Raw genomic sequence first — 72,089 nt, 5'->3', positions numbered from 1 at the left:
GAGTGTAAGGAATGGTAAGGAATGACTTTGAGGACGAAATCTAATTTAAGTGGGGGAGAGTTATAATACCCTGTTTATTTATTTGATAAATAAATAAATTAATGAACGAATAGTAGCCCTAAAATAAATAATTATATAGCAAGGTGTTGGTCTCGGGGAGCTATTGGTCACAATTTTAGAAGTCGGGGATTAAAAGTGTAAGTTCCGGACTAATTTTATAATTATTTATGAAGATAGGGACCACTTGGTAAATTATTGGGACTTCATTTGAAAAGAATTGTAGAGGAGGGGTGTTTTAGTAAAATTCGGACCTACTTTGTAATGTATTTAGATGGCAGGGGTTAAAAAGGTAAAATGTGGATTACATTTGAATAAAAGGGGCATGGAGGGACCAGAGTTGCCAAATTCGTTAAAAGTTTGAATGGGGTCACTAGACTTAAACTCGTGCCTTCCATTCCCGTTGGAGACTATTTCATTGAGCAACCCTAAATCTAATACACTTCTATAGCTGCCACCATGATATAAGAGTTCCCACAGCCGCCGTTGCATCCCAGGATCCGATCGCCACCTGTTGTCGTCCGCTACTCCGCTGTCGAGGTCGCAAATCGCCGGAGGAGCACCAGAATAGTCCAGCGCCGTGTTGCTCCAAGCCGCCAGCGAAGCTGTGAACCGCAAGATCCGCATGCCGCCTGCGACCTTGCCCTTGAAGCACCATCGTAGCCCTAGCTGTCGGAGTTGATGTGGTAGGACGGAGGAAACACCATGGTGGATGCCAAGGTGGTTGAAGACGACGTCAAGCCCGTGTGCCGCTACTCTTTGTTGGGTTTTAGCCATAAGAACTGTCCTATGTGCGCATGCAAAACCCTAATGCTTGGATCTAGGCTTTCTAATTAAACATGCTTTGAATCCAAGACTTCTAATGACTAATTAGGTTAAATAACAACATTGAAACAAATCTAGAATCATACCTTTGAATTCCTTGATGATCTTGTTGTCTTGGAGCTTCTAGAGTCACAATTGTCACTCCTCTAATGGCTTACAAATATCAACAGCAAGAAAGATGATTTAGGAGAGAGGAGAGGGGAGGAAATCGGCCAAGGTTCTCTTACTTTTGGTGAAGTGCCGATTTCCCTTAGCCATGGGGTCTATTTATACTTGTAGACTCCTTAAGGGTTACAACCTAAACCCTAATTGGATAATCTTCTCTTAAGGCTATCCAAATCCATTCCATAGATAACCCCTTGGACGATTTTGAAGCTATCCTAGCTTCTAGAATCCGTCCCTTGTATATCTATATGGATTTACAGTCTAAAGCTTAACTATCAAACACTTGACAGTTTATACCCTCTTATTTAATTAATCTCTTTAAGTCACCAAATTAATTCCAATTAATTCTATGACTTATATTAATCAAATCAATATATTATTCTGTATATTATTCTCATAATATATTAATAATATTTACTCTCTCTTAATAAATCATCCTATCAAGTTGCTATGGTGAAGGCAACCCAAAAGGATCATGCACAACCGGGTCAAATACTTGCCTTAATATAGTTGCAGCCTTAGACACTATTCCAACAGTCTCCCACTTGGATAAGTCTAGTAACTATATGCACAAGTACAATTCGGTTTGCAATCGTAGCTCTCAAAGATGCTGTCAAACTCTGATCTAATCAATCTTGTCCTTTAGATAAGGGATCGTACAGTCCCCTGTTAGATATCATGCTGACAATCCTATGGAATGGTTAGTCAAGCATTTAGGTTTCTCGATCTCTGATTTATTTGACATAGAACTTAATCGAACACATCAATTCAGTTCTGACCGGGCCCGGCACATAAGTCAAATCAAATCATCGAGTGGCCGAGATATCACTTTTATCTTCTTAGATAAAAGTTATAGATAAACTTCGACTTATATGCATTTACTTATTCATTAACCAACTATACACAACAATGCGTTTTATAACACCGAGTTACTGATGCATTTTCGCATTATCAATGTACAATCAATTAACAAATAACAAACCATATATCTAGGTTTTAAGACTATATGATATTATCGTCTTGCGATCACCCTTTTATATCATATTCCATAAGATGTTCCAGCAAGCGCGGGTTTGTTCCAATGCTCAAAACTAGTTCATAAGCACTCATGAATGTTGCAGCAACCCTTTGCTATGTCTAACACCATTTAGACAATCTACACACCAATTCATGACAATCTTCATTCATATCTACTTCCAACATATGAACGATTGTGGACAATTTGAACAATTCAATTATTCCTAATAAACTCAATTATTCTGGAAGTTAAAACATGCAAAGTAAAACAATAGTTAAACAATTAACATAAGATAGTAACATTACTCGTAAATAAAATTCCTTTATTTAATCATCCAATGTTAATTACATTTATCTATTACACGTTTCTAATACTATCTAATCTATGCTAATATCATCCTTCAGCCCAATACTCCTAACATGCTGCAAGTGCTTAACCCTACTCAGTCCCTTCGTAAGCGGATCTGCTGGGTTATCTTTTGATGATATCCTCTTCACTACGAGTTGTCCTTCTTCTACACGATGTCTAATGAAGTGATATTTTCTGTCGATATGTCTTGATCTACCATGATCCCTTGGTTCCTTGGTCAAGGCAACCGCTCCTTCGTTATCACAGAAAATCTCCATGGGCTCCTTTATGGCAGGTACAACTCCAAGATCACCGATGAAGTTCTTTAGCCATATTGCCTCCTTCGACGCTTCGCTCGTTGCAATGTACTCTGATTCGCATGTTGAATCAGCTACGGTCTCCTGCTTGGAACTCTTCCATGTCACTGCTCCTCCATTTAGGGTAAAGACCCAGCCCGACTGCGAACGGTAGTTGTCCCTGTCGGTCTGAAAACTGGCGTCACTATACCCTCGCACCTTCAAGTCATTACTCCCTCCGAGGACTAAGAACCATTCCTTCGTCCTCCGAAGGTACTTAAGGATATTCTTCACCGCAATCCAATGTGCTCTGCCAGGATTCCCTTGATATCTGCTAACCATGCTCAAAGCGAAGGCTACATCAGGGCGAGTACAAGTCATAGCGTACATGATTGAGCCAACTGCGGAAGCGTATGGTACTCGGCTCATTTCTGCTATCCCAGCTTCGGTACTCGGACTTTGAGTCTTACTCAACTTGGCATTACTTTGTATCGGTAATTCTCCCTTCTTTGAGTTTTCTATACTAAAACGTTTTAGTACCTTCTCTAAGTAAGTATTCTGACTATGTCCAATTAGTCTCTTACTTCTTTCTCTTACTATCCTTATTCCCAAAATGTAGGAAGCCTCTCCGAGGTCCTTCATAGCGAAACACTTCCCGAGCCAGGACTTAACCTCCTGCAAAGTCGGGATGTCGTTTCCTATGAGTAATATGTCATCGACATATAGAACGAGGAAGCTTACTATACTCCCACTGGCTTTGACATATACACATGATTCGTCTTCGCTTCGTACAAATCCAAACTCTTTGACTTTCTCATCGAAGCAAAGATTCCATCTGCGAGACGCTTGCTTAAGTCCATAAATGGACTTCTCAAGCTTACACACTCTATTTGGATGCTTCGTATCCACAAACCCCTCTGGCTGAGCCATGTAAACATCCTCAACCAACTTTCTGTTAAGGAAAGCGGTCTTGACATCCATTTGCCAAATCTCATAATCATGAAATGCGGCAATTGCTAGCATTACTCTAATAGATTTTATCTTCGCAACTGGTGAGAAGGTCTCATCATAGTCAACTCTGGGAGTTTGAGTAAAGCCCTTCGCAACCAATCGCGCTTTATATGTGTGTACGTTTCCATCCACATCGGTCTTCTTCTTGAAGATCCATTTGCACCCAACGGTCTTACGTCCGGGCACATAATCAACCAAATTCCAAACTTGGTTATCATACATGGATTGGATCTCGCTATCCATTGCCTCTTTCCATTTTGCAGACTCCGGGCCTGCCATGGCTTCCTTATAGCTATTAGGTTCATCGAGATTTATTAGTGTACCATCACTAATATACGTGTCCCCTTCGGTAGTAATATGAAAACCATAAAACTGGGGATGAACTCTAACTCTATCGGAACGTCTAAGAGGTAAGGACTCGTCAATCGGTTCAACCGGAGTTTCTTCCTCGGGTTGAGTGCCAGCGGTAGAGGTTCCTTCATCTATCGACTCTTGAATCTCTTCAAGTTCGATTTGCCTCCCACTGTCTCCTTGCCTTATGAGTTCTCGCTCTCGGAAAACTCCTCTCCTCGCAACAAAGACAACATTGTCCTTCGGTCTATAGAAGAGATATCCAAAGGATGTCTGCGGGTAGCCGATGAAAATACATCGCTCACTTCAAGGTTCGAGCTTGTCGTGAGTATCTCGTCTTACGAAAGCCTCGCAACCCCAAACCTTGATATGTGCCAACGAGGGAGCTTTCCCTGTCCACATCTCGTGAGGTGTTTTGACAACCTTCTTAGTAGGGACTCGGTTAAGGATATGGGTGGCAGTCTCTAAGGCATACCCCCAAAAAGAGATAGGTAGTGAAGCACGACTCATCATAGAGCGAACCATATCCAATAAGGTTCGATTACGCCTTTCTGCCACACCATTCAACTACGGTGTCCTAGGAGACGTCAATTGCGAAACTATTCCACACTCCTTGAGATAATCGTGGAATTCAAGACTTAGGTACTCTCCTCCTCGATCGGATCGAAGCATCTTGATTTTCCTGCCCAATTGATTCTCCACTTCATTCTTGAACTCTTTGAACTTTTCAAAGGTTTCTGACTTTTGCTTGATTAAATAGATATACCCATGTCTACTATAATCATCGGTAAAAGTCACGTAGAAGCGGTTCCCATCCTTCGTGGTTGATCTAAACCGTCCACATACATCGGTATGTATTAGGTCCAATAGACCTTCACCCCTCTCACACGTGCTCGTGAAGGGTGACTTAGTCATCTTTCCAAGTAAACAAGACTCACATGTGTCATCTTCCCTAAGGTCGAATGACTCCAACACTCCATCCTTTTGTAGTTGGGCTATGCGTTTCTTGTTGATATGTCCAAGACGACAATGCCACAAGGATGCTTTATCCATACTAGTGGAAGAATCTATATTCAAAACATCATTTCCTAAGTTATCAACAATCATAACAGTTTCATAAATTCCATTACATGGTATAACTTCAAAGTAAAAGACACCATTTAGATAAGCCAAAATAGAACCATTCTCATTATTAAAAGAAAATCTAAAACCTTGTCTATATAAACCATGAAATGAAATGATGTTTCTAGCCATTTCTGGCGAATAGCAACAATTGTTCAAATCTAAACATAAATTATTCCTAAGCACTAAAGAATACACTCCAATCTTGGTCACAGGCGACGATCTTCTGTTCCCCATGATTAGATTGATCCTTCCTTGCTCCACATCCCAACTTCTTCTTAGTCCCTGCACATTAGAACAAATGTGGTAACCACAACCGGTATCAAGAACCCAAGAAATAGTATGATTAGAATCGTTAGATTTAATTGTGTATATACCTGAGAAAGATGGCTTGATCTTTCCTTCTTTGATTGCTTGCAGGTACTCTGGGCAGCTTCTCTTCCAATGTCCTATCTTGTGGCAGTGGTGGCACTCTGCCTCCTTTGGGTTAGGGCAGGGCTTAGTGGGATCAACTTTGGTCCCACTAGAAGAGGCACCATCTCAGGCTTTAACCTTGCGATAGTTCTTCGATGAAGCCTTCCTTTTCTTTCCCTTTCCTTGACCAATAGCCAAGACAGGAGCAGCAGGCGGATTGGGAGTTGGTGCAATAGACTTGTCTTTGAAGTTGCTCTCAGCGACCCTCAAGAGACCTTGGAGTTTGCTTAGGGTGACCTCTTCTTTGTTCATGTGGTAGGTCATCCTAAATTGATTGTACATCGGAGGCAAAGAGTGAAGCACCATGTCGATCGCCAAGTCTTCCCCAAAGTCAACATTTAACTTGCGAAGGCGGTCGACATACCTTTGCATCTTTTGCAGGTGCACGGTAAGAGATTCTCCATGACCCATCTTAGCGGAAATCATGTCGGTGAAATCTCATAACGCTCTTGTCTCGCGTTCTGGTGGTATCTCTCCATTAAGTATTGGTGCATCTCGTACAGGTACATGTCCTCGTAGGACTTTTGGAATTCGGAGTTCATGGTGGCTATCATGATGCAATGTACCTTCGTTGCATCTCGCTCATGAGTTTCAAAAGCGGTAATTTCAGCCGGAGTAGCGATTTCAGGATTGATTTTCTCGAGCTTCTCATCGAGGACATACTCCTTATCCTCATAGCGAGCAATGGTGCGAATGTATCTTATCCATTCGCTAAAGTTCGTTCCATCGAAGTTGACCTTTTGGCAAAGGCTCATCAACGTGAAAGAACTAGCAGCAGCGTTGTTAACGTTCGAAATCTACAAATAGAAAGGACAAAGATAGATTAGAATAAGAATCCCTAATTGTCACCCAATAAGAAAATTAGGTCTAGGATCCAACAATAACATTTACATACTAGAAAAGGGATACCGTAATCTAACATGCAAATAAATTGAAGGTAAGTGAATGACGATTCACTAATTCTCCACCACAAAACCTAACTATTAGTCCTAAATGTTTTGAGAATTCCTACGTTCGGATGAGATTCATTGAAACTATTCAATGGCATGTTTAAATCTCGATATGCCCCTCTTGTTTGTGACTGGGATACCGAGGATCACAAAGCGGGTGTGAATTACCATGCAAATTCACATGGTGCCTTCATTGTAACGATCACCTATTCGATGTGCCGGTAAACCACACACGCTCCATCGAACTATGATAAACAATGAATCACCCTTTGCCACATTTGCTTAGAACCAATTAGTGTGCCGGTAAACCACACACGCTCCACTAACTTCTTAGCAAGGGTGCAAAGTGTAATTTCATGGGATTGCATCAATTCACTTTTCCTAAAGTAACTAAGATTGGGAAATTTTTTAAAAATGTGTAGTTACTTTGTATTACTTATTATACTTTTAATGAGAGGATGAGGTTGCCCTATCCTACCCGTTCGGCTAACGACCCTCCACCAATCAAGTAAGCGGTGGGTGTGAGTGTACACCCATTAAGCGCCATTTTATAGGCCGCAACCTTATACCCACCTTATAGATCGGCTTCGTGAATGAGGCCTACTAACGATAAGACTAGCATTTAGTTATATATATATATATATATATATATATATATATATATATATATATATATTATTCTAGTAATATCATATTAGTATAGGGTTGTATTTTAAATCTTTTAAAATCTAGGGTTTGAAATTTAAGTTGTCTAAATTAAAACTTTTAATCACAAAATATAAATTTCAAAACTTGAGGACAAGTTTTAAACATTTAAAACATGGAGGATCAAATAACAAATAATTCCAATTAACAATTAATATCCTAATTATCTATATTTGATTTTATTCAAGATTTCTTTTTAAGATAATTACCAAAATAATTAAAATAATTAATTAATTATCATATAAGGAAATTAAATATTCTATTAGTTGATAAATACCTTTAATTAGATCAAGATAATAGTCATATATATATATATATATATATATATATATATATATATATATATATATATATATCAAAAAATCAGATTTGGGTTGATCTAATATGATTAAGGTAAGTTTCCATAAGATAATTATGAAAAAATCCCGAATCTGGCCATTCCTGACGCTTGGACTCGCCAAGTGCACAAAGGGACTCGCCGAGTCAGGCCAACTCGCCGAGTCCGCTTTGGAACTCGCCGAGTCCATGACTCAAAAACACAAAAATTGAATTTTGCAGTTTAGTTTCAGTTAATCAAGCAACAATTTAATGAAAATCAAGCTAGTCTCTGATACCACTGTTGGGTTTTAGCCATAAGAACTGTCCTATGTGCGCATGCAAAACTCTAATGCTTGGATCTAGGCTTTCTAATTAAACATGCTTTGAATCCAAGACTTCTAATGACTAATTAGGTTAAATAACAACATTGAAACAGATCTAGAATCATACCTTTGAATTCCTTGATGATCTTGTTGTCTTGGAGCTTCTAGAGTCACAATTGTCACTCCTCTAATGGCTTACAAACACCAATAGCAAGAAAGATGATTTGGGAGAGAGGAGAGGGGAGGAAATCGGCCAGGGTTCTTTTACTTTTGGTGAAGTGCCGATTTCCCTTAGCCATGGGGTCTATTTATACTTGTAGACTCCTTAAGGGTTACAACCTAAACCCTAATTGGATAATCTTCTCTTAAGGCTATCCAAATCCATTCCATAGATAACCCCTTGGACGATTTTGAAGCTATCCTAGCTTCTAGAATCCGTCCCTTGTATATCTATATGGATTTACAGTCTAAAGCTTAACTATCAAACACTTGACAGTTTATACCCTCTTATTTAATTAATCTCTTTAAGTCACCAAATTAATTCCAATTAATTCTATGACTTATATTAATCAAATCAATATATTATTCTTTATATTATTCTCATAATATATTAATAATATTTACTCTCTCTTAATAAATCATCCTACAAGTTGCTATGGTGAAGGCAACCCAAAAGGACCATGCACAACCGGGTCAAATACTTGCCTTAATATAGTTGCAGCCTTAGACACTATTCCAACACTCTTGGCGTGCCTACGCTTTTTTTTTCCGCTGCAATGTCACCACCATCTCCTTTCCGGGTGGCTATAGCTGGTGACATCCTCCTCTGATCGCCTTATGCCACCACAAGGTGCCTGTCTGCGCAACCGCCGCCTACCGTGACAAGATTTCCGTTGGGGTGTGTTTCTTTCGTGTTTCAGCCCATATGGTTGTGTGTTTTTGTGTTGTTGATCAGGTGGGGGTGCGTTTTTTTGGATGGAACCATGAAAAAACCACCATGGCTGCCAACCATGGTGGCTGCCACCCTTTACCACCACCGGCCACCATAAGGTGGCTGTGTATGTGTTTATTTGGTTTAGTGTGTGTGTTTATTTTGAGATTTATCATTGTAAAGTGTAAGTTACAAATTGGAATGATGAAAGGAAAAATCAAACCACCACCCGCCGCAGTGTCGGGTGGCAGTGTGCTTGCCTCGTTGAGTTCGATTCGTTTAGGGTGTTTGAAACCCTAATGGGCCCAAGGAAGCCCTAGTGGGCCCAATAAGACTTAATGGGCTTAATAAAACCTTAATGGACCCTAATGAAACCTTAATGGGCTTAATAATATTCTAGTGGGCTTAATAGGCCCAATAAAGCCCTAATTGATCTAAAAGCCCAACAATTTAATTAATGGGCTAGTATTGGGTTGGAAACCCTAATTAGGGTTTGGAAAACCCTAATGCCAATGAAACCCTAACTTTAAGAATTAATCGGGTCACACACACACAAGAATTATTTAATAACTTGAGATATTAAATAATAAACTTTGGCAAGGATTAATCTAAGCGATAATGGACTTAATGGATTAAGTCCTTCATGGATTAAGTCCTTCATGGGTTAAGTAGGAAACTTAACCCTAATCATCATTTTATGTGAAACCCTAATTTCACTTAGGTTTAATGGGCCTAGGGTAAGGCCCATGTAAGAGGCTTGGACCCAATTTGGAAAATTGGGTCATAGATGGGCCATAGTTGGGCCTTAATTATTATATGATGTTAGGCCTCAGAATGAGACCATGTATAGGCCTAGGCCCAATTTGGAAAATTGGGCCATGTGTTGGGCTTTGATCCATAATTGACTTTGGGCCTATGGATCGGGCCATGGTCTTGAATAAGCCAAGCTAGGGGTAGTGTAGTAATTACCCAAAGAATGTACATATGGTTATTTATTGGGACCCAATTATTAATTGAGTGTTATTTTGGTGTTGACAGTTCGGGAATCTGTCAGCCAGCAGTTGGGGTCGAGTCTTCGGGACTTCAGCAAGAGTGGGATTGTGTCTTTGGGACTTCAGCAATGTGAGGTGAGTTACCTTCCAGTAGCGGTGGGTCTACGGACACAATGCCGGCCCACCAGTAGGAGGTGTATGTTAGATGATTGTCTTTGTGATATCATCTAGGTTTGCTACTACCTGATATGTTATATGCTGGCATGATATGTATATGTGATAGTAGTAGAGTTCGGTTGTTAGGACCGAAGGGTAGGTCAGACACCCCAGATATGTCTGACAATATGCGATAATATGTTTATATGCTGGCATGATATGTTATATGTGATAGTGGTAGTAGGAGGGGAATAGTCCACAAGTTCGGTCGTTAGGACCGAAGGGTAGATCGGACACCCCAGATATGTCTGATAATATGTTATGTTATGATATATGTGATAGTAGCAGTAGAGGGTGAGATAGTCCCCGAGGATCGGTTGTTAGGACCGATGGGTAGTCAGCACCCCAGAATGGCTTGACATGGGTAGTCAGCACCCCAGAACGGCTTGACACAGGTACGTCGGCACCCCAGAATGGCCGTACCGGGTAGGTCGGGCACCCCAGAATTGCCCAGCAGTATGTATGATATGTGATTGTATGGTATGTGGTATGATGGGGGAACTCACTAAGCTTCGTGCTTACGATTTTCAGTTTTGGTTTCAGGTACTTCGTGTTTAAAGGAAAGGAGCCGGCATGATCGCAGCGCATCACACTATGGTTTTCCGCACATGAGGTCTTTGGGATTACACTCTGATATTGTTTTATGATAACATGTTTGATTATTTCTACTTTGGTTTGTCATGACATAATATTACAGATGTTTTATTACACTGTTGGTTTTAAATGGCGTAATTAAAAATGAAATTTTTGGCCTGTATTTTTGGGATGTTACAAGTTGGTATCAGAGCCTTGGTTTAAGGGATTCGGACATACTCTCGGGTGTGTTTGAACTAAAACTAAGGGCTTGGTATGAAAATTTTCAAAAGTAAAACCATTTTATAAAAGGAGTTTGAAAAGAATCTAAAAAGAGAAAAGAACTTTGAGAAGAACAAAGTGTGTGATGCGTGCAATCAGCCGAGTTGAAGTAAGTTTTCCTCAAGATACCCATACATGTTATGATACGATATGATATGATTATGAGAACTGCATGCTAGATTAGGGCTAAGGATCTAGGAGGATGCCTTATATTCCTATTGTATGTGCTTGTAGACTTGCATGCTGGTACAGATCAGTCAATGATAGGATAGCCTGTTTATGTTATGCCTGATTGTATAAGCCTTTGAATCGCATGTACAGATTCCTGATTAGAGGATAAAATGATTTGATTGGAATATGATGGTTAGATTTTCCATTGTCTGAACGTTGCTTGCTTTGTGCTTTGTGGGACTCTTAGTAATGTGAGTTAACTATTAAGTGAAAATGCTAAGTCACATGTGACACAGGCTGGATAATCTCAGAGTGATAGATTTGACCCTATTGTGCAGCTCTCGTTTAAGTCTAACCGTTATAGGGATGAGTCTATTACTTGAAGGATTATCTGATCTCTATTGTGTGTGGCTATATTCATGAGGTAGCTAGTTGACATTACTGGGAATCTTTTAGCAGCTACGGACTGGGTGAGTTCAGGAACCTAGGGAAGCCTAGGATATATTTCAGTGAGTTAGTAGTGAGGCTCAGTTAGACTTGGGTGTACCAGTTGAGGAAGTGACTTGGAGGATCCGGGAGGATTGCTGAGGAAAGTATGGATAGGTGTGGAAGGTAGTATTGGGCCTGTACTACTGAAAGCACAGGATCCATAATCGAATCAGTGAGAGTCTTGGAGAATCTAAGAAGCTTCAGAAAGAGTTCGTGACCCAGTTTGTGGGGAACAGAGGATGTTCCAGTTGTTGCAGCTTAGCCATTGGCAAGCGAGATAGTGAGCGTGACAAGGTGTCAGACCCTGAAGGATATGATTTCCAAGAAGTTGTAGATGCGAGATCGATTTGGAGCACCCTAGAAAGAGAGGGTTGTGCTAGGCGGGTATAGTAGAGGATCCCGGGAAGAGACCCATGACTTTCGATCATCGGGTGGAGGGCCAAGTGGGCCAGAGTCAGTGCAATGCGTACGACAGAGTACACGAGAGAGTTTGTCACTCCAAGGGTTTAGGCTGCTACAGGTGTGGCAGGGGTGATCATGTCAGCTGGAGGTGACTAAAGTTCCTCCAGATGTTGTGAGTATGTCATCTTTTACTGCTACCCGATTCATGTTGGGAATACGTGTCGCTTTGGAATTGTGAGCGAGTTTGGATAAGTCAGATCTCGAGTCGGTTTTTTGCTAGTGCTTGGTTATCAAGGACCGTATATGCCATTTTGCATGCCGAAAGGTCCTTGATGAACCTACAGAGGGACGTATCTTGCAGAGTGGGTTCCACGCGTACCGTTATCATTTTGGATCTTTGTCGAGATCTGTACAGGAGTATTGTTTGGAAGATCCTTGGTCAGGGTTTGAGTGATAGTTCTCCAGTGAAGTCAGCGTTCAGAGGTTCTATCATTGTTCATGTATGGTCGGTAATTGTCTATGGATGAACTTTGGAGTTCAAGGCACTACTATTGCTAGGACAGAGCTGGTGACATGAAAATGATAATGTTAGTATCGGGTGTTAGATGCAAAAGTGGTTGGTCATAGCATGTTCAAGAGAATTGTATTTTCGCATGGGTTGTGTTCGGTCAGAGTTTAGTGGTACTGCAAGATTGGAAATGAGAATGGGGATTCGTCAGCTAGAGTGAAGATTAAGGTCTTCAACTGACAGCATGTTAGATGGATTGAGGTGTCAGACTAGATCAGATTTCAAGAGTACTCATCGAGATTCCCGAGGATGGGAGATCTCAAGGTTTAATCGGCGATTAAACGCTAGCATTGGCAGGCACAGGTTGTCATCAGTGGGATACTAGAAAGCGAGAAGGATTGGGGATCTTTCAATTCTGGCGTAATGTGAAGACTTAGTCGAATTTAAGTGGGGGAGAGACTTTTATAAAGTTCTCCAACTGTGAGTTCTGGTTGCGCAAGGTGCAATCTCCTGGCCACCTTGTCAACCAGAAGGGTATTCTAGTTGATTCGGCGAATATAGAGGTCGTGATTTAGTGGAAGATTCTGAGGTCTCCATCTGAGATTCGGAGTTTCCTGGGTCTAGCAGGTTATTACCGGAGAATTATATACGATACTTCCCCGAGATTGAGGTTCCTTTGATCCGACCTTCGTTGGGGGCCTGAGCAGCAGGCAGCCTTCGAGACTCTCAGACATCGGTTGTGCGAGGCACTGATTCTCACCTTGCCAGAGGGTGTAGATGATTTCGTGGTTTGCTGTGAGGCTTTGATCACGGGCATGGGTATGGTACTGATACAATGGGGTCACGTGTTAACAGGTTTAGGGAACCAGATTTGAGTTCTGGTTAGGACTCAAGTTCAGTTGTGTGTTAGGCCGAGTACGTGTTCGACCCAGTTTGGAAAGTGTTGTAAGACTATGGGTGTAGCCATAGCATTCACTAGCAGAAGATAATGTGAGGGGTGTTGTAACTCTGCAGGTGTAGCCGTAGCATTCACCAGGTTGGCAGATAGTGTTAGGGTGTTGTAAGTATGCGGGTCTAGCCGTAGCGTTTGCCAGGTTGGCAGCTAGTGTTAGGGTGTTGTAAGTCTGCAGATGTAGCCGTAGCATTCACCAGGTTGCCAGATAGTGTTAGAGTGTTGTAACTCTGTGGGTGTAGCCGTAGCATTCACTAGCAGCTAGATAGTGATAGAGTGTTGTAAGTCTGCGGGTGTAGCCGTAACATTCACTAGGTTGGTAGATGGCATGAGCGTGTTGTTAGGACGTAGAAGGAATAGTAGTACCCACCAATTTGGGTGTAGCAGTAAGGATAAGGAAATCCACAGATTGGATTTCGGAATTACCCAGATGGGTTAGATCTGGTTGAGCTAGTGATAGGACTGTAGGAGCGCCATTACAGTTATGGGATCAGGAAAGCAATGGACTGTATAAGATTGCGTGTGAGATAGGGCTACCATTGGTCAGGTAGCAACTACTTCCAACCTTGGATTTGATGATGACAGGATTCGACGTATGGATTCGATCGGTTAGATCAGAAAGTTGTTAGAGTCACAGTGGCATGATAACTAGTTGCAACTAGTTCCAGTGGAGGATTTCGTTTAGAAGTCGTGTGAGGCGACTTAGTGGGAGTCCTTTGGCTCCGGGTCGGAACCCAATATTTTAGATGATTGGCGAGTGAATTGAGACACAGGAGGTCTCGGTAGCTTGTGGGAAGCAGCCATGTGGCAGCATACAGTTTCAGGCAGTTCAGTGTTCGGGCAGTTTTAGCGTCTGGGCAGTGTTAGTATTGGTGTTTAGGGTTGCAAGAACTCACGGAATAGCTGGTTTATTGGGGAGTGACAAGTCACTCACAATAGGAGTACCTGGGCCTTGGCCAGGTACAAGTGATCTGCAGAGATAATTAAGTCTATGATCCTGTTTTATAATGGGAACCTCGAGTTACCAGAAATTGAGTAGCCGGTTGAAGGATAAAGTGGACTGGGTCCAACGATATTAATTCAGTATGAGTGGTCTGCCAGGGATTCAGACCATCGCGAGACAGTAGATTCAGATCGAGTAAATGTTACCTTATCGCGAGAAATTCGTTCATCTACGAATTGTAGGGCTTTACGAGGATTGGTCATGGTTACCCTGGGAAGGCTAGGGTGTGCCCAGGATGGTGACCATGTTACTAGAATGATTGGGAGTGTAAGGAATGGTAAGGAATGATTTCGAGGACGAAATCTAATTTAAGTGGGGGAGAGTTGTAATACCCTGTTTATTTATTTGATAAATAAATAAATTAATGAATGAATAGTAACCCTAAAATAAATAATTATATAGCAAGGTGTTGGTCTCGAGGAGCTATTGGTCATAATTTTAGAAGTCGGGGATTAAAAGTGTAAGTTCCGGACTAAGTTTATAATTATTTATGAAGATAGGGACCACTTGGTAAATTATTGGGACTTCATTTGAAATGAATTGTAGAGAAGGGGTTGTTTTAGTAAAATTCGGACCTACTTTGTAATGTATTTAGATGGCAGGGGTTAAAAAGGTAAAATGTGGATTACATTTGAATAAAAGGGGCATGGAGGGACCAGAGTTGCCAAATTCGTTAAAAGTTTGAATGGGGTCACTGGACTTAAACATGTGCCTTCCATTCCCGTTGGAGACTTTTTCATTTAGCAACCCCAAATCTAATACACTTCTATAGCTGCCACCACAATATGAGAGTTCCCCCAGCCGTCGTTGCATCCCAGGATCCGATCGCCACATATTGTCGTCCGCTACTCCGCTGTCGAGGTCGCAAATCGCCGGAGGAGCACCAGAATAGTCCAGCGCCGTGTTGCTCCAAGCCGCCAGCGAAGCTGTGAACCGCAAGATCCGACTGCCGCCTGCGACCTTGCCCTTGAAGCGCCATCGCAGCCCTAGCTGTCCGAGTTGATGTGGTAGGACGGAAGAAACACCATGGCGGATGCCAAGGTGGTTGAAGACGACGTCAATCCCGTGTGCCGCCACTCTTGGCGTGCCTACGCTTTTTTTTGCCGCTGCAATGTGACCACCAACTCCTTTCTAGGTGGCTGTAGCTGGTGACATCCTCCTCCGATCGCCTTATGCCACCACAAGGTGCCTGTCTGCGCTACCGCCGCCTACCGTGACAAGATTTCAATTGGGGGTGTGTTTCTTTCGTGTTTCAGCCCATATGGTTGTGTGTTTTTGTGTTGTTGATCAGGTGGGGGTGCGTTTTTTTCGATGGAACCATGGAAAAACCACCATGGCTACCAACCATAGTGGCTGCCACCCTTTACCACCACCGGCCACCATAAGGTGGCTGTGTATGTGTTTATTTGGTTTAGTGTGTGTGTGTTTATTTTGAGATTTATCATTGTAAAGTGTAAGTTACAAATTGGAATAATGAAAGGAAAAATCAAACCACCACCGTGAGGTGGTGGCTGCCGCCACCGGCCGCCGTGTCAGGTGCTAGTGTGCTTGCCTCGTTGATTTCGATTCGTTTAGGGTGTTTGAAACCCTAATGGGCCCAATAAGACTTAATGGGCTTAATAAAACCTTAATGGACCCTAATGAAACCTTAATGGGCTTAATAATATTCTAGTGGGCTTAATAGGCCCAATAAAGCCCTAATTGATCTAAAAGCCCAACAAATTAATTAATGGGCTAGTATTGGGTTGGAAACCCTAATTAGGGTTTGGAAAACCCTAATGCCAATGAAACCCTAAATTTAAGAATTAATCGGGTCACACACACACAAGAATTATTTAATAACTTGAGATATTAAATAATAAACTTTGGCAAGGATTAATCTAAGCGATAATGGACTTAATGGATTAAGTCCTTAATGGGTTAAGTAGGAAACTTAACCCTAATCATCATTTTATGTGAAACCCTAATTTCACTTGGGTTTATTGTTGGGCCTTTCTTTCGGGCCTTGATGATTGGGTTATTAAATGGGTTATCCAATATCAAGCATTTAGACTAGAATAATTTAATGGGCCTAGGGTAAGGCCCATGTAAGAGGCTTGGGCCCAATTTGGAAAATTGGGCCATAGATGGGCCATACTTGGGCCTTAATTATTATATGATGTTGGGCCTCAGAATGAGACCATGTATAGGCCTAGGCCCAATTTGGAAAATTGGACCATGTGTTGGGCTTTGATCCATAATTGACTTTGGGCCCATGGATCGAGCCTTGGTCTTGAATAAGCCAAGCTAGGGGTAATGTAGTAATTACCCAAAGAATGTACTTATGGTTATGTATTGGGACCCAATTATTAATTGGGTGTTATTTTGGTGTTGACAGTTCGGGAATCTGTCAGCCAACAACTGGGGTCGAGTCTTCGGGACTTCAGCAAGAGTGGGATTGTGTCTTCGGGACTTCAACAATGTAAGGTGAGTTACCTTCCAGTAGCGGTGGGTCTATGGCCACAATGTCGGCCCACCAGTAGGAGCTGTATGTTAGATGATTATCTTTGTGATATCATCTAGGTTTGCTACTACCTGATATATTATATGCTGGCATGATATGTATATGTGATAGTAGTAGAGTTCGGTTGTTAGGACCGAAGGGTAGGTCAGACACCCCAGATATGTCTGACAATATGCGATGATATGTTTATATGCTGACATGATATGTTATATGTGATAGTGGTAGTAGGAGGGGAATAGTCCCCAAGTTCGGTCGTTAGGACTGAAGGGTAGATCGGACACCCCAGATATGGCTGATAATATGTTATGTTATGATATATGTGATAGTAGCAGTAGAGGGTGAAATAATCCCCGAGGATCGGTTGTTCGGACCGATGGGTAGTCAGCACCCCAGAATGGCTTGACATGGGTAGTCAGCACCCCATAACGGCTTGACACGGGTAGGTCGGCACCCTAGAATGGCCGTACCGGGTAGGTCGGGCACCCCATAATTGTCCGGCAGTATGTATGATATGTGATTGTATGGTATGTGGTATGATGGGGGAACTCACTAAGCTTCGTGCTTACGGTTTTCAGTTTTGGTTTCAGGTACTTCGTGTTTAAAGGAAATGAGTCGGCTTGATCGCAGCGCATCACACTATAGTTTTCCGCACATGAGATCTTTGGGATTACACTCTAATATTATTTTATGATAACATGTTTGATTATTTCTACTTTGGTTTGTCATGACATAATATTACAGATGTTTTGTAACACTGTTGGTTTTAAAATGACGTAATTAAAAATGAAATTTTTTGCCTGTATTTTTGGGATGTTACAGGATGTAGAAGGGTAATAGGACTAGATGGTAGTTTCTTGAAGGGGCAGGTTAAGGGGGAGATTTTAACTGCTATTGGGAGGGATGCAGACAACCATGTATACCCAATAGCATGGGCAGTTGTGAATGTTGAGAATAAGGACAACTGGACCTAGTTCATTGATAATTTGGTTGCTGATTTGGATCTTGGTGCTGGCAATGGATTGGTTGTTATCTCAGACCAACACAAGGTACCACAACATACACTAGTATACAATATATATTTGTATGTTACAGTCATTAATATTTACATGTGTTGTGTTGTGTTTGTTTGTTAATTATAGGGACTTTTACAGGCTGTGGCAGACCTATTCCCTAATGTTGAGCACATAAAATGTGCTAGACACATCTTTGCAAACTTTAGAAAGAAATTCACAGGATTAGAGCTAAAGAGTTTGTTCTGGGAAGCTGCTATGAGTACAGTAGAAGGGGGCTTTCTTGCTACAATGGAGAAGATAAAGAAGATAACAGAAACATGATACAATTATCTTATAGCAAGGAAACTTGAAACTTGGTGCAGAGCCTTCTTTTCTCATGGGTATGCTTGTGAAGCAGTAGAGAATGGGGTTGCAGAATGCTTCAATGCCATGATCAAACAAATAAGGAAGAAGCCTATAATCACAATGCTTGAGGAAATAAGGATTCTCCTTATGAAAAGGTTTTTTCATCAAGGTCAAGAGGCCACCAAATGGAGGGGTAATTATGGGCCTAACATACAACTGAAGCTTAATGAATTTGGGAAAGATATGAGGTAATATAAGTTTTTATTGGCATGTATCCAAAAATATTAAGTATGTATTTATATGTGTACTTTGTTTGTTTTGTGTGTAGGTTGTGGAGAATGGTGCCAAGTGGTGGTGATGTGTTTGAGACTAGGTATGGCTACAATGGATACAAGGTTGATTTAGCTAATCACACTTGCACCTGCAACTTGTGGATGTTGTCGGGCATACCATGTGTGCATAGTCAAGCTGCAATCAACTATGTACACAAAGATCCAAGTGAATTCATTTCTTCTTAGTTCCACAAGGACAAATATGTTGCAACCTACAGTTAGAAGATACAACCTATTGGTGGAAGCAACTTCTGGCTAATGACTGAGTTTATTAAACCATTACCACCCCTAGTCAGAAGGATGTCTGGAAGACCCAAAGTAAATAGAGTGAAGCATGCATCTGAATCAGAAGATGCCAAATACCCCTCTCAAAGGTTAAAGGTTACTAGGACTGTGAGGTGTGGAAAGTGCCAACAACTTAGGCATAATAAGATTTCATGCACAAATGATGAGGTACCTAAGCCACCTATCCTAAAAAGGAAGATTGGAAGACCTAGGAAAGATGGGGGAGGCCAACCTATTATTGATCAATTCCCTCCAGTTGAGCCTGCTATACCAAGAAGTGATGTTGCTCCTCCTACAGTTTCACAATGTGGTGATCAAGTTGGTGGGCCTGATGTACCAAGAAGTGATGTTACTCCTCCCCCAGTTTCAGAATCCGGTACTCAAGTAGGTGGCCCTAATGTTAGTCCTCTGAAAAGGACTAAGATGATGGCAAGGAGAGGAGGGAAAACTAAAGTGTCTGGATCTAGGAACAAAACACCAAAGAAAACACCTAATGGTAAGAAACATAAGAGTAATGCAAAGGAGGATGTATCCCTAACATGTGATGAGGATTTTGTTGATGTGACAACCTGAAATTTATCCCGTCACAGTAAACCCTTTTCCGCAAATAAAACTCGCTTTATTAAATTGTTCCGTTAACCATTTGGGATCAGGCAAATTAAATTAGAACTTTTATTATGACTTCATAAGGGTCGGAACAAATTAGAAACACATGAAACACCCTCAATATTCCCTTAAAAAGTTTTAGTTACAAACAAATCAAATTACGACCATTTAATCGGGAACGACCATAAGCCCTGTTTAACGTTGGTATCGGGTAGATTTGCACCGGGCTGCAAAATCAACCCCTATATAAGGGTGAGTGAACCTCATTCATACTCTTTCCACTCTCTCTACCCTCTCTCTCTCTCTACAAAGCCGATTTTGATCCAAAAACGCCCCTTTCGAGCTCCATAATCGTAAGTAATCTATCCTAGCTTGTTGATTAGCTTGTTTAACTTGCAAATTCGTTTTTAAAACATCAAAAAGTAGAAAAATCTTGTGTTTATGGCCCAAGAACAACCTCAAACCGCAAACACCCATAAATGGGGTTTTGAAACCCCAAAACCCTTCCAAATCACTCCTAGTGCTTAGCTATGAATTAGGGGCTTGCATGTACGAGTTTAGAACACCAAAATCTTGTCACTTGAGGATTAAACATGAGTTTACGGCCCAAGAACATTCTTGGACCGTAAACCCTCCTTCACATGTCGTAAACACCATTTAAGGTGTTAAATTTCCCCTTAAACAACTCCTATGGCTTGGAATAATGTCTAGAACCAACCACCATCGAAGTAGGAACCTTAAACACCAAGGAAACCATGACCTTAGGAGATTACGGCTGTAAACCCCCCAAGGATTGGTCCCTTGGCCGTAAACTCCTCTAAGGAGGTCAAATGATGCCCTAACTCCCCTATATGGCTTGGAATAATGCATAGAAACTTGTATTCTTTCATTTAAGACCTTAAATCATGAAGTAAGGGGACAAGTAAGAGTTTACGGCCATAAACTCTATGTTTACAGCCGTAAACTCCCATAAATGATCCATTTGAGGACTTAACCACTTCCTATGCCCCAGAATTGAACCTAACCTGATTCCACAAGTGTTATAAGACCTTTGAGCAACCAAGAACACACCACCCATGAGTTTACGGCCATAAACTCATGGGGATATGTTCATTGGGCTGAAATCTCCCCAAAGAGTTTACTCTTGAAGAGTAAACTCCCTAACTAGGCCATACACCCCCTTATTGCAACCCAATAGCCTCCTAGCACTTGACCAAAGTGTTTTCCGCACATTAGGATACTTATACGTGTTTAATTAGTGTAATAATCACTAATTATATGTAAACATATGTCTTCATATGTTACTAGGACATTAAGATTGTTCAAGTCTTTACTTGACACCGAGCACTCAACCGACACTTCCATCCGATCCACTCGTTACAGGTGAGTTCATACCCCTGAAATAACCTTTTAAATGATTTTAACTGCTTTTATGGGGGGGGGGGGGGAATACAAGTTGAACTGTACAATTATTAGATAAATCACATGTGATTAATAACTGTATAGCAAAATAGATTTTGCATGTTAAACTGTTTTATCCAGCTTAAGATTTCCAAATCATGTTTTCGAATCTTGTTAAGGTATGAATATCCCTTTTTAGATCATTAAAGGTTATCCAAAGTTTTTCAAAGTTTGTTTAAAAAGAGACATCCAGTCGTAATTTCTTATTAAAAGGATTTCCAAAGGTTTTCTTCACTTAAACTGTTTTATAAAAATCATTTTCAAAGCTGTTTATGAAAGGTTTTTCAAAGGGTTTCCAAAGGTTTTCAAATCTTGTTTTACAAAATGACATCAAGTCGTAAATTTCTCAAGTGTAAAGGTTTTCCAAAGGTTTTACCAAAGTCTTCTTCTATGCTTTTATTTCGTTAAATGCATGCCTATATTTGTATAGTTATATAAATAATGTTTAAAGGACATAGGAAGGCTAGTTTGCCCTATTTCCTTTTCCTCGTTTGGATGTGGTCTGGTGGGTATCGGATATCCCCCCAAAGGTCGTTTAACTATTAATTATATATCATGTATACATGTATGGACATAAAAGCTCTCTCAGCCAGTTCATCGCCTTGAGTAGTAAAGGCATCCTTTCATTATTCATGTTTCTAGAACCCTAGTAACTATTATAGTAATAGTTAGGAGACTCTATCTCTCTCTCTCTCTCACAGTACAAAGAATTACTTAGTTCGTTAGGAAATCAATAGTCAATCATTAGGGTTTCTGAGTATCTCTGAAGTTACCTTATCATTCGTATCTTTAAGGAAATAGGCATAATCATGGCATACCTATATATATATATATATATATATATATATATATATATATATATATATCCTCATATATAAATACCTTCCTAGTTACACACTAGGTCACGTTTTAAATCATTAAATAAACCTAGTTAGGATTAAGGACACTTTATTAGACTTTGCGAGGCGTATTGATTCATTCAATACCACCTGGAGTCTGTATCTCACTATATTAGACTTTGCGAGGCGTATTGATTCATTCAATACCACCTGGAGTCTGTATCTCACTCTATTAGACTTTGCGAGGCGTATTGATTCATTCAATACCACCTGGAGTCTGTATCTCACTCTATTAGGTATTGATTCATTCAATACCACTTGGAGTCTGTATCTCACTCTCTTAGACTTTTCGAGGCGTATTGATTCATTCAATACCACCTGGAGTCTGTATCTCACTCTCTTAGACTTTGCGGGGCGTATTGATTCATTCAATACCACCTGGAGTCTGTATCTCACTCTCTTAGACTTTGCGAGGTATATTGATTTATTCAATACCACCTGGAGTCTGTATCTCACTCTCTTAGACTTTGCGAGTCGTATTGGTTCATTCAATGCCACCTGGAGTCTATGTTATATTTACTTTTAGCCAGTAGTGTTACTGCTTAAGTAAAATATTATTTTCCCCTAGTATTTTTACTTGTGATTTTCTCACAATTCCTTTAAAGTCAAAATTGTATTTTGGTAATGATAGTATTTTGGGGAAATCACTCCTTAAAACATAAATCTGTCGAGTCTTGGTAGAAGACTGCTTTTATTTAGAAAATATAGGATTTTATGGAAAGAACGCTAATACACCGTAGATTCTAGATTACTATCTTTCATAAAGTTATTTTGAATAAAAACGTGTATTTATACAAATGACACTAAATACTTATGAACTCACCAGCATTATAAAAATGCTGATACTCGCTTTCAAAATAACTTGTATTCTCATGTCATCGATAGACAGGTACATCCCGGGAGCTTTTGCGGAGACAGCCTAGTACCGAGCTGCATCCATATTATTTTTTGTATTACTTTGATATTGATATGAAATGTAACCTATGTAAAGTTATTACTATTAATGCAATGGTTGTTGTACTTTGATTACTATACTGCATATGTTGTGATACTTGACATGACGTCATCCACCCCAGAACGTTTACGCCGTTCCGGTTTTGAGGTGTGACAGATTGGTATCAGAGCACTGTTTATAGTGAGCTCAGTATATCAATTCATAAAAGATATACAGCCTATAAATACATAGGGATAAAACACTCTGACCAAGAATTATAATTTAAAATATAACCATATTTTACCAAAGTATAAGAACCTCCAGAATCTAAACATTCGAACAAAAGTATCACAAGAAGAACAAAATAAAAGTCTTTGGATGTTGACCATTACCGTCAAACCTGGGCGGTTATGTAATCGTAAGCTGGAATAAATGTACCTGATCAACTACTTTTATTTGAGATGCGAACATGTGCTTGGGAGTGATGGTGGTGTGCAACGAATCTGAAACTTACCAAATAGGAATGCTAGAGCCAAACATAAAGTTTAAAATACTATGGGAGTATTTTGGAATACTAAAAGACTCACATTAATCCCATAATCATATTCAGAAGTTAAGAATCAAACAAGAAATTAAAATACCATAGGGGTATTTTAGGATCCATAGATAACCTTGTGTGAAAAACTAAAAAGATCCTTATTGGTATACCTATGATTACAGAGGATATACTTTTAAGGTTATATATACAATAAGGATCCCATAGACTAAGAATGTGTTGTTTCGCTCTACTTCCTTTTCCCCGTTGGGATGTGGATATAGAGTAGTATCACATATTCGAAGGCCTATCGGATCTAAGTTAGATATAATTTGTGTACCCTATGTAATTGTAGCAGGACTCGATATGGATCACCCAGTGAAATGTTAATAATCTCTTAGGATTCTCTAGACATTTCCATTCTCGCACGAACCCTGTAGAAAACCTTATCCACTTCAGTGTTCGACAGAAAAGTTGATTCAGACCCAGAAGAAGTTCATTAAGAAGATTTCCAGTTCGGAAAGAAATGAACTAGGACGAGACTATTGAAACCACTAAGTGCCTATACCTTTTAGGGATATCGGTGGGAAATTCGCTTGAACTTCCTAGATTTCTAGTCATCCATCATGAAGCGATGACACTCAGAGTCAGAATCGAAAGTAAGACGGAGTAGAAATTCAATATGTCTTCATGAGAAGAGAACCCTAGGTAACTACCCGAAGAAAACCAACGCCGGTCCCAGTCAAGGATAAGAGGTAGACAGAGGGAGCCAATACATGGAACCCGAGAAGTGTCTTTTCCTCGTTATTGTCGCGCTAATACACCCATAAAATAATACAATTTAGTGAGTTAGTGATTACACTACTTACACTATGTGTTAGGTAAATCGCCTTTTCCCATCACAAGTAATACGATTAGATCGGATTTCAAAACCTCGATTGAGGGTGTTTAAGTAGTTGTTGCCTTAGAACTTGAACCAGAAGAACATGAAGGTGCTAGAAATTGATGAGGTGCAACAGGATGAACATAATGTGTTTGTTGAGCTGAGAAAGCATTATTTGTTGATATTCCTAGATTAGCAGTAGAATAGGAATTCACATGGTTGATTTCACGCTGCTTATCATCCATGTCACATGCATTGATTATAGCCATCACTTCTACAAGGGAAAGCTTGCTCAGATCTCTAGTCTTCTTGATCACTGACACATTTATGTCCCAGCTATGTAGAAGAGAACTCATCAGCTTCTTGTTAATCTTTGTGCATGGTAGATTGATCCCAGTCGTACTCATCTCAATAGTGAGAGTAATAAACCTCTACAACTAAACTTCAAGAGACTCCCCTAGAACATGATTTAATAAATTGAACCTCTATCGAAGCAGGTCCTGTCTGCTCTGCCTCATGTCCTCATTTCCCTCATAAACCTCAATCAAAGCTTCCCATAAATCCTTTGCAGACGTGTATTCCCTAAAGCCTTGGGCAATTACAGGAGATATGGACATGGTAAGAGTGGAAAGAGCTCTGTCATGTTCTTCAAGCTTTTTAAAGTCCTCATCCGTGTAGTTCTCTATCTTTTTATCAACAACAATTTTAGCTTGATCATCCAAAGTTGTAGTAATCCTGTCTGGACCTCTGAGAATGCTCCTCCATATCTTGGCATCCTTCATTTTAATGTACTTCTCAATGATGAATTTCCATTCCGGAAACCCATCAGCAGACAAAAGTCGAGTAATGCGAGTGGCAATCCCCATAATAGAATCCAACTCCAGATGCATTTAACTATTGTACTAAGATTCCATTTTATTAGCAAAAATAGAGAACACCCAACAATTGAAATCCGACCGAAAACAAGGAAAGTCAACAGGAGAGTTGACCGAGAACAAAGAAAAGTTGACCGGAAACTTAATGATTTCGGCCGAGAACTAAAACCAAAAGGATCTTATTTCTTGAACAGATTTCAGTCTAAACGTTGACCAAAAAACTTGATTTTTAACCAAAACCCCTTTAGGATGTTGGAACCGAAAACCTTGATTTCTTATTAGGAAGTTACCGAAATCCCTTAAATTTCATGATTTCAATTGATAAGGATCCAATACAATCCTGATATTTCAAATGAAGATCCACGAAGAACACGATGAATGCCAAGAATTCCAAGAACAGCTAATCGATAAACAACCAAAATTTTATCAGTTTAAATCAAAACTTATCAATTTTCGATTAAACCAAATATATCAAATCAGTTAAAAACGAGTCCCCAAAGTCCTTTTATCGATTGATACCTTAACAAAGCTCTGATATCAATTGTAAGTCCCAAAACAGTTTGCTCAATAGATATCTATCAAACTATCTAAATAATGCATAATATAAATCAGATAGTGATTCAAGAACATGCAAATAACTCTCAATGCATACGATTTTATTGAATGAAATCATCTGGTACACAAGAATGCTCTTAACTGTCGAATACCACAAAGATTGAACAACTAACACTCCTAGACGGCTGAAAACTATTTATATGAACCTAATACAAAGCCTTAACACGGCCTAAACCCAATACGAATGAAATCACCATAGTGATTTTGGTCCCTAAAACTGAAAACCCAATAAATCCATTAACATAAATATATCTAAGCCCAAATAAATTATAATTCCAACATAAACTATTTAAAGAAACCCTTTCAAAGATGAAAACAATTTTTGTTAGACTCCACCACATATACATCAGGAAGATTATCTTTAAGGGACACCAACCACATTAGATATCCTTCCAAAACAAGGCTTTGTCACCTACACCCATCATCCTAACAAAAAGACTTTCAAAAGTGACACCAAGATCTACTAAATCACAATTAATATTACAAATATTAAGCCAAACATCCGAATCAACTTTTGGCCAACGGCTTACCATCCACAAGAGAAAGATTATGCAACGCCTTAATACACTTCAACCACAACCCATTACACCCCATTTTTAACTTCCACAACCACATCGCGAGAATGGAGAGATTCAAAGTGTTTAAACAACCAATACCCAACCCACCCTTTGATTTCACATTAGTAACTTTATTCCAAGATACCCAAAATATTTTCTTCTTTTTGGATCTTCTAAGAATTAGATTGAGAATAGAATGTAGAGAAGATATTCATGTTAATGTGTGTTGTATTGATGAATTATGAATTACACATATATACAGAGTATAAAGGCTACCTGTCTTACTGTTAACTCTAACTAACATCTAACAGCTATAGTTAAACTAATTGTACATTGGTTAAGCTAAATATGGTGTAACAAACTGAGCTGAATTGACACGTGCTGACTGATCTGAGTTTTAATATGCCCCCCTCAAGTTAAACCTTGGTGAATATCTCTAAGGTTTAACTTGAATAACAAATTCTGAAATTGTGGTTGACATAATGCTTTTGTAAAAATATCAGCAGCCTGCTCCTTTGTTGAAATGTGTTTTGGTCTAACAAATCCTATCTTATATTGATCACGAACTAGATGACAATCAATATCAAGATGCTTCGTCCTTTCATGAAAGATGGGATTTTCTGTAATATGAATCGCTGCCTTATTATCACACCATAATGTCACAGGAATATGCATCTTGATCTTCAAATCTCTGAGGATGTAACTGATCCACAAGGGCTCACAAACTGTTGCTGCTAGGCTCCTATATTCTGCTTCGCATGATGATCTAGACACTGTTTTTTGTTTCTTGGTCTTCCATGAAATTAAAGAAGAACCAAGAAATATACAGTATCCTGTTAGTGACCTTCTAGTATCTTTGCATGAAGCCTAGTCAGAGTCACAATAGGCTAAAATTGTTATGTCTGAAGACTTTTTATCGAAAAACAACCCTTTTGAAGGAGTTCCTTTCAAGTACTTTAGCACCTGTAATGCAACTTTCCAATGTGTATCTGTTAGTGAGTGCAAGAACTGACTTAATTGTTGAACAGCATGGCTTATATCTGGTCTTGTAAAGTTCAAATATAGCAATTTTCCAACTAATTTTCTATACTTCTCTGGTTCCTTCATAAGCACTCCTCCTTGTATACTTAAATGCATGTTCTTGATTGATGGTGTTGAGGCTGGTTTAGCTCCAATTAATCCAACTTCAGATAATATATCAAGAACATATTTTCTTTGATTAACATATAATCCTTCCTCTGTTTTTAATAGCTCAATACCCAAGAAGTAACTAGCATTTCCAAGGTCTTTTATTATAAAAGCCTTGTGTAAGTAATCTTTAACTTCATCAATCTTGTCTTGATTAGGTCCAGTTATTAAAACATCATCTACATATACCATTAAAGCAATGAATGATTGATTTTCACCTTTTGTGAATAAGCAATGATCATGTGAAGACTGTTGGAATCCAAAATCCAAGAGTTTGTTACAAAACTCTATATGTCATTGCCTACTTGCCTGTTTGAGACCATAAAGTGACTTATTCAGCTTGCAAACCTCTCCTTTCTTTTCTTTCTCATATCCTTGTGGTGGCTGCATATACACTTCTTCATCCAAAAAACACATTTCAACAAAGGAGCAGGCTGCTGATATTTTTACAAAAGCATTATGTCAACCACAATTTCACACTTTGATTGATCTCAGCACCATTATCATTCAAATGATGGTTGTTTTCTTAGTCTTGTTCCTGCTCTAAGATTTTGAACTTCAGTGGTATTATTGTAATTTTCAAAAAATTCTTCAATTTCTTCACTGCTTGTTTCTTCTTCTAATGGTGCTTCAAAATTTTCATTTTCATTGATGAGATCAATATCATCTGAGTTGTAATCATGAGAAGGAATAAAATCTTGAGTTTGAACTTCAAAAGCTTGTCCCTGTTCTTGTACTATATTTGGTAATACAATGTTTTCACCCAACACGATTTCCTTTGCATTTTTGTATGGAAAATGAGATTCATAGAAGATGACATCTCTAGACATAATAATCTTCTTTTCTTTCAAATCATATAACTTGTAAGCTCTGATACCATTCTAAGAATTAGATTGAGAATAGAATGTAGAGAAGATATTCATGTCAATGTGTGTTGTATTGATGAATTATGAATTACACATATATACAGAGTATAAAGGCTACCTGTCTAACTGTTAACTCTAACTGACATCTAACAGCTATAGTTAAACTAACTGTACATTGGTTAAGCTAACTATGGTGTAACAAACTGAACTGAATTGACACATGCTGACTGATCTGAGTTTTGATAGGATCCCCCTCCCCAAAGAAATCTTCTCCAGATACAAAGTCAAGAAGAACAATGATCCTTTTAGGTGCCCGGAATCTACCCTAATAAATGAGAATGATTTTGCCAAATGTCATTCTCTCATGCAACTAGCCACGTGTCATTTTGTTATAATTTTGAAATATATTTATTTTCCACTTGTCAATTACTTCAATTTTCATTTCCAAATATATCATTAATTTAGTTTCTATAAATTAAACCTACTATAATTACTATTAATTTCAAATTTTAGATATTAAAATTAAATTAAATTTACAGTTTAAACATTTATGCTTAACATTTTGTTATAATTAATTCGTTTAGTACACAGGTCGGATAACTAAATATATAATTTTATTTTTTGCATTTTTTTCTTATAATTTTCATTTGTTTTAAATTTCAAATTCAAATAAACTTTTTAATCGTTCATACTTAACATTTTGTTTTAATCAACCCGTATAATATACGGGTCTCACAACTAGTATATAAATATTACATAATATTTACCAAAAATAAGAAAAATGACATACGACAAAAAGGTATTATGTTTCTATTCATGTATTATACAAGAAATTTTAATATAAAAATTCTAATATGTAATATTTTTTATCGATCTTATTTTCCTTCTGGTCACATTAAGTGGGTTGTTGAGATTTGCTGTGAATTAAGTATAATTAACTATAATGAAAATGCAAATAATTTGGGGCCACGAATGAAGTCATAAATGAAAATAAAATAAAATAAATTCAAGTACATTGTACCTCTAAACATGTTTAAGTTTGCATGAAGTCTTATTATTCTCCAAATGAGAAAAAGTCATATCTCATACAAAATATAATATATCATTCTACTAGGTAAATTGTTTGTAGTATGAAAAAGCCATTAAATTTTTTCGTCAGACAATAATTTATTATTATTATTATTATTATTATTATTATTATTATTATTATTATTATTCAAAGATAGCTAAATGTGAACATATTGTAATTAAGGATTAACTTATAATGAACTAGACGTGAAGCAAAAGGGGAACGTTGCTTAAGTAACATGTAATATTTTAGAATATGTATTTAAAATGTGAAACCATTCGAAGTAAATATTATAAAAGGATAGATGGTGATTTTTCCAAAGTATTCATCCACATAATACATAATTAACGTTTAAATTTTGATACTACTTGGTCTCTATAATCATGTAGATTCGTATAAAGTAACTCCAAGGCCTCATGTTCGTAATGTGGGATTATTAGGTGCACAAAAACTGACCAGAAAATCATTGTTAGTGAAGTTATCTTTTGAAAAAATAAAATAAATAAATAATTAAAAAAAAAAATTTACAGCTAACGTAAAAGTTAATAAAACATATATTTTATATGTATAAATCAATTTTACACCTCTTAAATCGGACATGTCACAAACATCTATCTTCAAAAAAATATGGATTTTAATTATTAGTACTAAAAAGCTAATTTTCAAAATCCGACAACAAATTAAATGGGAACAAGAAAAAAAAAAAAGAATTCTCATATATTTATGTTATATGTCTAGAATCGAAAGTACAGAGATGATATGGTATAATCATATGATAGTTTTCTTGACTTTTGTTCTATGATTAAAATACTGATGTATCTTATTTGACACCTTTTCATAGTACAAATACATAATAATATATAAAAAAATAAAAAGCTGAAAACAATGTTTTGTCCTTCAATTGGACATGCCCTTACTAAATTATTTTTCGTATATTATTAACTTTTAAATTAGTTGAAACGTGTATATGATACAAGTATGACCAAGAATAATGAGTTTTACCGGTTTTCGACGTTGTTTTCGGCCAAACATGAGTTTTTCGGTTATCTTCTCCGGTCAAACTCAATTTTTCAGCAATGTTTTCGGCCAATCAATCCCTATAGAAATCGAATTGAAGCAGCAAAACACTCTCCCTTTCTCTCTTATTTTTCTGCCTTGTTAATGGCCAACAACACCTCCTTTGGAGGTGTTGTTTCCTCGAAAATCATCAAGAGGCAGCAGCCTCTTGCTCCACCTCCTTCCTGTTGATTGAAGCAACAAAACACCCCGTGAAAATCGTTGTTCTGTTCTACTCCTTACCTCCCTCATTCTTCTTTAATTTCAATCAAGAAACCCTCCATCGGAGGTGGTGTCTTCCGGCAGTCAAGAGGGTAATAGGCCCCCGACCGTTCTTCTCCTCCCTTCTCGTTCGAATCCACACCAACAAACTCTCCCTGATCATCACTGATTTGCCTTGCCCCTCCCCTTCGTGTTTTCTACGAACATCTGTAGAAGAACAGCCAAGAAGGCCACCGGAGCAATCCATTCGCTGCAACAGCTTCTGGAATAGCCCCCTAAGCTTAGGTCGTTCATAGATGCTATTTCGAGTTTGGCCGGAAACATCGCCGGAAAATCGAGTTTGACCTGAGAAGATGACTGGAAAACTCATGTTTGGCTAAAAGCAACGTCGTAAACTAGCAAAACTCACTGTTATCGTTCATACTGGTATAATGTACACGTTTCAACAAGTTCAATGGCTAATATAACATGAAAATTAATTTAATAACAAAATGTAACCAAAAACTAAAATACGGTGCACTCTCAAATCATTATCCGTTTATCTTTTGCACCTTCTTTTTAGAAACATGACATAAGATGGTATGTCATTTGTTCATTTTTTTTCACGGAGTCAAATAATCTAAAACGTTCAAAAAGGTAATATATACCATGATATCTAATGGTTAGTAACTAAAAGTATTTAAAAAAACATAATTAATCTCGGAAGAAAAAAATAAAGTCAAAAAAGCAATACCAATAAAGTCAAAAGGTTTTTTTGTCCGCATGTGATTAGAAAATGTCCTTTGCCAAAGAACAAACTCGTGCTTTTCCAGCAATTAAAATATATTCACAAAATGGATAACATCTTTCATATGCTTTGATTTATAAAATATACTGATCTTTTATAATTATACTTGTACAAATTTTTTTTTCGTTTAAATTATGTTTGTGCTACATCATATAATTGACATTGATCTCTTTATTCTTTAATAAATAAAATAATTTACGAAAATATATTTATATTTTTCTAAATGTTAAACGTGACATATTACTTTATAAAATTCGAACATAAGTCGCTTACATTAACAAAAGAGGGTGAACAAACACCAATTGTCCATTATTATTTTTTGGCGGGCGTATTATTTATTAATTAATTTTAAATATAAAAATAAACTAATTAGTTGAAAGCAAACGAAGGCGGCTGATGACTGATCGCCGTTCATTTTTCATACATATAAACTCACTCATCGTCCTCGAAAAGACGCCACCGCACTTTCAGCAACCACCATGGATCCGCAGCTGTTAATCCCGTCGTCGGCACCCATCGACTTCAACTTTGACAGCACCTCCACCTCCCCGTACGCCACCGCACCTTCAAGCCCCAAAATTTTACTTTCCAGTTTCTTTTACAGTGCACCGACTAGCCCAGTCGGCGTTTCTCCGATGGACCCAGAAGCTGCTGATGATTTCCAATCCACAGAACCTTTCGAAAGTTGTGACGAAAATCATGAACAGAAAAACTCGGATTATTACGAAGAAGGTTATGATACAGATTTTGCTTTTGATTTCAGTGGACAGTTGGAAAGGCCATTGATCTCCGCCGCCGATGAGCTATTTTACGGCGGAAAGATCAAGCCGTTAGATCCACAACCACTACTACAACCATCAAAAGATCTTACTCTTCCCAGATCACCGAAGTTATATCCTGTGAATTACAAAAAGAAATATTCTGAACCTTTCTCAAATGCATTGAATCAAAGTCCACGAGGAAGAGAAAGAACGATTACCACCACCAGAAACAAAACATCACAGTCCTTATCTCCGATGAGGGTTTCCGACATATTATTAGATCATCAGAAGGTCTCAAGTACAAATCAATCATCTCCGTTTGGTTTCATGTGGTACAATAAATGGAACCTCAAGAACCTATTACTTTTCCGGAGCACATCGGAGGGAAGTGCAGCAACAAGCGACGACCCATTAAAGAAATACGCGATGATAACGAAGGGAGAACAGGATACAAGGAACTCAAGCTTTAGAAGCAGCGATGGCGGTGGTTCTGTAGGTGGGTCGTCGAGGAGGAGCATGAAGAGGAAGGTTTCAGCCCATGAAATACATTACACGGCCAACAGGGCAATGGCGGAGGAGATGAAGAACAAGACATTCTTGCCGTACAAATCTGGGTTGCTAGGTTGCTTAGGGTTCAGTCACAATCTTCGTGAAGTCTCTCGAGGAAGATGATGTTCGTGTGATTCATTGTTCATGGTATGAATCCGGATCGAGTGTAGTATTTTCTGATTTTATTGATTCTTTTTCTTTGATATAATGTAAAGTTTGTTAAAAGATTTTACTAATGATTACATATTTAGATGATTTACTATATATACCAATTACCAAGTTAAAATGATCTACCAAGTTGGAATCTTTGGTTATTAGATACAATAAACTGCGTCTTAGTTTTCATATTTCGATCCAATAATATTCTTCATATTCGCAATCTGTCATCCTTCTCTAATACTCGGTTTGTTATGTTGTTCACCATGAAATAACTTCATTATCTTCATCATTGATCAAGGGAGATCCCTATCTCCTTGACTATATGTATGATGGTGTTTAGAGGATTTGGTTGGAATTGGAATTGAATTTTGACCAATTCCTACTTTGGTAAAAAAATATAATAAAGATAATTTAAATCCAATAAATTCCACCGAAATGCCTTCAGTAAAGGTTTTTTTTTTAAATCCTGCACGTACCCTTGCAATTCAATTCTAGAATTTTATAAATTCGGTAAAAAAAAATAATAAATAAATAAACTTAAGCTTTAATCCTGAGAAAGCCTAATGCATAATGGTCTTTAATTTATTTTATTAACCCTTTTAAAAACTTACAACAATTGATTTACTGAGTTTTAAAAGTTATAATACATTAGGTCTCTTATTAGCTTCTATAACTTGAGGTTTATCTCGATTATATAATAATCATAATATGGTAAATATATGATTTATAATATAATGATTTATAAATTATACATTAAATCAATGCTTTTCTTTTGTAAATATAAAAGTAAAATTATATGCGGCACCAATATTTCTTGCATTAAAAATCGTAAGTTGCATGAAAGAGGAAATATACCTATGAAAAGTGAATTTTATGTCCATTGTAGAGGAGACTAGCATGCATTTTTGTCATCATTATATGCATGTTTGCTGTTTCCTTTTTTTTCATCCTCATACACGGTAAAGCACACGTATCCACAGAAAAAAGTTAGTATGCGTAAATTTTGATTTACTAACTTCATAGAGTTCATTCTTTTGCTACATCATCTTCTTTTTAGGATCCATACGAATCTATAATTTTTTCCAAAAATGCATTGAATTTTATAAAGTTCAATAAAATGTTACAAAATATAATTTATAGTAAATATTTAAGAATTATAGACTTTCCTTTTTCCCATTGAAGAGTTCAATGGTCATTGAACTTCAAATCCATTGAATGCTAAGGTGACATCTCACAATGGTTTCATCCATTGAATGACACATAGACTTGACACCTCATTCAACTCTTCCATTGAACTCACCATTGTGAATGTTCTAAGTTTGATAGGATCGAACTGTTTAATTTTGTTTTATTTTTACAAACAATTGATGCATTAAATATAAATATTAAAATTATATTCTTACATTAATAATCTTTTTTTTTAAAAAAACCAAGCTCAAAAGTTATTTTTTTTTTTTTTGGGAAAATGAACTTTCTTGACAAAAGTACTAATCATCCACTATCAACATAATACTATGTCTCGTTGTCAAGGAGTCAATGAAGACGGACCTTCATGACTACAAAGAGGATTTGAATATGAATCAATGAGTCACTTATCACATTTTCTAGTTTCCACATTGTATTACCTAATTACCACAATCAAAGTGGTTAAGTTCTGTAAAGTGATGAAAAATGTAGTTAATTATGACTAATTGCTAATTGAATTGGCATTTTGTCATTCTTAATGATTCATGCTACATACCACTTTTGGGTAAATAAAGACAATTTAACTTTTGAAAAGCATGGAGTTAAAGCGTACTCCTTTCTTGGGTTACTCGCTCACAAATGAGTCGGTGTAACAATAACACTCGACACTTCAAGCTTTTGGTTGAAGTAAAAGATTTCAAACTTAAAAGTAATAAACCAACATAATATTCCCGACAAATTTAAAACCAAGATGAAATTATTTTTAATCCACAAATTATATCTTATGTAATGTTCAAAGTTCCTGTTCTTTTTTTATCAACATGGAATGAGTTATATCAAACATTCTATTTGGGATCAACTTAAAACCATGATAATTTTATCATTATGTGTTATCGTTCAAAATATATATATATATATATATATATATATATATATATATATATATATATATATATATATATATATATATATATATATGATGATGATGATGATGAAAGTTATTAATTAACAACCTAATACCTACAAGGCTTTAAACTTCTTATTTTCTATCGATATGAAACAAGTTCTTACAATTCCCTCACTCAAACAACTTATGTAATCACCAAGTCTATATACTATACCCGAAATCATTAGTGGAAGAGTTTCATTGGTTGCCAACTCATTGTATCTCGAGAGAGTATTTCTTTGATACCATTCGGTAACACCTCACACGCTAAAAAATTGATTGTATATGACAAACACTTATAGGTATCTTAAGACTCATTACAGACCTTGTTGTTGACTCGGTTCTAATATAATCATAATTCATAATCGTATATCTATTTGTAGGATCATAGGCTCTATATCGAGACCTTAATAACCATGTGCCCACATTTAAATATATTTTTAGCATGTAATAAATATTAAAGCAAAACATACATTAATCTTGCATAAAAAAATGATTGCTCACATTCTTTATTTTGAAAATACTTATACCTTGAAAATTATTTAAATTCAAAATATTCTTAATTAAAAATATTTTCTTAACCATGATCGATGATCTGTAACTCGAGCTCCAGACCTTGAAATTGAAATTCCAACAGTCAAAACTTCAATATATGTTTTGGGAAGCTGCTCTCCAAATTTCTTGACGATACACCGGTTGAATCATCAGGGATCGTCCAAGCATTGCTGAAAGGTAGGGCTGGCAATTCTCGACACGACACGCGACACGACCCACGACACGACACGAAATAAACGGGTTTGGGTTGAGTTTTTCAACCCACCAACCCGCCAACCCGTTTATATTGTTAATAAAAAAATTATTTTATTTTTAAATGTATTTATGTATCAAGTATTAATATTTAATAAGTATTATATAATATATACCATTTATTCATAGACCATTTGACTGTTTCGACATTATAACTCGTGGTGGATGGTCTAATGTCATAAGTCGTAACCTATAAGGCTAAGTTTGTAACATGTTTCTATGAATGTTTTTAGTTTTCATTTTGGATGTTTAAGACTTAAATATCTAAAATTCGGACCCATGAACCCAAATCTGACCCACGAACCTGCCAACTTATGAACCCGTATAAATAAATGGGTTGGTGGGTCATATATGGGTTTATGTTCCAAACCCGCCAACCCGTGACCCGCCAACCCGTGACCCGCCAACACGTGACCTATATATTTAAATGGGTCGTGTTTGGGTTGGCATATTTTGACCCGCCAACCCGCCAACACGCGACACGCCAACCCGAACACGACACGATTGTCAGGCCTACTGAAAGGTCTTCAAAATTCCAAAGCAAAATGGTTATTAGGGTTAAGTTGTGTTTAAGGGTTCTTAAGTGGCTAACAAAATTCTACCTAAGACCCCAATTGTACCTTTTGCAATATTTTGACTTTAAGTCCTCAATTCTCATTTCAGTTCATCATAGTTCCAACTATCATCGATTTGACCTTCAAGTAATTATAATTTCATTTCATACTCCCCTATACTTAGTCTTGAACTATAAAATTAACTATTAAAAATTCAAATATCCAAATTTGTAACCCCACACTTTAATTTTATGACCCATAATTATAACTATTTAAATTAAATGGAAATTAGGGTGTTACACGTATCCGACCAATCGTTGATGGAAGCAGGCGGAAAAGGAATACAATCTTTAAAGATGGTCGTCGTTCGATCACCAGCTCCTTCGTACACCCTAATGAATGTTACACCCCAATGAATGGAAGGAAAAATATCTAACGGTGTAGTATGTTCCCTGTTTCCATAGGGAACATGAAATGGATTTCCAGGGAAGAGGGAAGCAATCATGGAGGCAACGAAGATGATAATGATCTGGATTAGGCATGATGAAATTCGAATTAACCCCAAACAGCAAACACACTTGGACGTAAAATAGTGAAACAAATAGCCTACATGTAACGAAATCGGCTTCAAGTCAAGCAACGGACACAAATCGGCTCTACCCCAGCCGTAGGACGCAAAACTAGAAACAACTAAGGGCAAAACTGACACTGTTCATAGCTCGCATATGTATTAATATATTATATAATAGTTAACAAATTTAGATCAAATTTTATGTATTATTGTATAACATTTTCATTTTTCATTACCATTTTTTATTTTATTAATTTTACCTGACATTATATTATGATTAATATGTGCCTAAATTATTTTGTATTATAACGACAATATAATAATTATGTCATTTTTAAACAATGTATTATAATAAAAAAATAAAATTAAAATGTTGTGAATTAATGAATATATTTGATATTTATTGTATTTCGTTGTAGTTAAAATGGGAAAATATTAAAAAAAATTCAAAAAAATATTAATGTTTGCAGAAATTAAAAAAAAAAAAAGGTATTCGAAGAACAAAAAAAAAAGAGGCATTCGAAAAAAATGATGTTTTTTAGTCTAAATGTATGAAGATGTTTAGTTTACAATTGCATCAACAAGAGGATGGATAGACCTTTTTAGGTATGAGGTTATCTAAAAAACAAACAATCTGCAAAAGCTAATAACTAATGTCTGGATATGGTCTGCACGGCGCAGACAAAAGATATCAAAAAGATCCGCAGATAAAAAACAAACACCACCTTAATGTCATTTCCTCGATTGAGGATGATACCGGTTGAGGATGATACGCGAAGAAAGTCCCTAGAATCCACATTTGTCGATGGGCTTAGAAGACCGGTTTTTGTGCATATGTATGTTTGTTGAAAATTTGGTTGCATAAAATACATTTGTTAAAAGTTGCTAAAAATAAAGCATATCAAACTTACTAAAATTAAGTATCGATGAATTATAAGGCTTGAGTTGTCATCAAACTAAGAACAACAACACCCACAAGGAACAAATGCAAGATGTCCGTATTTTGCAACAGGTGGTACTTAGCGCACAAAAGGGAAAGTTGCAACTTCCCTATTCGGTTACATGTAACCGGAAGTCCTCAAAAAAGGCTATGAAAGCAACAGGAGATGAAATAGGAGATACATGTACACGATGAAAGTGTATAATCATAAATGCGTGTTTATATTTATTTATGAATATGTTGGTATGTAGACATTATATGTAGAAGCCTTAGTTTTTAGGTGTATATATCCATATATGAATATGGTTGTATTTTGCTATATATCTACATGATGGTTTACAATATAAACAATTATCTAACAATCTATTTCTTAATTCAACAGACTGAAGAAGTAAAAATAAAAAATAAAAATGATACCAGATAGGAAATTGTTTCGAGGTAAAAGGGAAGGATAAAGCATTCCTCTACATATCATGAAACATCTTTGGATGATGCAATACATGAACAATTTGCTTATGGATAACCCAAAAAGTTTGTATATACAGTAGAGTTTGTGTATATTCATTTGTGAATATAGTTGTATTCTTCTACACTCGTTTTAAGAAAATAACTAGATTCCTAAAGAAAAGAAAGTATTGTATCAGATCTGCACCATTGATTCGTCTGCCAGAAGTTGCTTCCAAATTTTGGCAACCAAGGCATTGATCAATCATCATCAATCTCCATTTGCAAGAGACACGTTTGGATCTTCTTCATCAGAATCAAACTCAACCTACATGAAAGTTGTATCAATATCACAAAATACTTTGGAAAATGAATTAAAATCACAAATATATTAATGGGAACAAAAAAAAAGGAATTACATTTTCATCTCTGAACCACCCTCCATGGCAATCACGTTTCCAACCAGCAGATGTAAACTTGAGTTCTCTCTCCCTTCTTTCTCGATAATCTAATGGCATCTTCACAATATCCTTACCAGATGCCTCAGTTTCACCAAATCTTGAAGTGGTTGAATCATATGGTGCATTCTCAGAAATCGAGCATCTAGATTGGCTGTAATTTGCGCTACTTTGTTCAATATAACCATGGTGAAGTACCTCAAAAGCAGCCTTTCGTGTTTTTTCAATCAAAGGTTTGCTAGCTAAGTTTGTCTTGCTCATGGAAGTAGAATCAAGTGAAAAGGCCATTCGCTTATTCAACTCCTTTTGTCTTTCTTCTTCTCTTTGTTTGAGCCTCATTTCTGCATCAACATGTCGTCTTGCTTTCACGTGCATCTGCAAATTGATTTCCAAATATCAGTTTTCGATTAATTATACTAAATCGGAAGTTCACAATTACAAACGAAAAGCTTGATGGATGAATCCCTAAATCGAGGATGGATTACGCCCAAATCGACATTAACGAGAATTACAATGAACTCATCAAAATCGAACATAAAGGGATATGCTAATACTAAGTTGAAAATGATTATTTAGGGTTAGAGTAAGGGTTAAGAGGGGAATAGGAAACATACTGAGAGCATGAGAGCAGTATCGAGGACGGGATTATGAGGGCAGATGAGGCAGGCATATTTTCCGGTAGGAAGCTTTCTGTAGGAAGAATGATCGGCGGCTGTATCCAGCAGAAGATCGTCGACTCTCCTCTTCCGGTACTGTGCTTCTCTCCCCCAACTGTCTCCTCCGAACACGCTCATTGATTTGATTCAAAACTATGCAGTACTTACGAGGACAAGGTTTTGATTTTGGGGTAAATTACATGAATGGTCGGTTTGGCGTAGTCTGAAGCTTGGTCCAAAAAAAAAAAAAAAAAATTTGGTCCTTACCAAACTTTAAAAAGACTTTATTGCCCTTGTATATTTTCTTTCTGATTAATTTAATATTTTTTAAATTATGTATTAGTTAATGACATTGTTTAATATATAGATGGTCCCACCATCTCACCCCTCCACAAGATGTATTGTATCAAACCTTTGTATCATTTCTTCATTCATTTTACCTTTTCTTCATGGATCTCTAAAAGAACAGCCGCATCTCTTCTATACCTATGCTTGCCGGAAAAATCCACCATCGTCGGCAACCCTTCATCTCCTTCGTCTCTTTGTCTCCACCAATCTTCTAACACCTAAAAAAAATAGAAATTCATGTCTCTCACATGTAAAGCTCGATATACAGAAGATGTAATCTTCCATGGAAACCTAGTGAGACCTCCATCACTCTCTTCTGTCAAACCACGATGACTTGGATATTTCCAACGTCTAAGAACCTAACGAATAGAGTTTTGAAGAAGGTTGATTTGGGGTATTTGATTATTTACAAATCCATTGTCTTGAATCCTTCTTCGTCTTGGGTTTCTATGTAGCTTAAATATTTCAAGTTCATATTTATTCTTAATAAGAGTTTCATTGTGGGATTTTGAAGGTGAAAAGTTCTATATATGGTTACGGTGGAACAAGAAATCAAAATGCAAATATGATGGGTTTTTGGCATCTGAAGGATTCATTTTTGAAGGAAGAAATCGGTTTCGAAGTGAAAAGTTTGAAGGTCTTTTGGCAACTGATTTGGATTCGATTTTGAAGCTTTTTAGAGATCTTTTGCAATGTTGTTGTAGACGATAAAGTGGTTCTTTAATTATTTTGGATTTCCAGAGATCCGGGAGCTAAATTTGATTTAGATTTGCTTTGATTCATGTCTGAAAGAACTTTTTTTTGGTTTCCATGTTCGTGAACTAATGGTATTTATTTTGTATTTGGTTCGACTCAAGTTTGTTAGATTTGATTTTCTTGCATTTCTTATTTCCTTGTAACGAACAAAAAAGTTTTCCGGTATGATTCTATTTGGGAAAATGACACAAATGTTCTACGAACTTTCTAGGGTTTATTGAGTCCCTAAAGTTTTTTGCGGGCTTTATGGGTCCCTGAACTAGGATATGACCTGCTCTTTTAGTCCCTGTCAACTTATAATAGTCGGTTCAGTGACCTTTTAGACCAAAAAAAACTCACATCGTGCCCCTATAAAGCCAAAAAATTAAGTCCGGGGATCAATTTGTACCAAAAAAACTCTCCTTCTTTTCTTCTAAACCTGATTCACACTCAATTTGTACCCTCCCAAGGAATCGATTGCTACTCTTCTTTCCGTCTTCACCCCGATTGTGACACACACTCAGTAAAGGTCACAAACCTCTTCCCCTTCTAATCGATTCTCGATCACAACCCCCTTCCATTATTTTCTTTGATTCGATTTCAGCTCTTTAAGGAATTAACCCCCTCCTTCCTTCTTCTATGTTCAAAATCGCACAGCCTACCTCTCATTCTCCCTCTGAGTTGAAAGTTTGATGGATGCATGTTGAAAAGGATGTGTGGGTTTGATGAGGTTCACAGAGAAAGCAAGATTTAATCTCTTTTTTTCTTCGAATTGAGTGTGAATCGGCTTTAGAAGAAAAGAAGGACAATTTTTTTTTGTACGAATTGATCCCCAAACTTATTTTTTTGGCTTTATAGGGGCACAATGTGAGTTTTTTTAGCTTAAAAGGTCACCGAACCGACTATTACTGGTTGACAGTGACTAAAAATATCCTCGTTTAAGGACCCATAAAAACCGAAAAAAACTTGAGGGACTCAACGGGTAAACCCTAGAAAGTCCGTAGGGCATTTGTGTCATTTTCCTGTTCTATTTAGATTGACATTATTTTGATTTAATCTGGTTTGTTTAATATTTGGCACTTGTTTCTTGCCGGAGAAGATGAAAAACTGGTTGGTGTGTTGGAGTAGCTGGAATGGGAAAAGAATAAGCGGGTGAGGAGGGGTACTTATGTGTCTTCTCACTATACTTTACCTAGAGTGATACTTATGTGTGACCGGAGGTTCTTATGTTCTTATATTGAGTATTATGTTATCCTGCCTTATGTTGTATGCAGTGCATTATGTCTTTGTGATTTATGCTATGCGGAGCTTTACAGACCGGACCAGAGGGTCCAACGAACCGTGGGACTGGAGGGTCCCAATGAGACACATTGATCGGAGGGTCTTACATTGATATAGCCTCGAGTGGCTAATGAGCTGTGTATGTGGTATTTTGGGGAACTCACTAAGCTTCATGCTTACTGTGTTATGTATTATGTGTTTCAGGTTTTTCTCAGGACCGCGGGAAGGCACCGACTCGATTGTACACACCAGAGAAAGAGTTATATTTTGAGGATCATGGATTATTAATCAAACAATTATGGAGATGCGTTTTGTAAACTAAATAAATGAGAATTTATGAAATGCGTTATGAGAATTATATGATTTTAAAATGAAAATTTTGTTTGGAAATTTACGATGTTACATGGGTTGGCTTGGGTTAGATGTAACGCGTGTAAAATCGGGCTAAGCATTTAAGATACAATATAAGTTTCCTATTAAAAAATAAGAAAAATCAACTAAATCGTCCGTAAATCGTAAAAATAATTACGCCAACACACACACACACACACACACACACACACACACACACACATATATATATATATATATATATATATATATATATATGGAAGGGTTATATGGAAAATGAATGATTAGGGCAACACGTATTTGAACCAATGGAAACATGACAACACACCACTTTTGGGTAACTACACAAATAACTTCCACAATATATTACTTGTGAATAAAGAAATGGACACGTGTCATTTGATTATTGGTTCCAACATATGTTGTCCTACTTATTCGTTTTCCATAGAACTCTTTTCTCTCTCTCTCTCTCTCTCTATATATATATATATATATATATATATATATATATATATATATATATATATATATATATATATACCCATGACTATGACTATACCCCACCACCTCCTAAATTATCCCCTTCTTCCCATTCATTATTGCGTTCAAAAACTCACATATCTCAACTAATCTTCTTTATTTTCATCATATTTTATCTTTATATATATATATATATATATATATATATATATATATATATATATATATATATATATATATATATATATAAGAAAAAGAAAAAAGAAATCAAACTCCTATTTGAATTTCCAAACCTCTAAGTAAGTTGTTATATATAAGTAAGTTGTCAATATTTTAAAACTGATGCATTTCGAGCTGTTTTGAATATATTCTCAAAAGATTAAACACACGTCGATGCGAATAATCCTTAGTTTGGTCAACGCCGATACAAAAACATAATGCCTAGAAGTTGGAATTTGTAAGGTTTAGGTGTAACACCTGGTTTGAATTGGAAAGGATTTATGCATGGACTCGGCGAGTTGGGAGGTCAACTCGTCGAGTAGGGTCGTGAGATCAGGAAAAGCGGAACGGGACCGACTCGGCGAGTCGAAGGTCGACTCGACGAGTCCGAGCTGTTTAAAGAAAACCCTAAATTTTGGGATTGCCCCTATATAAATATCATTATAAACCCTAGTAGCCTATATTTTACACCCTAGAAGCTGTTCGCGGCCGCAAACCTCTTGTGAGAGAAGAGAGAGCATTTGGGAGCTTGTCTTTGGGATTTTGGGGTGGATTTCAAGCTTGAAGAGGAAGTATCATGGGAGGAGCTCTAGATCGAGTACCTATTTCATGTTAAGGATTTGTCTGAGGTATTAATCTGCTACTTTAAGCTTTGATTTCTTTGTGGAGATTATGGCCATTCTTGAGGAAATGGAACCAAGTTTGGATCTGGACCTATCACAAGGATATGGTTCCAGATCTAGAACTTCTTAGGGCCCATATGTCATAAAGTTGTCTCCTTGGTGCACCCTAACTCTTACTCACACATTTGGGACTTGTAAGAAGCTTGTTGATGTGTTTTTGGCATTATGAGACTTAGTATGAATGTAAAGTTAGCAACTTTACATGGTATCATCACTACAAGATTATGGATCTGAAGTTTGGGACCTTAAATCCCACTAGAAAGGATCGAATACGTGGGAACTCGTCGATTCGTTCTTGTGACTCGGCGAGTCGATAGGGTTCACGGCCAAGGGTTCACGGTCAGGAGTGTGCGGTTGGGAGTTTACGGTCGTAAACATCAAGGAACTCGACGAGTCTCTCTGATGACTCGGCGAGTCGATGAGTTAAGCAGGGAATCTGACGAGTGGCTAATTGTACTCGGTGAGTCAAGGTCAATATGGACTGGTGACCTTGACTACAGACATAGACTTTGGCCAGGGTTGACCTAAGGGTATTTATGGGATTGTGTCAAGCTAATCACCTGATGACTATGGGCAGTTGATAAGGAGCAGCGTGTGGGATATGTCTGACTTCAGCCTATCGGTTCAGTGTTCGAGAGGTGAGTCTTCTCACCATACCAATGGGTCTAAGGCACCAAGGCCGGCCCATTTATCTAGTTGTGATGATTGTTGTGAATGTGCTATTGATACACTATGTATTATGTGAAGACCATGTGGGGGTTCCCATGGAAAACAGTTATATATATGTAGTATGCTAGTTGATTATGTAGTATTTGGTATGCTAGTTGTCTTTGTGATACTTGCATGGAAGACCCCGGGGGGGTTTCCGAGGCAGTTGGAAATAAGACCATGTGGGGGTTCCCATGGCTTTCTAGGCTAAGACCATGTGGGGGTTCCCATGGCAATGGGCTAAGACCACATGGGAGTTCCCGTAGCACCTTGTTTAAGACCTTGGAGGGTTTCCAGGGCATCCTTATATGTTTGTATGTTTATAACATATGTTTATATGTATAGTTTGCATTATGTAATGTTTGGCAGGAAGACCTTGTGGGGGTTCCCAAGGCAGATAAGACCACGTGGAGGTTCCCATGGCAGTAGGTGTAAGACCTTGGAGGGTTTCCATGGCTTCCTTATATGATTCTATATAGGGCTTATGTGTTAGAGATAACTTTTATAGCTAATACGATATGTGTTATGTGGATTGTATGTGGGGTATGCTCTAAGGGACTCACTAAGCTTTGTGCTTACGGTTTACAGTTTTAGTTTCAGGTATTATCGATTTGGAAGAGAAGAGCTTGGATTGATTGCAATACACACACCTATGATTTTCCGCAATGAATGGTTTTGGGATGAACTCTGATAAATGTTTTACTTAATGATGATTTGAAATGTTTGAAATAAATGGTATCAATGTTTTAGCTATATTAAAAACGAAATTTTTACCCTTGATTTTTGGGTCGTTACATTAGGTCCGATCACATATTCAAAACCCTCAAAAGAAAATTAGTAAAGTACAACGTGTTATATTGCAAGTAGACGAATTCTCGCACGTTGCGCAGCGTAGGTTAAAAATATATGTTTAAAATGGTTATGTTATTAACATTAACTTTAACAAAATATTTTGAAAAATATTATTCATTGGCATCAACCCACCTTCCTCATTAATAAAATTAAATATAATTATCTATTTAATATTATTTTTAACAATAGTTATGATTGATTAATTTAAATTTTTACTTATGTGGTTATTTTCTAGTTTCAATAATGATGTTCATTTAAAATATAATTTATTTTTTGTTAACGTTATGTAATTTATAAATTGATGTTATTATCATTTAAAATTATTGTTATTTAGTTTTAAACCATTTATTATTAGTAATAAGTTAAAGAATACTTTTAAGAAACACTTAATACTACTATTAAAATGTAAAACATACACTAAATAACAAACTGATAAGATAGACAATTTGTATTTCAAAAAAAACTTGCATGGATAATGTAACGCCCGGATTCTCAAGTATGGTTAATATGAATTTTTGGATTTGGCCCTACTCGACGAGTTGGTTTACCTACTCGTCGAGTAGCAGTGAGAAGGATCACGGGTTAAGTGACCTACTCGGCGAGTCCATAATGGGACTCGGCGAGTAGGAGCTGGCAAGTGAAAACCTAATTCCCGGGGTTTGCACCCCTATTAAAAGGGACCTTAGCCTCCCTTGGACCTCCTTACAGTTCCAAAGAACCCTTGAGAGCCTTATTCGTGTGTGTGTGCCTTTTGTGTGTGTTTGAATCTTGAAAGAGAGTTCATGGAGGGAGAAGACTTGGAGGAGAAGGAGATTGAAGCAATTGGAGTGTGGAAATCAACACTCATCTCAGATATCAACTTCAAAAGGTACCGAAACCGTCATTCTCCTTATAGATCTCCTATATTGGGTGAGTTTTAGGGTTTTCATGAAATATCAAGTTGGTATGATGAGCTATGGGCTAGATCTGAAGTTGTAACTTCAGATCTGGACTCTTTTGGGGTTCTAGAAGCATAAAGTTGCAGCTTTAGTCGTGATTGAGGTCCCCTTTGTGCATGAAGACCCATCAATAGCTTAGATTTGCCATTTTGAGCCTTTTAAGCCATGCATGCACGTAAAGTTTGCAACTTTACGTGATAAGCATGCTCTAGAAGCTTGGATCTGCGATTTGGAGCCGCTGCATGGCTCAAAATGGATCTGTATGGAAAGATGACCGAATGGACTTGGCGAGTCGCAGGGTTGCTCGGCGAGTCGCATGAAGATGGCCATTGAACTCGACGAGTTGAAGAACAACTCGGCGAGTCCCATGAAGATTGTCAAGGGACCCGACGAGTTGAAGAACAACTTGGCGAGTCCGATGAAGATTGTCAAGGGACCCGATGAGTTCAAGAACAACTTGGCGAGTCGGATGATTTTTAACCAAGACTATGTTTGTGTGTATATCCGTCGAGTCGCAAGGAGGGAACTCGACGGGTGGCCTTAAGGTTTGATCGGGATTCAAAGGAACTCGACGAGTCCCCTCGATGACTCGGCGATTTGGATTGTGCTTCAAGGGACTCGGCGAGTAGCTAGGTGTACTCGGCGAGTTGAGGTCAACATGGACTGTTGACCTTGACTGAGGACTTTGACCTTGATCAGGGGTCGACTATTGGGTTATGGAGTACCTTATAAGGTTAAATGCTTATGCGTATATTGAACTATGGTTATAGGTGGTGGGGCCTATTTCGAGTGATCCGAGAGTTGGAGTCTACCTTCCGAGTCGACATCTGTGAGGTGATTTATCCTCACTATATCGATAGGGTCTACAACACCAAGGTTGGACCTTTAGTTGTTATTGTTATGGCATGTTGCATGTGATTATGATTTGTTAGTTCGGAATCGAGGTAGACAGTATGTTATGCTTTTATGATCTGTTGGGATTGGTGTGTTAGGGACCTGATAGGTTGGTACTCTAGTTACAGGTGAATTCTATGATTGTGATCAGTGAGATAGATATGCTTGATGTTTGTATATGCCAGTATATGATAGCTATGCGCACATGGTTATTTGCTTGTTGGTTGGGTTGAGGCGGTCCTGCTTTGTGCTGAAGGCCAACATACCCTATGAGCGGTCCGGGGAGACTGTAGGCCCACGTGGCGGACCAGTCATGCCGAAGGCTCGGGATAGATTCATACAAACTATAGGCCCGGTAGGGCGGTCCAGTCAGGCTAATGGCCCAGTATGTGTGATGATTGATTGATTGTTACTGTTTTGGTAATGTCAGTGTGGTATTGGTATTTTGGGGGTAGCTCACTAAGCCCTTGGGCTTACAGTTTTTCAGTTTGTTGTTTCAGGTACATCAGGAGACCATGGAAAGGTGAAGGCGTGACCGTACCACTCCTCATCCTTATGTTATGATTTTTGGGACACTCTGATGGAAAATGATTTGAAAACATTTTGTAAACAATGCTTTATGGTTTTATTTACGATTGAAAAAGTTTAAATTTGGTGTGAATTTCATGGATGTTACAAGTTGGTATCAGAGCCTTGGTTTGAGTGAATTGGAGGAACACTCGTGTGAATACAGTCTCAAATCAAGGAGATTTTCGGAAATAAGTTTTAAAATGGTTTTCAAAATAAAGGATGGAGGATGCAGAGGGTACGATCATCCGGAGCCTGTAAGTAAACCCCAAAATACTATGCAGTTATTTGATATTCTGATATGTTAGAACAACATGTTGGTGCTAGGCTAGGGATCTTCAGGAATCACATGAAATATTTGCCTGATTGCATGATGCCTATTAGCCTAGGGTTTCTTGTATGTGGAATTGACATCATAACCGTAGATGTTTAGTGCATGCATCACAGCTGTGCGTAATAAAGACCTTATAGCCTGAGAATGTTGATTCGGTCTTCGGGAAGGATTGGATATTTGGAAGTCTATTGGGTCCAGCGTTATGTGCAGCTAGCATACACTAGCGCTGCAGGGGATGATGGAAGTTTCATGGATGTAGGAGTCATGAGAAGTGGTGGGATTAGATGCGAGATAGTTGGCCTTCCTCTAGAAGTGAGGGTTGGGGCACATTTTGTTTATGATTGATGATATTGTTAGGGCATTATGGTGATACTTGAGACAAATATGGGTAGGTGAGGAAGGTAGTATGGGCCCGTACTACTGAAAGCACAGGACCCATATGCGTAGCAAGGAAATCACAACCCCTAGGGTTTCTGGTTTTTGGTCTCCCGACATCATGTTATATATATATATATATATATATATATATATATATATATATATATATATATATATATATATATTTCAGTATGGTGGTGACGAGGCGTGTTGCTTCGGGATCCGGATCATGATCAGGATCAGGATCGGGGTCGGGAGACGGAGGGTTGGAGGTGTCGGTAGCACCTGAGCCCGTGGTTCAGATAGGGGTCGAGGAGTTGGATGCCAGGATCCGGGAGATCATGCACGATGAGATTACTGCTGCATTCCAAGCGCAGCTGCCAGAGATGTTTGGGTCGATTAAGACTGCGATGGTTGAGTACTTTGATGAGCGATATGCAGCTCTAGCAGAGACAGCTGCCGTTGCAGCCACTTCAGCTGTAACTGCGGAAGGGGTTGGAGGAGGAGACGACAGGGCTTTCCAGTACCGGTACTTCGATAATACGAAGCCCCCGACGTTCGATGGTACACGGGATGCGATCAGGGCTATGCGGTGGTTGTCTGACATGGAGGGTTGTTTCTTCACGTGCTCATGTCCTGCTGACCAGAAGGTCGGGTGTGCTCTGAACCTGCTTAGGCTCGGGGAAAAAGACTGGGCGAGATTGACGACATGTTCATATTCTGATGATCAGCGGGATGCTATTACTGATGGGTTTTGAGCATTCTAACACTTCCTAAGTGTACATGCAACCCTAATAACCTTGGATCTATGTTTGTCTAATTATCATGCAAAGTTGAATTCCAAGGTTATATTCCTATCTAGCATACATGGGGAACAATTCTAACTTGAATCATAGATAGAATAACTTACCTTGTTGTTGATTGTGTTCCTTGAAACCTTGTGAGCCTAGCACCCCAAGTGTGATGCCTCAAATGCTTCACACAACACCAAATGCTCTTGGAAAGACTCTTGAGATAACACACACTTCTCAAAATCGGCCAAGCCCTCTAGTTTCTTATGTCTAGCTTGTGTAGCCAATTTTGTGGAGAATGGGACTCTTATATAGTGTTGGCACATCTAGGGTTACACCATGTAAACCCTAATGTGTCATGACTCTTCATTTCCATGACCCATGGGTTTGTAACTCCCATGGAGCATCCTATGGGTAGAACCCAACTTGATAATCCATGGAGCCTTTTAGCCCACTATACAAGATATGGATGATTTACATAACCAACCCATATATTTAATTAGTTATCCTTTGATCACTTAATTAATTCCAAATTAATTCTTTGATCAACTAATTAAATAATATTATTAATATATTAGAACTTATAATATATTAATAATCTCCAAGTGTTATTTCTCTCATTTAGTCTATCCAATTGCATGGTGCCATGCAACCCAAATGGACCATGCCGGGTCGGGTCAAGTACAAGCCCGAAATAGTTATGGACTTAGACACCTTATCCAACAGTCTCCCACTTGGATAAGTCTAATAACTATATCTCTAGTACTTCAGGAACCGACCGGCAATCGTAGCTCTTTCAAGGTCTCTGAGAACTGAGAAGATGATGATACGCCATTTAAGATAAGTGATCATATAATCCTCTGTTCTAGATATCAGTCGGACAAATACATGGAACACGTCTTGCTTATTGTCCAACATTTGTTTCCCGATTTCCGATTTGTTTGACATAGAACTTAATTGAACACATCAACTTAGTTCTGACCGGGCCCGGTACATGGGTCAAAACAAAATCATCGAGGGGCCCAGATATCAGCTTCTAATCCAAGAAGGAACAGATAAACTTCGACTCATATGTTTGTTCTACCACTTATTGAATTACACACAAAAGTACGTTTTATAACATCGAGTTACCAATGTGGTTTCGTACAGTCAATGCATAACCAACTTGTAAGTAACAAATCATATCTCTAGGTTTGAAGACTTATATGATATTACCGTCTCACGATCACTCGAGATAAAATTCCATGAAGTGATTCCAGTGAGCGTGGGTTGAATCCAATGCTCAGAACTTATGAGCACTCATGATTGTTGTAGCCTTGTCCAAGACCTCTACAACCAAACATGACAGTCTTGATTCATATCTACTTCCAACATATGACCGACTGTGGAGGTTTGAATAATATGTTATACCAAACAAAATTATTCTGGAAGTCAAAACATGCAAAAGAAATATAGTAAACGATCGACAAGAGATAGTAACACTTTACTCATAAATAAAACACCTTTTATTCATCATCAAATGTCAATTACACTTTACAAATTTCCGGGTTATCTAACTACTAAAACTTATATCATCCTTCAGCCCTATGCTCCGAGCATGCTGAAGATGCTTAACCCTACTCAGTCCCTTCGTGAGGGGATCTGCTGGGTTCTCATCCGATGATACCCTCTTTGCCACGAGGAGTCCTTCTTCGATCCGATGTCTAATGAAATGGTATTTTCTGTCGATGTGTCTGGATCTCCCATGATCCCTTGGTTCCTTGGCTAAGGCAACAGCACTTTCACTATCACAGAAAATTTCCATTGGCTCTTTAATAGCTGGTACAACTCCAAGGTCTCCAATGAAGTTCTTCAGCCATATCGCCTCCTTTGCTGCCTCGCTAGCTGCAATATACTCTGATTCACAAGTAGAATCTGCCACTGTCTCTTGCTTGGAACTCTTCCAAGAAATTGCTCCTCCATTTAGGGTAAAGACCCAGCCCGACTGAGAGCGGAAATTATCCCTATCAGTCTGGAAGCTAGCATCACTATACCCTACAACTCTCAAGTCATCACTCCCACCGAGGGTAAGGACCCAGTCCTTAGTCCTCCGTAGGTACTTGAGGATATTCTTTACCGCAGTCCAGTGTGCCTTGCCAGGGTTCGCCTGATATCTGCTAACCATGCTCAAGGCAAAAGCTACATCGGGTCGAGTACATGTCATAGCATACATGATCGATCCTACAGCCGAAGCATAAGGTGTTCGACTCATTTCTGCTATCTCAGCCTCGGTGCTAGGGCTTTGTGTCTTACTCAATCTGGTGTTACTCTGGATGGGTAACTCTCCTTTCTTGGAATCCTGCATGCTAAATCTCTTCAGCACCTTATCCAAGTAGGTACTCTGACTAAGTCCAATTAGTCTTTTACTCCGATCTCTCAAGATTCTTATCCCTAGAATATAGGCAGCTTCACCAAGGTCCTTCATAGCGAAACACTTCCCAAGCCAGGACTTTACTTCCTGCAGGGTTGGAATGTCGTTTCCTATGAGTAGTATGTCATCCACATACAATACCAAAAAGCTAACTATACTCCCACTAGCCTTGACATACACACAAGATTCATCTTCACTCCTAGAAAAGCCAAATTCCTTGACCTTTTCATCAAAGCAAAGATTCCATCTGCGAGGTGCTTGCTTCAATCCATAAATGGATTTCTCAAGCTTACACACTCTATTAGGGTACTCGTTGCTGACAAAACCCTCTGGCTGACTCATGTAAACATCCTCAGCCAACTTTCCATTAAGGAAAGCGGTTTTGACATCCATCTGCCATATTTCATAATCATGAAATGCAGCTATGGCTAACAGAACCCGAATAGACTTAATCTTGGCTACCGGAGAAAAGGTCTCATCATAATCCACTCCAGGAATTTGAGAGAAGCCCTTTGCAACCAGTCTAGCCTTATAAGTGTGTACTTTACCATCCATGTCGGTCTTCTTCTTGAAGACCCATTTGCACCCTACTGTCTTACGACCTGGTACATTTTCAACCAAGTTCCAAACTTGATTGTCATACATGGATTGTATCTCGCTATCCATAGCCTCTTTCCATTTTGCAGACTCGGGGCCTGCCATGGCTTCCTCGTAGCTGTTAGGGTCATCTTGACTTACTAGTGTTTCATCACTAATAAGTGTCTCACCTTCTGCAGTAATATGGAATCCATAGTAATGCTCAGGTGCACTCCTAACTCTCGTGGAACGTCTCAGAGGTACAAATTTGTCAATTGGCTCAACAGGAGTTTCCTCCTCAAGTTGAGGGCTAGAGTTTGAAGTTCCTTCACCGCTTGATTCTTGAATTTCTTCAAGATCAATTTGCCTCCCACTGTCTCCTTGGCTTATAAATTCTCTCTCTCGAAAGACTCCTCTTCTTGCTACAAAGACCACATTGTCACTAGGTCTGTAGAAGAGGTAACCAAAGGATCGCTGTGGGTAGCCGATGAAAATACACCTCTCGCTTCGAGGTTCGAGCTTATCATGAGTCTCGCGTCTCACGAAAGCCTCGCAACCCCAAATCTTGATGTGGTCTAGTTTAGGTACTTTACCAGTCCACATCTCGTGAGGAGTTTTGGCAACTTTCTTTGTAGGGACTAGATTAAGAATATGGGCGGCAGTCTCTAAGGCATACCCCCAGAATGAGATTGGTAGCGTAGCTCGACTCATCATGGAACGAACCATATCTAACAAGGTTCGATTACGCCTCTCAGCCACACCATTCAACTGTGGTGTCCTGGGAGGTGTCAATTGTGAGACTATCCCACATTCCCTTAGATAGTCGAGGAACTCTGAACTAAGATACTCACCACCACGATCGGATCGAAGCATCTTAATGTTCCTGCCCAATTGATTCTCGACTTCCTGTTTAAATTCCTTAAACCTCTCGAAAGTCTCTGACTTATGCTTGATCAAGTAGACATATCCATATCTACTATAATCATCAGTAAAAGTCAAATAATAACGATTAGCATCCCTTGTGGCATGTTTGAATGGTCCACACACATCCGTGTGTATAAGGTCCAACAAACCTTCACCCCTTTCACACGAGCCTGTGAAGGGTGACTTTGTCATTTTTCCAAGTAAGCATGATTCGCAACTATCATCTGACTTTAGGTCAAACGACTCCAAGACTCCATCCTTTTGGAGTTGGCCTATGCGCTTCTTGCTTATATGTCCAAGACGACAATGCCATAATGATGCTTTATCCAAGTTATTATTAGTAGAATCAATACACAAAACATTATTTCCTAAGTTATCAACAACAGATACAGCTTCATACACACCATCACAAGGTAATGCTTTAAAATAAAGAACATTATTAAAGAAAGCATCAATAGAACCAACTTCATTATTAAATGAAAAGGTAAACCCTTGTTTGTACAAAGCATGGAAGGAAATAATATTTCTTGCCATTCCTGGCGAATAACAACACTTATTCAAATCTAAACTAAACCCACTACTTAGCGATAAGGTATAAACTCCAATCTTGGTAACAGGTATAGCTTTCCTATTCCCCATGATCAAGTTTATCCTTCCTTGCTCCACATCCTCACTTCTTCTTAGTCCCTGCAAGTCACAACAAATGTGAATACCACAACCGGTATCAAGGACCCAAGAATTAGAATGGGGTGAGTTATTAGAAATGATAGTGTAAATACCTGCATGGTTGGGTTTAACTTTCCCATCCTTCACATCTTGCTGGTATTTTGGGCAGTTCCGCTTCCAATGAGCTTTTTCATGGCAATAGAAGCATTCAACCTCTTTTGGGTCAGAAGAAGGAGTAATGAAACCTTTCTTGGTTCCACTTGAAGAAGAGCCATCAAGGGTCCGAGCCTTGGTACCCTTAGAAGATCTCTTTCTCTTCCTCCATCGATTCTTCCCGATTGCCAAAACCGGAGTAGAGTTTTGAGTAGGAGTGATAGCAACCGACTTCCCCTTAAGACCTGATTCTGCGGTCTTGAGAAGTCCCTGAAGTTTGCTGAGAGTGACTTCTTCCTTGTTCATGTGATATGTCATGCGGAATTGATCATACCACGATGGTAAGGAATGCAAAATAATATCTATTGCAAGATCCTCCAGGAAGTTCACATTAAGCTTCAGCAAACGATCCACATACCTTTGCATTCTCTGCATGTGGCTCGTGACGGATTCCCCGTCCTTCATCATGGTTGTTATCATGGAGCAAATGATTTCATACCTCTCTTGTCTTGCACTTTGATGGTATCTTTCCATCAAATCTTGGTGCATTTCATAAGGGTAGAAATCCTCATAAGACTTTTGGAGTTCCGCTGTCATCGTGGCCATCATGATGCAAGCCACTTTCGTAGCATCCCTTTCATGTGCCCGAAATTCAGCGATCTCCTGAGGAGTTGCAGTGGACTCATCAATCTCCTTAAGCTCCTTGTCAAGGACATATTCTTTGTCCTCGTAGCGGGTAATCATCCTGATGTTTCTGATCCACTCATTGAAGTTGGATCCATCAAAGGTGACTTTCCCACACAAGTTCATAAGGGTAAAGGAGCCATTAGGATTAGAGCCAGAAGCATTTTTGAAAGACATCTGAAGGAAAGAGGACAAGATTAGTTTAGATATAAGAGAGTCCTTAATAAAACACCCAAATGTAATATTAAGGCTAGGATCCAATCACAATATAATATAACTTAGAAGAGGTATGCCGTAATCTAAGCTATATCATATTTGAAAGGTAGGTGAATGGCGATTCACCAATTTCCACCACGAAAACCGCAATATTTTAGTATTAGGTTTTTGAATGGTTCTTAGAAATTCCTAGATTCTTTGAGATTCAATGAACTTTTCAAAGGCATGTTTCAATCTCGAGTGTGCCCTCCAAGTTTTGTGACTGGGATACCGAGGATCACAAAACGAGGTGTGAAGTAACCATGCAAATCACTTGGTACCCTTAAAGTTTATCACTCAATCGATGTGTCGGTTAACCACACACGCTCCATCGATACTATAATAAACCCTAAGTCACCCTTTACCTACCTTGTTAAGTCCAAGTTAGTGTGCCGGTTAACCACACACGCTCCACCAACGACTTAATCAAAGTGTAAAGTGTAATTTCATGGAATAGCACCTTATTCACATTTTTCCTAAAGTAACTAAGATTGGGAATTTAATAAAACATTTAGTTACTTTATAATATTCATCATACTTTGAATGAGAATTAATAAGTCCTTGTCTTACCCGTTCGGCTAACGACCCTCCACCGATCAAGCAAGCGGTGGGTGAGAGTGGACACCCATTAAGTCATCATTTTATAGGCAACAACCTTATACCCACCTTATAGACCGGCTTCGTGAATGAGGCGTACTAGCGGTAAGACGACTTTGTTCTTATACATATATATATATATAATTATTAAATCATAATAATATAAGTATAAGGGTTGAATTTTAACTTTTAAAATTCTAGGGGTTGGAACTAAAGTTTTAACTTAACTTTACTTGTTCCAAAACTTGAGGGCAAGTTTTGTAAACTTTCAAAACTTTTCATTTCTTGTAACTTATGAGTTTAATAGAGTAATAAAATGAGGACTTTTCATTTTTCCTAACTCTTGTGTTCTTTTAATGGTTTTTAATCCAAGAGACTTTTGGTTTTCCATAACTTGAGGACAAGTTATGGACTCCATTAAAACACATTATGATCATGAATTAATCTACCACATAGGTTACAAATAATTCCTATGATCATCTAAACATCATAAGAACAAGAATATGAATATGAACACTTTCAAGAATCAAAATCACATTTAATCTTTGTAATTTTGATAACTTGTTGTTGTAAATGAGTTAGAAAAGACATTACACCTTCTAAAATAAGTTTTCAAGTACCAAAACATTTTAGGGTAATGATTCTAATTCATTTCCAGCAACTCAGGTCGAAATTCTGCACTCTGTCGACTCTACTCGCCGAGTGCATAAACCTACTCGCCGAGTAGGTTGAAGATACACATGAACTCGACGAGTCCTCCCCATGGACTCGCCGAGTCCATCAGTCAGACAGCAAGATTTTCGACTTTCTTTAACTTTTAAGCACAAATAACAAACAAACAAGCCTAGGCTCTGATACCACTGATGGGTTTTGAGCATTCTAACACTTCCTAAGTGTACATGCAACCCTAATAACCTTGGATCTATGTTTGTCTAATTATCATGCAAAGTTGAATTCCAAGGTTATATTCCTATCTAGCATACATGGGGAACAATTCTAACTTGAATCATAGATAGAATAACTTACCTTGTTGTTGATTGTGTTCCTTGAAACCTTGTGAGCCTAGCACCCCAAGTGTGATGCCTCAAATGCTTCACACAACACCAAATGCTCTTGGAAAGACTCTTGAGATAACACACACTTCTCAAAATCGGCCAAGCCCTCTAGTTTCTTATGTCTAGCTTGTGTAGCCAATTTTGTGGAGAATGGGACTCTTATATAGTGTTGGCACATCTAGGGTTACACCATGTAAACCCTAATGTGTCATGACTCTTCATTTCCATGACCCATGGGTTTGTAACTCCCATGGAGCATCCTATGGGTAGAACCCAACTTGATAATCCATGGAGCCTTTTAGCCCACTATACAAGATATGGATGATTTACATAACCAACCCATATATTTAATTAGTTATCCTTTGATCACTTAATTAATTCCAAATTAATTCTTTGATCAACTAATTAAATAATATTATTAATATATTAGAACTTATAATATATTAATAATCTCCAAGTGTTATTTCTCTCATTTAGTCTATCCAATTGCATGGTGCCATGCAACCCAAATGGACCATGCCGGGTTGGGTCAAGTACAAGCCCGAAATAGTTATGGACTTAGACACCTTATCCAACAATTACGTGGGAGCAGTTCCAGGATATGTTTCACACCCGCTACGTTCTGTGTGTGGAACGGGAGCGGCTTGCTTAGGAGTTTTTGACATTGAGACAGGATGGGGAGTCTGTGATGGAGATCACTCGTATGTTCATGGAGAGGGCTATGTTTTGCCCGGAGTTTGCTTCAGAGCAGTCTCAGATGACTCGTTATCTGAGTATGCTCAAGACTGATATTCGACAGTTTGTGTCTACCCAGTGATGTGATACCCTCCTGGACCTTCAGGAAGCCGCGCGACAGCGTGAGTTGGAGATAGAGCTGCAGCTGAAGGAGCAGCGTCAGGCACCGGCACAGTCTCAGCCGGCGCCTAAGCGGTCTAAGACCGCTGATACACGGTCTGGGGGTCAGCAGAGCCGCACTTGTGGAAAGTGTGGCAGGGTTCATTCGGGAGTCTGTAGAGCAGGAGGTGGGTGCCACAAATATGGCAAGGAGGGGCAATATGCCAAGGACTGCCATCAGTCCGCCTCTCCCGCAGATATGAAGATTTGTTATCATTTTCATCAGGTTGGTCATGTGAAGACCAACTGTCCGCAGCTCGCCGCCAAGCCGGCGCAGGGTTTCGCGCCAGCTGCTGCGAGGATTGGAGATGGGAGGCCAGTCAAGGTGGAGCCTCCGAAGGCTCAGGGTCGCGCCTTCCAGCTCACGGCCGAGGAGGCTAAGTCAGCACCAGATGTGGTTGCTGGTACGTTTCTATTCTCTGTCTCAGTTATTGTATTTGTGTTATGCTTATTGATTATACCTGTGATTAGGTACGTTTTTAGTAAATTCTTTTCCTGCCTTGGTATTATTTGAATCGGGGGCGAGTCGGTCGCTTGTATCTCAGTCCTTCTCTAGAGGGTCAGTGTGCCGATAGATGATCTTGAGTGTCCGTTGCGAGTTTCGATCGCCAACGAGCATGGGTTTTCTGCTTCTTCGGTCTACCAGGGATGCGAGTTAGAGATTTTCGGGGTGTCCTTCCTGATAGATTTGATTCCTATCCCCATAGGGTATGTATGCGTGATTATAGGGATGGATTGGCTTAGCCGTGTTGGCGCCATGATCGACTGTGAGGGTCAGCGGGTGGTGGTTCGAACCCCAAGTGGGGGAGAACTTGTAGTATATGGTGAGGGCACCAGGTTGGGATCAGGGTTTTGTTCGGCAGCCAGGGCTCGTCAATATATTTAGCACGGGTTTGCCGGTTAATTGGCGTATGTGGTAGATACGCGGGTTAGAGAGCAGCTCTCAGTTTCTGAGGTCCCGGTGGCGAGGGAATTTGCTGATGTGTTTCCAGAAGAGTTACCCGGAGTGCCCCAGGAGAGGCAGGTTGAGTTCAGGATCGACTTAGTGCCAGATGCGGCCCCTATCGCCAAGGCGCCGTATCGACTGGCACCGCCTGAGATCCAGGAGCTATCATCTCAGTTGCAGGAGCTGCTGGGCAAGCAGTTTATTCGTCCGAGTAGTTCACCCTGGGGAGCACCGATCATTTTCGCCAGGAAGAAGGACGGTTCGCACAGGATGTGCATTGACTATAGGGAGTTGAACAAGTTAACGGTGAAGAAGCGTTATCCACTCCCGAGGATAGATGATCTCCTTGATCAGCTGCAGGGTGCGTCTTGGTTTTCCAAGATTGATTTGAGATCAAGATATCACCGAGTCAGGGTGAGGGAGGAGGACGTGGAAAAGACCGCGTTTCGAACTCGTTATGGTCATTACAAGTTCGTGGTGATGCCATTTGAGCTCACCAACACGCCAGCGGTGTTCATGGATCTGATGAATCGAGTCTGCAGACCGATGCTCGATCGCTCGGTCATTGTGCTCATAGATGATATCTTGGTGTATTCCAAGACTCAAGAGTAGCATGAGGAGCATCTTAGGGAGCTGCTAGGGGTTCTGAGGCGAGAACGGATGTATGCCAAGTTCTCGAAATGCAAGTTTTGGTTACGAGAGGTCCAGTTCCTCGGACATCTCGTTAATCAGGAGGGGATTTTGGTCGATCCGACCAAGGTGGAGGCGGTAATACAGTGGGAGACTCCAAAATATCCCTCAGACATCAGGATTTTCTTGGGTTTAGTAGGGTATTATCGGAGATTCATTCGTGATTTCTCCAAGATTTTCGTACCCCTCACTCGTCTAACGAGGAAATGGGTGGATTTCAGGTGGGGCCCTGAGCAGCAGAGGGCGTTTGAGACCCTCTGGCGGTGTTTATGAGAGGCGCCGGTGTTGACACTCCCCAAGGGAGTGGAGGACTTCGTGGTATTTTGTGATGCATCCATCACCGACTTAGGGGTAGTCCTCATGCAGAGGGGACGAGTGGCAGCCTACGCATCGCGGCAGCTGAAGTTGCATGAGACGATATACCCTACGCACGATCTTGAGTTGGGAGAGGTGGTGTTCGCTCTCAAGATTTGGAGGCACTATATGTACGGGGTCCGTTGTACTATATACACGGATCACAAGAGTTTGAGACACATCATGGATCAGTCGAACCTGAACATGAGGCAGCGCATGTGGCTGGATGTGGTCAAGGACTATGATTGCGAGATCCTTTACCATCCTGGTAAAGCGAATGTGGTTGCGGATGCTCTGAGCCGCAAGTCAGTTGGGTCCTCGACCCCAGCCAGGTGTATGAGGATAGCAGTGGATTCCCCACCGGTGGGTTTGATCATAGATGCTCAGATTGAGGGCATGAGGCTGGAGAACTGGAAGTTGGAGAGGATTAAGGGCGAAAGCGCCCGATTGTTCAGGATAGCCGCAGATTGTTGACCCGTTACGGTCGGGTTTGGGTTCCGATGTCCGAAGGGGTCCGGCAGACAGTGATGGATGAGGCTCATAAGTCTCATTTTTCGATTCACCCGGGAGCCACCAAGATGTACTGTGATTTGAGTTCGAGTTATTGATGGCCTGATATGAAGCGAGATATCTCTTGGTTTGTTGAGAGGTGCTTGACCTGTAGGATGGTCAAGGCCGAGCATCAGAGGCCGCATGGTAAGTTACAACCTCTGGAGATTCCCATGTGGAAATGGGAAAGGATCACTATGGATTTCATCACGAAGTTACCAAAAACGGCAAGGGGGTTTGATGCTATATGGGTCATCGTGGATCGATTGACCAAGAGTGCCCATTTCCTAGCCATACGGGAAATTTCGTCGACAGAGAAGTTGGCCGACCTGTACGTCAGAGAGATTGTCTCTCGCCATGGGGTTCCAGTTTCTATCGTTTCCGATCGAGATGTCAGGTTTACTTCCCATTTTTGGCAGAAGTTCCATGAGGAACAGGGTACACGACTGCATTTTAGTACAACGTTCTATCCGTAGACTGATGGGCAGAGTGAGCGGACCATTTAGACCCTCGAGGATATGTTGAGGGCGTGTGTTATTGATTTTGGTGGGAGTTGGGATTCCCACCTACCGCTTGCAGAGCTCGCCTACAACAATAGCTATCATTCCAGTATTGGCGCGCCGCCTTTCGAGCTGTTGTATGGACGGAAGTGTAGGACCCCAGTTTGCTAGGGCGAGGTTGGGCACAGAGTGATGGGTCGGACAGAGGTAGTTCTGCAAACTAACAGAATGATACAGCAGATTAGACAGCGATTGCAGACCGCACAGAGCCGGCAGAAAAGTTATGCCGACCGACGCCGATCTGAGCTGTAATTTCAGGTGGGACATGGTTCTTCTAAAGGTCTCACCATGGAAGGGTGTGATCCGCTTCAGGAAGAGGGGAAAATTGGGTCCCCATTATATGGGTTGTTTAGGATTATCGCCAGGATTGGCAGGGTGGCTTATAGGCTAGAGCTTCCAGAGGAGCTTAGCCGAATCCACAACACATTTCATGTTTCGCAGTTGCGAAAATGCATTATGGACCAGGAGGCAGTGGTATCGTTGGATGACATTCAGGTTGATGAGCGCCTGAACTATGTGGAGAGGCCTGTGGCTATTTTGGAAAGGAAGAAGAAGATTATGCGGAACAAGGAAATACCTTTAGTGAAGGTACAGTGGGAGCATCAGAAGGGATCCGAATGGACATGGGAGCCGGAGGCGGAGATACGCGAGCATTACCCGACACTGTTCATTCCAGCGGACTTCGAGGGCGAAGTCTAGTTCAAGTGGGGGAGAGTTGTAACGCCCCGATTCTCAGGTATGGTAATATGTATTTTTGGATTTGGCCCTACTCGACGAGTTGGTTTACCTACTCGTCGAGTAGCAGTGAGAAGGATCGCGGGTTAAGTGACCTACTCGGCGAGTAGGAGCTGGCAAGTGAAACCCTAATTCCCGGGGTTTGCACCCCTATTTAAATGGACCTTAGCCTCCCTTGGACCTCCTTACAGTTCCAAAGAACCCTTGAGAGCCTTATTCGTGTGTGTGTGCCTTTTGTGTGTGTTTGAAGCTTGAAAGAGAGTTCTTGGAGGGAGAAGTCTTGGAGGAGAAGGAGATTGAAGTAATTGGAGTGTGGGAATCAACACTCATCTCAGATATCAACTTCAAAAGGTACCAAAACCGTCATTCTCCTTATAGATCTCCTTTATTGGGTGAGTTTTAGGGTTTTCATGAAATATCAAGTTGGTATGATGAGCTATGGGCTAGATCTGAAGTTGTAACTTCAGATCTGGACTCTTTTGGGGTTCTAGAAACATAAAGTTGCAGCTTTAGTCGTGATTGAGGTCCCCTTTGTGCATGAAGACCCATCAATAGCTTAGATTTGCCATTTTGAGCCTTTTAAGCCATGCATGCACGTAAAGTTTGCAACTTAACTTGATAAGCATGCCCTAGAAGCTTGGATCTGCGATTTGGAGCCGCTGCATGGCTCAAAATGGATCTGTATGGAAAGAGGACTAAATGGACTCGGCGAGTCGCATGAAGATGGTCATTGAACTCGACGAGTTAAAGAACAACTCGGCGAGTCCGATGAAGATTGTCAAGGGACCCGACGAGTTGAAGAACAACTCAGCGAGTCCGATGAAGATTGTCAAGGGACCCGATGAGTTGAAGAACAACTCAGCGAGTCAGATGAGTTATAACCAAGACTATGTTTGCGTGTATATCCGTCGAGTTGCAAGGAGGGAACTCGACAGGTGGCCTTAAGGTTTGATCGGGATTCAAAGGAACTCGACGAGTTCCCTCGATGACTCGGCGAGTTGGATTGTGCTTCAAGGGACTCGGTGAGTAGCTAGGTGTACTCGGCGAGTTGAGGTCAACATGGACTGTTAACCTTAACTGAGGACTTTGACCTTGATCAGGGGTCGACTATTAGGTTATGGAGTACCTTATAAGGTTAAAGGCTTATGCGTATATTGAACTATGGTTATAGGTGGTGGGGCCTGTGTCGAGTGATCCGAGAGTTGGAGTCTACCTTCCGAGTCGACATCTGCGAGGCGAGTTATCCTCACTATATCGATAGGGTCTACGGCACCAAGGTCGGCCCTTGAGTTGTTATTGTTATGGCATGTTGCATGTGATTATGATTTGTTAGTTCGGAATCGAGGTAGACAGTATGTTATGCTTTTATGATCTGTTGGGATTGGTGTGTTAGGGACCTGATAGGTTGGTACTCTAGTTACAGGTGAATTCTATGATTGTGATCAGTGAGATAGATATGCTTGATGTTTGTATATGCCAGTATATGATAGCTATGCGCACATGGTTATTTGCTTGTTGGTTGGGTTGAGGCAGTCATGCTTTGTGCTGAAGGCCAACATACCCTATGAGCGGTCCGGGGAGACTGTAGGCCCACGTGGCGGACCAGTCATGCCGAAGGCTCGGGATAGATTCAGACAGACTATAGGCCCGGTAGGGCGGTGCAGTCAGGCCAATGGCCCAGTATGCGTGATGATTGATTGATTGTTACTGTTTTGGTAATGTCAGTGTGGTATTGGTATTTTGGGTGTAGCTCACTAAGCCCTCGGGCTTACAGTTTTCAGTTTGTTGTTTCAGGTACATCAGGAGACCATGGAAAGGCGAAGGCGTGACCGTACCGCTCCTCATCCTTATGTTATGATTTTTGGGACACTCTGATGGAAAATGATTTGAAAACATTTTGTAAATAATGCTTTATGGTTTTATTTACGATTGAAAAAGTTTAAATTTGGTGTGAATTTCATGGATGTTACAGATAATATGACATATCCATGATTTTTATAATTTGATTTTATTATTTATAATTATGGTTCATTAGTTTTAAAACCACTTATATATTATTATTAATAAACGAAAGAAAGCTTTTAAAAGACACTTATTATTATAATTAAAATGTTAAACATGTACTAAAAACATAAATTGATAAGATAGACAATTTATATTTTAAAAGAGACTTATATGGATACTATGGATAATATTGCATATCCATGATTTTTTATTAATTATTACTTTAAAGCAACACAAACATACAAAAATATATATATATAATATTTAATTAAATATTATCTATATCACTTTTCATAACATATGATCGATAACATGAATCTAATCTAATTTACATTAAAGTTTCAACCACAACATACAACGATTGTCTTAAAAGAATACTTAAACCAAGAAAAATATATATAAAAAAAGGAAGAATTAGTATATAGCAAACTTACAAATTAAAAACTTTAACATAATAATATGGCTCGAAAAATAGTCCAAAGCCCTCAAACCAATACAAAATCTTTAAACTTGTTTTCTTAATGAATTTTGTACCGGATTTTTATTTGTATGTCTACTAACTAAAAAAGAATGACATTTAATGCTCCATAATAGTATGATATCTTTTTCTAAGCATATGGTGTACAAACTTACTATATATTTTAGTTTTTGTAAATAACTGAATGTCATAAAAATTACACTTAATCTCAAAAATGGAATTATAAGATTAACAAAATAATAATTCTATTTTGTAATACCGTGTAGGTTAAAGTTTAATTTTTAATCTAAAAACAATCTTAACATTAGTGTATACAATCCGTTTCTCCATTCATTATGCATTAAAATTTTTAGTTTTCACATACACAGGTGGAAAAAATAACTTCTATAAGCTAATTTGAAATATATATATATATATATATATATATATATATATATATATATATATATATATATATATATATATATATATATATATATATACTAGCCGTTTACCCGCACCAAGCGACGGGTGCGAATAGTTTTTTCAGAAATTCGTTCCTAGATACAATTAGTTTCCTTTAGGCACAAGTTCCTTACCGCTTTTTGGCGGCTTGTTTTGTGCCGGATAGTTCATTTCAATGGGTAGTTTCTAGCTAGATGCATATTCGTACAATGTGGTGGGAAAATAAGTACAACTCATGGCTACACCGTGAGCTAAGATGTTTTGCGGGCATTTGGGACCATTTAGGGGGTTCAAAACAATATTTTTTTTCTAACTTTTAATATCTAGAAATGTATTTTTTGGGCATTCGGGATAGTACAAGGGGTGAAAACTGGTCTTTGGAAACCTCTCAAACTTATAAACAATATATTGAAGAAATAATTAATGAAAACAATAGATATTTAATATACGAAAATCGATTTTTTATAGGTGTAAAATCCTAACTGGCGATCATTAGGTGACCACAAATATTAATGGGAAATTGGAACAAATAGCAACATACTATGTAGAAACATAGAATGACTAACAATAATGAATCTTTTAATTTTTCATATTTTTAAATCCATGAAACGTAAAAGAAGAGAATAGAAAAAAAAAAAGGTAAATCATATTAACTAAGTTTTATACATACATAAAGTCACATCATACATACTTATAAAGTTAACATTTTTTCTTGAATCCCATACATTTGAAACCCCCATTCATTTTTCCTTTCACCACATTCATTTGAAACTCTCATGACTTTTCAATTTCTTTTTAATAATGATTATAAATTAGTTAATAAGGTTAAATAAATATAAAACCTAAAGTTTAATCATATATATATATATATATATATATATATATATATATATATATATATATATATATATTAAATTTCAATATTAAAAGAATATATTTTCTTCTACTTATAAAGTTATGTTTTTAACTTTTAACATATGATACTTAATTTATTAGGTCTAATATGTTGTTATATGTAAACCAGTATCATTTTAAAGCTACAACTTTTGAAAAATTTATATAAAATACTTAAATTATTAATTTAAATATAACCTTATAGAATCAACTTAAATTTAAATTTTAGTTCAACTTAAACAATCTATAGAATATTTTGTAGAAAGTTAAAAGTGCTAAATTTTAGTGTATTTCTAATAATGATTATAAGTTGATTAATAAGGTTAAATAAGTATCAAATCTAAAGTGTAATCATAAATAAACTAAATTTCAATATTAAAATAATATTTTTACTTCTACTTATAAAGTTATGTCTTTAACTTTTAACATATTATACTAAATTTATTAGATTTAATATGTTGTTGTATGTAAACCATTATCAGTTTAAAGCTACAACTTTTGAACAGTTTGGACAAAATACTTCATTTGTTAATTTAAATATAACATTACAGGGTTAACTTCAATATAAATTTCACTTTCACTTAAAAAAAACCCAAGGAATATTTTTGTTAATAGTTAAAAGTGATAAATTATAGTGATAAATGCAAAAACAAAATTGTAATATAAATTTAACTAAAATATTTTCTAAATATATTTTTATAATCGTTAAAAGTTTTTAAATAATTAACTTAAAATAACTTACAATAATAATAGTTAAAAATAACTCTATATAATTATTATATTGTTATCTTTAAAATAAAAAATTTGATATTTTAAATAATTACAATGATAGAAATTGAAATGTTAAGCAAATAAATTTTAAAAAATTAATTAAGAATAACAACAACTATAAATAACATTAAACCATATATTATATTTAATTTTATTCATGAGTAACCCGTGGGTAGAGGTAGTTCAAAAGATTGAGATTATGCAGTTTTAATAGATGTATATATTATCATATAATTCAACATAATCAATATATTATATCAACTTAGTATACAAATTATTATATCAAATTCAACAACAATACTGTTATATTAAAAAAAAAACATATATTTGTAAAGATTTCAGTTATATAGATGCTTCTGCGCAACGCGCAAACATTCGCCTAGTACATATATAAACACACACAATCACATGCACTTATAGTCGATGCGTACAAACTTATATATGAAAATTTTACCTTTAGCTTATTAACGATCTACATTTGTGAAATTTGCGATAAGATGGCTATTATTATTATAATTAATGTCCATGTTACTATAACTTGATGATCTCTAGGTTCCAATAACTTGATGGTTTACCTTTTTAACATTTTTAGAAAAAATTAAGCACAAATGCTTTAGGATCAAAAATATCTTTATGTTTTGCAAGTGTATGATAATTCACATGAAATCTACATACTATATTTAGGTAATAAAGAATATAAGATAATATAAGAAAACTACAAGAAAATATTAAGCTTTCTAAGGTTCTTAACCACAAACTTCTTTTAAACCCACTGTCCCTATACAACAAATCCATGGATTTCTATGAAAAAAAGAGATACAATTGGTTATTTTTGTGAATTTCTTTCAAGAGAGAACGAAAGGTCCTTTATCACCAAAAATAAAAACAAAGGTATAAGAAACCATTTTTAGACTAAGCTCATCAGATGTGACAAACTCCAATAAGATATCTTCACTCCAGTAAGATAAGCATCATATTGGTTTTGCTCCTCATTACCTAATAGTTAAATTGAGCTGAAAACCAATGAAATTGTACAGGTTGAACGCCCAAGTGTTAACAAAGAAGAAGTACATCAAAGCATCAACTTTTTGCCACAATTTAAAACCAGCCAAATACTTAAGAAAACTTCAAAAAGGTGAATAAAAACAACAAAAAAGTCCAATCTGTAGCAGCTGATACAACTTTTACATGTTAAAGAACTAAGCTGAATTTTTCTATATTACCCTTTCATGAATTCCCACATATAGTCCCATTGAAAGATTAAAAAACTATATAACTTACCTTTGTGTATGTTTGCACACATTGAGTTTGATTATCCCAAACCTGTCTCCTAATAACAACAAAAATGTTTATAAACACATGTCTAACCGCTATACAAATATCAATAAAGGCTTTCAAAATGATATTAAAACATATGAAAATTGCAGCTAAAGAACATAGATCCATACTGTTACCAATGGTTCATTGACATATTTCTGGTTAGAATCGTGTATCTAAAATTGGAATATGGAATTAGAGACGAAAATTCTCAGATATAGTGAAGGGAGCCGAGTAATTACCATGGAAAAATTAAGGGAGAGAAAAGAATTAGAAAATGAAAATCCAAAAGAAAGGGACAATACCTGGAAAGTAGTTGAAGGCGGCACAATATGATTTCGGTGATGACATCCATGGCAGTGGATGGTTAAAGGGTGCAGGCGGCACCACCACCATCAATGTCCTTTAAAACACAAAATATTGAAATTCAAAATAAAAAAAATTAAAAAAAAAGTTGAGAAAATATAAATTATGAAAAATCAGTGAACAAGCCTGATGATTCTCTTTGTAATGAATGCACCTTACATTATATGTATTGGATATGTATTGGCCGACCATAAATGAAATAATATAATTCTGCATTAATCATCTAAACTAAAATCATACACAAAGCACCAAATGAAATTACCATAATACTGTAATATTAAAATTCCATTGCATGAAACAGATTAAAACCTGTCAGTGACAAAAGTATCCAGAATTCTCAACCACGATTCATTTTATAAGGAAAGCGGTCCTTGGAACTTGTGGTCCTATTTTTCAACAAGAACAAATGTTTTTTAGGCTGTTTTGCCCTTAAATACATGTAATTAAGTGTAGATGGTCCAAGTTACTTATTTTTCTTGAAATAAGACCAACATGAAAATATGGTGAGGACATCAGATATATTGTGATCAAATACAAAAAGAAACTATATAGCTTACCTTTGACTTTATGTATATTTTCAACTGAATATTTAGTCAAGCTTTTGTATCCTGCAATTTCAAAACATTATGAACCTCATCAAAACTCGTTTCAACAGCCCCGTCTAATTAGTGATGATCATAGATCAAGGCCAACAAAAAGATACAATTATGTATGTTACAAATAACAAAGTAAAAAACAAAGAAATTACATAAATAATGACTACAATTACTAATCATACACATTCCATGACCATAGTTTTGCCTAAAATAGAGATTTTCTCGTCGATCATACCACAAAATCACATGTTTTACCATAAAATCTACAAAATCACATGCATTACCTGATTATGTAGCAACAATTTGCCTTTGAAACATACCTGTTTTTATTTTTTTCTCTATTTTTGAAACTTTACTATTCACATAGAATCGATATCTAATTGCTCTTCTACATTAGATATCTGATTCTTATTTCTTGGTTGGAATTTGTTTTGGAAGCGAGACATGGAAGAAAATTGAAGGTGAATATGTTTATCCATGTTTCTTTTGAACAAAATCATTTGTTGCAGTAATCGACGACACGACAATGGCCTTCTATAAATCTACTTCAAAAAATTCACTTAATTGTCCTACAAATCTACAAAATATGATTTACATTCAAATAAAGACAAATTTTTTGATATTTTCAAGTATATTTTTATTAACTTCCTTTTACCCATAATAAACAATATCAGGTCAACCCTTCAACATTGCTTTAAGTTCCATAATTGATAGTTCATCTAACTAAAAATCAAGAACCATAAGTAGATAAACAGACCTGATGAACCAAATGCAATTAAAAATATTATATATCATATTAAAATTAAAACTAATAACAATGTAAATTTCACTTTTCTATTTTAAAACAATTAGATGTACCTTAAAAAACAAACATACCATCGATTTCCAAAGGTTGTAGGTTGAATATTGCAAAAAAAGATACAAACTAATCGTTCACTTTTTTAATATATAGCTTGAATCTTGAAAAAGATACCAGCAAATTGAAAGAGTGTGTCATCCCAGATAACAAAAGAAGGATGATAAGCTTTAGGGGAAATTCCTGTAGAAAAAGAAAAACTCATCAAACATTACATTAAACAACTCAATCCAGTTAATTCAAACCCTATAACCTAAATGAACTCAATTACCACACGCGTCATTAAAGGAAATCAAGAAAACATCCTCATGTCAAAAAAGAAAGTACAACATCATCTGTAGCAGCCCCAAGTGCGGACTGCATCTCCCCTGAAATTGTAGATAGGAGGGCGGAGATGGAGGAAGGATAAATATTTGGTTAGGGTTGGTTGAAGGGGACATCTCACTGATGATAGATTTGGAGCAGGGCCATCAATTAGTGGTGGATGTGAGGGAAGCATCGATTGCGATGCTTGTAACGATGAGTGGTGGTGGGGTTGGATCGTAAATAAAGTTAGAGAGAGAGGCAAGTATGGATTATGGTGGGGGTTCGTTGTCGGAAAATCGGTGTGATTGAAGAGAGACGGTGGAGATGGAGGTCGAATGCGATGCTTGTGTGGGAGAAATGAGGATGAAAGCAGTGACGACAACTCTCTGATTAGGGTTTATGGGTATTGGATTGAGAGAAACTGTGATGTCAAAGAGAAATGGATGAAATGATATTATTGTTTAATTTTTCTCAATTAACAAAACATATGCGTTTTAGTTAATTAGAAGGAAACGTCATAAGTTACTATTATTAAACAATAGAAGCGTTATAAGATTTATGTCTAGTAACAATAAGCATAATATGATTGTAAATGATGTATTAAGTTTTGTACCTCTTAATTTTCAAGAAATGGGCAATATGTTTAATAATATAGTATATATATATATATATATATATATATATATATATATATATATATATATATATATATATATGGGTAAAGTGAATATACCTAACAACCTTATATAAGCTTAGGTACCTAACCTCATCAAACTACGCCATTTTGCATTAAATTTTCATTGCAATCATCCAAGGTTCTTAAACTTCATCCCTAAACTTGATTTACTTCAAAAAAATTTGCAAATTCATCATTATATTTCTCCTACATCCTTTCATTTGTAGCGGTAGGATATGAAGCCCATCAGGTGGTATTCGGTAGAAAGACGTGATGTAAAAGAAAGATATTGGTGAAAGTCCAAAGTTTTTGGAAGTAATCAAGTTATGAGGTTGAAGTTTAAGAACCTTAGACAATTACAATGTAAATATGATACAAATCGATGTACTATTATGGAGTTAGGTACCTAAGCGTATATAAGGTTGTTAGGTATATTCACTTTACCCTATATATATATATATATATATATATATATATATATATATATATATATATATTTATATGAAGAAGATATCATGCAATTATTAAATGCAAGAATCTTCATAGTTTTCTTTTGACAAATAATTTATTTTATAACATGTCATACTACAAAACAAAAAAAAAGTATTAGCAAATTGTATTTTAAGAGTTTCAAATATGAGGTTTGGGTTTTAAATTGAGTTTAAGAATTGTTGATTATCTAAAAAACCAAAGTACCCAACTATTTCAATTTTTACCAAAAATTGACGTATTTAAACTTTAAAAGTTAATATTATATTATTATTGGAAAATTTTAACTTCAACATATAGCCATTTGTCTTGTTGCTCACATTTCTCTCATTAATTTCCTTTTTACTTCTTGTTTTTTATTAATATGATTATAATTTTATTTGAAAGATACCGAAAGTAAGTTAATGTTACACAAGGAAATGACTATAAAAACTATTAAAAGAGACATTTTGTTTTAGTATTCATAATATCTATAAATTGACGGTCAAATGCTTGTGTTTTGATTCACTTTTAAAGTTATACTTTTTTTGTAAATTATTAAACTAAAAAATACTAAAAAAAATATTGGAGATCATATTGTTATTATATACAAAATAAAAATGTATAACTTATAAGTAAATTATACGTCATATAGTTTAAAAAACAAAAAACAAAAAACAAAAAAAAAACACACATTATTGATAAGCAAAACATGAAAACAAAAAATCAGTATAAAGCAAAATGCTCAAATTACCTTTTAATTTTTATTTTTGTGGTTCTTCACCCAAACAAAATATGATTTTGACAACATCCTACTCTCTTTTTCCAATATGAATAAATAATGAATACTGATTACATTGACAACAACACTTCTCTCTCCTTCATTTATATTGTTGTAACAACAAACTTCCCGGTCAACCATTCCAATCTTTATGATCTGCCACTTAAGATGTAAAATTAATAAATGAAAAGAAAAGGCCTCAACTTAGTCCAGTTAAAATAAAAATATTTAACAGAGTGGAAATATAATGACAAAATTTAAAAGTATAATGCCTTGATTGGAGAGTGCAATGTTTTATTACCATTTGAGGATACCTTGAGCAATAAAGGACCCCTTCAGAGGAATGAATGTTGACTCATCAATAAAACTAAAAAAATAATCTTGGAATTAGATAAGAGTCAACGATTTCATATAGTGTCATTTATATGATTAAAAAGTTACATACCTTACATCAAATGGAACCCTTCAAAATTACTTCATATTGTCAGATTGGATAGCTACCAATTATAAAAAACGAAATGGATGGAATACTTGAATTTATTGGTAAATACGATAGATTGAGTAATTAAGAGACCAAATGACCTTTATTACATACACAAACAAAAAATCTACATTCCATTTACTGTCAAGCAAATGTACTGCATTATATATGCTGGAATAAAAAACATAAACCTTAACTAAACCGAGAAACCAACAAATTAGTGATTCAGCTAAATTAACTTAATAATCGGTACATATCATCAAAAGGTTCATTTTTATGTGTTTGAATATTTTTAAAACTCCAAAGATAAAATCCTTTTATGACATCAGGTAAAAAAAAACAGATGGTTCGTTTTATTGTAGTGATGGCATAGGAGGAGATGCAGTCTTCTCTAGGTGTTGATTCTCATAACTCTACAAAGCAACAATCCTTCTTGATAAAAACCTAACACCAAATTCAAACAAAAATATAAATTTATTCACATTAAAGATATGTAATGTC

At 37.7% G+C, this 72,089-nt stretch overlaps 3 protein-coding genes across 3 annotated transcripts; 2 read left to right on the top strand and 1 right to left on the bottom strand.

The window, feature by feature from the left end:
- Positions 1 to 15,508: 15,508 nt before the first annotated feature.
- Positions 15,509 to 18,861, top strand: LOC145076431 (uncharacterized). The gene is made up of 6 exons (XM_079022306.1): positions 15,509 to 15,617; positions 17,805 to 17,899; positions 17,957 to 18,031; positions 18,125 to 18,233; positions 18,336 to 18,591; positions 18,672 to 18,861. The coding sequence occupies exons 1-6, from the start codon at positions 15,509 to 15,511 to the stop codon at positions 18,859 to 18,861; spliced, it is 834 nt and encodes a 277-aa protein (XP_078878432.1).
- A 13,037-nt stretch (positions 18,862 to 31,898) lies between these two features.
- Positions 31,899 to 33,087, top strand: LOC145077127 (uncharacterized). The gene has a single exon (XM_079022901.1). The coding sequence runs from the start codon at positions 31,993 to 31,995 to the stop codon at positions 32,944 to 32,946; it is 954 nt and encodes a 317-aa protein (XP_078879027.1). The 5' UTR covers positions 31,899 to 31,992; the 3' UTR covers positions 32,947 to 33,087.
- Positions 33,088 to 38,383: 5,296 nt separating this feature from the next.
- LOC145077118 (uncharacterized) lies at positions 38,384 to 39,740 on the bottom strand. Its single transcript, XM_079022894.1, has 3 exons — positions 39,502 to 39,740; positions 38,849 to 39,262; positions 38,384 to 38,757 (listed from the first exon to the last, which is right to left on the bottom strand). Exons 1-3 carry the CDS (start codon positions 39,679 to 39,681, stop codon positions 38,701 to 38,703), a joined length of 651 nt encoding a protein of 216 aa, XP_078879020.1. The 5' UTR covers positions 39,682 to 39,740; the 3' UTR covers positions 38,384 to 38,700.
- Positions 39,741 to 72,089: the final 32,349 nt, after the last annotated feature.

This window comes from Lactuca serriola, chromosome 9, assembly GCF_051521515.1.
Source record: "Lactuca serriola cultivar US96UC23 chromosome 9, Lser_US96UC23_V15, whole genome shotgun sequence".
Lineage (NCBI taxonomy): Eukaryota > Viridiplantae > Streptophyta > Magnoliopsida > Asterales > Asteraceae > Lactuca > Lactuca serriola.
Note: the sequence above shows the minus strand (reverse complement) of the source record. Positions and strands in the feature narration are given on the sequence as shown.

Excerpts from the sequence above, each read along its gene's own strand:
- LOC145077118 (XM_079022894.1), bottom strand. The coding sequence starts at position 39,681 with ATGAGCGTGTTCGGAGGAGACAGTTGGGGGAGAGAAGCACAGTACCGG. Across the intron at positions 39,263-39,501 it reads ATACTGCTCTCATGCTCTCA|ATGCACGTGAAAGCAAGACG; the intron begins GTATGTTTCCTA and ends ATCAATTTGCAG. Across the intron at positions 38,758-38,848 it reads GGTGGTTCAGAGATGAAAAT|GTTGAGTTTGATTCTGATGA; the intron begins GTAATTCCTTTT and ends ACTTTCATGTAG.
- LOC145077127 (XM_079022901.1), top strand. The coding sequence starts at position 31,993 with ATGGATCCGCAGCTGTTAATCCCGTCGTCGGCACCCATCGACTTCAAC.
- LOC145076431 (XM_079022306.1), top strand. The coding sequence starts at position 15,509 with ATGGCGGATGCCAAGGTGGTTGAAGACGACGTCAATCCCGTGTGCCGC. Across the intron at positions 17,900-17,956 it reads GGAGGGATGCAGACAACCAT|TTCATTGATAATTTGGTTGC; the intron begins GTATACCCAATA and ends AACTGGACCTAG. Across the intron at positions 18,592-18,671 it reads GAATTTGGGAAAGATATGAG|GTTGTGGAGAATGGTGCCAA; the intron begins GTAATATAAGTT and ends TTTTGTGTGTAG.